General features: G+C 50.5%; 2 protein-coding genes and 1 long non-coding RNA gene across 4 annotated transcripts in view; 1 reads left to right on the top strand and 2 right to left on the bottom strand.

The window, feature by feature from the left end:
* LOC309862692 overlaps positions 1 to 5,130 on the bottom strand; it is a 10,658-nt gene extending 5,528 nt beyond the window's left edge. Inside the window, exons 1-2 of the long non-coding RNA XR_014310656.1 lie at positions 5,043 to 5,130; positions 2,386 to 2,448 (exon numbers count right to left, since the gene is read on the bottom strand). This is a non-coding gene — a long non-coding RNA (uncharacterized lncRNA). The remainder of the gene's footprint in view (positions 1 to 2,385; positions 2,449 to 5,042) is intronic.
* On the top strand, positions 5,030 to 21,675 carry CLU (clusterin). 2 transcript variants are annotated; one of them, XM_082726838.1, is made up of 9 exons: positions 5,030 to 5,246; positions 9,118 to 9,249; positions 10,778 to 10,926; positions 13,581 to 13,751; positions 15,174 to 15,579; positions 16,704 to 16,808; positions 19,892 to 20,121; positions 21,021 to 21,196; positions 21,433 to 21,675. In XM_082726838.1, the coding sequence occupies exons 2-9, from the start codon at positions 9,156 to 9,158 to the stop codon at positions 21,440 to 21,442; spliced, it is 1,341 nt and encodes a 446-aa protein (XP_082582964.1). In that variant the 5' UTR covers positions 5,030 to 5,246; positions 9,118 to 9,155; the 3' UTR covers positions 21,443 to 21,675. The 2 variants fall into 2 exon arrangements, with proteins under 2 accessions (XP_082582964.1, XP_082582965.1); XM_082726839.1 differs by lacking the exon at positions 5,030 to 5,246 and adding an exon at positions 8,554 to 8,982.
* Positions 21,676 to 29,874: 8,199 nt separating this feature from the next.
* LOC309862689 (L-gulonolactone oxidase) lies at positions 29,875 to 61,378 on the bottom strand. The gene is made up of 12 exons (XM_082726835.1): positions 61,218 to 61,378; positions 60,193 to 60,294; positions 57,869 to 57,994; positions 55,810 to 55,904; positions 52,187 to 52,277; positions 49,642 to 49,827; positions 40,115 to 40,222; positions 39,123 to 39,199; positions 34,409 to 34,558; positions 33,358 to 33,522; positions 31,360 to 31,450; positions 29,875 to 30,656 (listed from the first exon to the last, which is right to left on the bottom strand). The coding sequence occupies exons 1-12, from the start codon at positions 61,218 to 61,220 to the stop codon at positions 30,528 to 30,530; spliced, it is 1,323 nt and encodes a 440-aa protein (XP_082582961.1). The 5' UTR covers positions 61,221 to 61,378; the 3' UTR covers positions 29,875 to 30,527.
* Between the last annotated feature and the right edge of the window lie 366 nt (positions 61,379 to 61,744).

The raw sequence follows: 61,744 nt of genomic DNA, 5'->3' as shown, positions 1-61,744 counted from the left end.
CCAACATATTAGGGATACCTGTGGAAGGATGTTTATTGTGGCACAGTTCATAGTGACAGAAAAAAAACTGAACAAAGGAACGGCTGAATAAAACATGTAGCTACAGAAAAGTATGATTCAAATCTATCTATGTACGACCTGGAGGGGTATCCATATACCCGTGATATTGTGGAAAAGAGCAAGCAGTGTATATAATACTATTTTTTTTAAAAAAATTTTAAAAAGAAAAGAAAAAGGCAAAATCCCTTATGGGTTTATATATATAATATATATTATGTACAGATATTATATACACAGGCATACATTCTAAATATAAGTTTATGTATGAATAAACATCCATTACTTTCCAAACATGACATTTAGGGAGAAACTGAATAAAATAGAAAGAAAGGAAGGAAGAAAAGGAATGGAAACTGATGACTTTCTAAATATTAACTTTTCTCCTTAAATCTGAGCAGTTACGAGTGTCCTTGTGTACTCACAGCACCTCGCAGCCTGCCCCACAGGTCGGTGTGGACCAATTTGAGAAGCACAGTGTGTTACGACATAATATAAAAGTAAGCAGAGGGCACCTCGGGGGCACAGGGAGCTTCGTTTTAAATCCCAAGTTGTGCCTTGTTGCCCTCCCGCCTGGCTGCCCAAAGCTGGGTCTTGTGTTTGTTCCTAAAGCCACAACAGAGCAGTGAAGACAAAATGGATCACCCTTGGGGCAGGGAGGAGCAGATTAGGTATCCGGCAACCTTGCTCTCGAGAAGGGAGTGAAGGACCCGTACAAAGAAATATGTCGGGGCACCTGGGTGGCTCAGTCGCTTAAGCGTCCAACTCTTGACTTCCGGCCAGGTCGTGATCTCAGGGTCCTGAGACTGAGCACCTTGTCGGGCTCTGTGCTCAGCGGGGAGTCTGCCCCAGATATTTTTTCTCTCTCTGCCCCTCCCCCAACTCATGCGCTCTCTCTAAATAAATAAATAAAATCTTAAAAGAAAAGAAAAGAAAGAAATGTATCCAAGTTGAGGCAGAATCAGGGTTTTCAAATGTTTGAAGGGCTGTCCTGTATGGGAGGGGTAATTTAACCTATAGCACCTCAGAAATAAGAACGGAGACGGAGAAGTGATAAAGGGGCAGATTTCAGTTCGGTGTAAGCAACATCTGCTAAGATTCTTTGACCCCTAATTTTGTCTTTTATGAAACAGAAGAATACCACATACTCTTAACAGGGACGTAGAGGTAGGGTGAGGATCAAAGAACACAGTGCAAGCCAGTAAAGTATAAGCTGGAAAAACAGTAATCCTCAATTTTGGCCGTGCATCAAAACTACCTGGAGAGGGACGCCCAGGTGGATCAGTCAGTTGAGCATCTGCCTTCAACTCAGGTCATGATTCTAGGGTTCAGGGATTGAGCCCAGCATCAGGCTCCTTGCTTGGTGGGGAGCCTGCCTCTTGCTCTGCCTATCACGACCCCTGCTTGTGCGCTCACACTTGCTCTCTCTCTCTCTCTGATAAATAAATAAAATCTTTAAAAAAAAAAAAAAAAACTGCCTGGAGAATCTGAAAAGCCCTGATGCTTTCTCTGGCTGTATCCAAGCTTGATTCCATCATAACCTCTGGTGGTGGGACTCAGGCACTGGTAAGTTTTAAAGCTCCCCAAGAGATTTCATTGTATAGTTCCATAGAAAATCACTGATCTAAAATAATTACCTAGAATCCAGGTGATTGTGGAAAAATTAGGTTTGCCCTGAGACAGATCTGGGGGCCAATTTAAAAAAAATGCCCACTGAGGCGCCTGGGTGGCTCAGCCTGTTGAGCAGCTGGCTCTTGATTTCAGCTCAGATCATGATCTCGAGGTCCTTCGATTGAGCCCCATGTCAGGCTCTGCACTCAGCAGGGAGTCTGCTCTAGCAATTTCTCTCTCCTTTCTCTTCCTCTGCTCCTCTCTCTCTCTCTAAAATACATAAATAAAGCTTTTAAAAAATGCCCATTAATCAAAGAATTAGAGCTAAATGTTAGAGTTGACTAATTCTGGGGTAACATCTAGACCATGGAGTGAGTCAATAGTAAGTGTAGCAGTGAAGATAATTTAAGTAATATTTGTCTACTCAGAGGTCCATGATAAGCATCTTGGAAGAGGCTAGCTTCATATCTTTCCCCAAAAATGTATTCCCTAGATGCAAGGAGAGAGAAATGCACCTGATGGAGTGACACTTTTGTTTTGTTAGGGAGGTTCTGAAAAAGCATTCAGGACACCTGTGCACCCGCTGTGGGCTGAGTTTACTGTATACAATTTTTATCAAGCATGATTTTTTTCATAGGTCTGTAACTGATGGAATAGACCGGTTCAACAATTTGAGCCTGGAGAGGTATGATTAATAGTAGGTCATGGGCTACTTACTGCTCTTGTCCATTTCTAGCTTGTTCCAGCTACGCCAGCAGTGGTCGGGCTGGTGGCACTGAGCTGGACAGTGTGGCGGTGATGGGGGTGCATGACAAAGATATTACATAGCAGGGGAGAGAAGGTGGAGAAAAGCATACAGAGATAAACCAGATAAATCAATAAACATAGAGCCCTTTACTTTCCCCTCACACCCTCCCCATGGTCCCCTGTTCCAAAAAAATCAAGCTACAAACCCCAAACTGATTGCATAAGTCCAAGATGGGAGCAAAATGATTAAACAGCAGCATCTGCCAAAAAGATGACGAATTCTATATGAATCAGCCAAGTGACTCAGCAGTGAAACAAAACCTTGTCTAGAACATCTGAGCAAGGGGAAAGGTGGTCAGCTCTCCGTGGTATTGGCAGGTTCATGGCTGGGCTCAGAGCAGTGAGAGAGGCAAGGTCCAGAAGGCCAAAGGGCTGGGGAGGAATCTGCAAACAAGGACAGGGCAAGCAGCCACATGCCTGGAGATCACTGGGAGAAGCAACTAGCTGCCTTCAAGTATCAGAAGGACTCCCAGGAGGGAGAGGGATTGGGTTTTCCTGTATGGCTTCGAAGGACAGAACCGGGCTTGGGGCTGCCCTTGCAGGGGCCAGACTCTGAGAACCTAGTGCTATCCAGCTTTTCTAGACAGCTGTTTGCATACAGGTAGCAAGCTCTCAGTCACTGGGGGCATTTAAACAGAGGCAGATGATCACCAGGGGAGAGGGGGAGCATTACTAGTGGTGGTGGGGAATCCACACTGGGGTATGGTGTGATAGCTTTCAAAATGCGCAATTTCCCCCTTTAAAGTTTAATCAGCTGAGCCTTGTTTGCTGAGTAGACAGAGTGATCAAGTTATCATTCACAGGATTATTTTCTTCCAAATCCCCTCTCCCTCTCCTCCCTTCCCCCAAATCAGCTGACTAAGGCAGATCTCCTTGTCTGTCCTCCAAAGTCTGATTTTTACAAATATAATTATCACAGATTTATGCCTCTTGTGCCAGATGCAGGGGGGTGGGGGGTGGGCACAGAACAGAAAAGTTACAAGGAGTGCTCAAAAACAGCTCCTGTGACCTCAGTCATTGATATGGTAAGGAGGAGGCAGTTTCCATAGAAAATGTAGTTGTTACTGATAATTAGACTTTTTTCTTTTTAAAGGGAAATAACAGGAAGCCTCAAGAGAGAAATATTGTTCCACATTTTCACTGGAATTTTTTCCCCCCTCTGGGCTGATTTTCTCAACACTTGGCCTTGTCTCAAGTTATGGTTGAATGGGACCTTAGAGATGACACCTACCTTCCCGATTCTTCATTGTCTACTTGGAAGAAACTGAGGCCCAGAGGGCAAAGTGGTTGTCCAAGGTCACTCAGAACTTTAGGGCAGAACTAAGACTGTAGTCAGAAATCCATACACCCAGCTCAAGTGCCCCTACTTCTTCACAGGCCTAGAAGCTCCATTTGTGCTCCCTCCAGGGAAAGGGTGGGGTCCTAGTTGTCCCCGGACCTTGGGCCACTAGGGACTGGGCCTCAAGCTATAGCTCTGGAAGTTGTGGGCAGAAAAACTCAGCCCCTGACCATTACAGATCTCCCCTAAAGCCTTACCTCTCGAGTGGCTTTCAAAGTTGGCCACCCAAACCAGGCTGACCCCCGCCTACCCTTCTCCCCCCATCTGGTGTGAGAACCACCAGCAGGCAACTTGACTTTTCACCTGGAGTGCAAATGTCCTGGGGTTCCAGAGCAGGTGCCTCTGTTTCTTTCCCAAGAAGTAGCTATACCTGAGGGGCATCTGGGTTGGTGCCCTCCCTGCCAGGCTCCCATCTCTCTGGAACCTCATAGCCCCCTGCCAAAGGGAGTCTAGAAATAAGCTCCTCCTGTCAGCAGAGGGAACTGAGGCAGACCCATCAAGCTAAATGAGCCCCAATCCCCTTCCCTTGCAAACAGGACCTGCACTAATTTGCAAGGCCAGGTGCAAGATGAAAATTCGGGACCCCTTGTTCAACAACTATGAGGAATTTCAACATTGCAGGGAGAGCCCTCAAGCCAAGTGTGGGGCTGCCGAGTCCCACACCGTGAAGCCCACCCGGCTTAAGTGGGCCCCAAGTGGGTGGGAACAATAATTGCTTAAGTTTCAGGAATCAAGGAGCCAGGGGGATGTTGTGGTTCCCTCAATGTATGCTCAGTTCACCCCCCAAAACACATTCCTGTTTCCTCCTGGCCAGCACGTGCACCAGGGTCACTGTGATGGCTGGAGAAGTGGTATTTCTTTCTCCCTCTGTGTTCTCTCGCACAACACCCTCTCCAGCCCACCCTCAGAAATTCTGATGCTTTTCTATGGAAGTGGAACGAGGCTCACGTTCAATCAGAAAGAACTGTGCGATTTTGTTTTGGAGCATAGTGCACCCCTGGAACCCCGTGGAGGGGTCCCCGAGCTGCGCACCTAAACTGGAGCCCTCCCCTCCTGGGGGCACGGTCCCCCAACTCTGAGCCAAGGGAGAGTTGGGGAGCCGCTAGCAGCGAGCGGCGCACCGCAGCACCCCCGCGCGGCCGTTTGCGGTGCAAGAGCCCTGCCGCCCTCTCCCCGACCCGCCCTACGCGCGCCCCCCGCCGGGTGCTGCGTGGGAGCGCCCCCCTACCCCGCCTCTTCGTCCCCTCCAGCGCCGGCTTCCAGAAAGCTCCCGGTGAATTCCACAGCATTCTTTGGGCGTGAGTCATGCAGGTTTGCAGCCAGCCCCAAAAGGGGTGTAGACGAGACAGAGCGCTATAAATACGCGCGCCTCACGGTGCTCACCACGCGGCATCGCCAGGAGGAGCGCACGGTCGCCAGGCACTGCTGACCGGTGAGATGTCCCCATCTCTCTTACCCGGCTCAGAGCCCCACCGGGACCCGAGCGGGGGGTGGCAACCGGGGGTGGCAACCGAGAAAGGACCGGAAGATCGCTGGTACCACCTGGGCTGTCAGAGCTGCGCTTCGGATGGAGTCGGGGACCCAGGGAAGGGAGGTGGCTCGAGCCCCGTAACCGGGCCGGGCCGCGGAGCTGGAGGCAGAACTGCTGCGGGATGGCTCTCGGGCCAGGACTCCTGAACTCCCGTGCTCGCTAGCTGCAGCCACAGTTCTGCGGGTTAACTAGGACAGGTGTAATGACCCTCCCTTTGCAAGGATGGGGAAGTGCGGCTTGGAGAGCTAATGCCTATTGCTGGAGGCCAGACCTTCTGTGGCGTTCGCCTTGTCCAGGTACTGGTCTCCTGTGGTGATTGTCAGCTTGCCTGCTTGAGTCGTCTGGTCTGCTCCTAAATTCCGTACTTCTCTCCAAAGGATGATCATAAGTATGTTTTGATTTAAGTACATGTTGCAGCCACTTAAATCGCACTCTTTCTGCTTCCTAATGCCCAGGATACATCAGAGGAAAGTCATAACTGATATCAGATCGCAGACGTCTGCTCCAAATGTCTCATTTTATAGATGACAATCTGAGGTCTGGAGAGTTTAGGATCCTTTCCCAAGATAAACAGCAGGTAGATTCAGGAGTAGAACTGAAGCCTTGATCTTCCAGAATTTCTGGACCTAATTTAAAAAAAAAAAAAAAGGAAGAAGAAGCTGTTTATTATTCTTATATATATATATATATATTTTAAGATTTTATCTATTTACCTGACAGAGATCACAAGTAGGCAGAGAGGCAGGCAGAGAGAGAGAGAAGCAGGCTCTCCACCGAGCAGAGAGCCCAATGCGGGGCTCAATCCCAGGACCCTGAGATCATGACCTGAGCCGAAGGCAGAGGCTTTAACCCACTGAGCCACCCAGGCGCCCCTAGCCCTTATTATTCTTATTTTTAAAAAGAGGTTAGGAATTTAAAAATAAGGACAGATAGAATGAAAGGGTGCTGACTGGAGTCTTCATTATAATAACACTGGGAAATTACATACAATGTAAATGCCCAACCTTGTGGGAGGGCAAAATAGAGGCCACCAGAAAATGTACCATTCTGCAACCCCAAAGGTGTGCTTTTAAAGAACTATTTGAAGATAATGGGTGTAAGGGATCGGATTGCACAGAAATGCATAGAAAATCGAAGGAGATCTACAACAGTGCTAGTAGTTGTCTCTGGATGGCATGAATTACCAGTGCCTTGTTTTTCTTTTGCGTTTGGTTCCTACATTTGGGGAGGCAATGGGATGGAGCTTGGGTCTTGGGCATTAAAAACCGTGCAGCATGCTAGCCGCATGTGTGACTCTTTGGCTTAGGTCTCTGCGTCCTTCCCATGGCTCAGTCTGCTGCGGGTGAAGCCTCCTGGGGGTGGGGGTGGACTGCATAGTGGTGGTGGGTGGGGAGAGGAGGACCTTGGTAGGGCATCGGTAGCTGGGTGCCCAGGCCGAGAGGAGAGGAGAGTTCTAGTGTTGCCCTTGGATGGGCAGTATCAATATCATGTTAAGAGTCAGAGCCAGCATTGTCACAAGATCCCCCTCCCCCACCGTCCCAGGTGATGCCTAGGTACTCTAAGGGAGCTGAGCCTTGCACCAGAGCAAAGCCACACTGGGAGGGGTCACAGGTTCCTCTGCCCTTCTCCAAACATGCCACCTCCTCCCACTTCCCCGAAGGATAGTGCCAATGCCCACAACGGGTCCTAGGTCAGATTTCGAAACAGCCAGAATTTACTGTGATTATCTAAGACCCCTGTGTTTGCAGAAGGCAGTCACATCTCAGAGGTCCACATGGGGGACATTGTACAGATGAAGACACTGAGGTCACATTTAAGTGACCTGGTGTCCAGGAAAGGACACTGGACTAGAGGATGGGGGTGCTGGGTCCTCATCCTTGTATTCCCAGCCTGCTGCAGGCCTTCGGGAGCCGCATGCTGTCTCTGGGTTTAGCTTTTCCTCAGAGGCCAAGGATTGGGGCAAGAGACTGATTTTTCTCTGCTCGGGACCCAGGGGTGCCCCATGGAGCCCAGGCTCCTGGTGGGAGATTGTACTGGCTGCTGGGTTTCTGGACTTATCCATCAGTGCTCTTGCCCCACCTCCCTTTTCTTTAGGGCCCAACGCCATGTCTCCCGGTCTAGGCCTATTTCAGAGGCTCTTGTATGAATTTCTGAGAAGTATCCAGGGGCCTCTCGGGGAGAGGTGGGTGTTCTTGCTGGCTTTCTCTCTCGGGCGTCACAAAAGCTCTGTGTCTCTCTGAGGCGTTTTCAGGCCTCAGTGAGCAGCTAGGGCAGAGCCCTTGAGCCCTGGGCCTTCTGGCAGGCCTGAAATAGCACCCCGACTCAGCCACCCACCCTGTCTTTGGGGAAGGCAGTGACCCACTCTCTTCTCCCACGCTGTGCCTTTGCTGTGTGGCTGGTTTGGGACCCACAGCTTGGCTGCTTTACTAACTATTTTCCAGGAGAGGCTTCCTTTATTCATGTGCTTACCAAGGGTTTCTATAGGCCTGCTGAGCCGAGGGCAGTTTTTCCGATGTTCACAATTTCAGGAACGGGGGACCCGACCTCTCTGTTCTGTTAGGGGATATGAGGGAGTTCAGATAAGCATTGTGGTGGAGGGGGCTGCTGGGGTGAGGGGTTCTGTTTGGTGTAACAATTCCAGCTTCTGGGAAAGGGTCCATTGTGTAACACTGGGCTGTCCTGGGCTCCCAGCAGTCAGCTGAGTGGTGGGGGGGGGGCACCTTGGCAAGACACCCTACTGTGGGCTTAAAGGGGACAGCCATGGGAAAGGGACCTGGTGACAAAGGGGCCCATCCATCCAGAGGGAACTTCTCCTGGGGAGGCCCGCCCTTTAGCCCTTTGACTCTGCCCCCCACTCTCTGAAGACAATTGTCCCCTGCTCTGCTACATTCACACCCCAAATCTATGCAGGGATCTAGATCTTAGGTCTCCTGCCAGGGGTGGCAAGTGGCATTTATCTCACTGCCTTCGAGTCTTGAAAGGCCATTTGGGGGGCATCTGCGTGGCTCAGTCGGGTTAAATGTCTGCCTTTGACTCAGGTCATGATCCCATGGTCCTGGGATCGAGTCCCACATCAGGATTCCTGCTTGGCTGGAAGCCTCTTTCTCCCTCTGCCTGCTGCTCCCCCTACTTGTGCTCTCTGGCTTTCTGTCAAATAAATAAAGTCATTTTTTTTTTTTTTTTTAAAGGACGTTTTGGGAGGTGTTGAGGTTTGGTGGATAAAAAGGGGATTTTTCTTTTGTGACAGATTGGGGACACCTGCTGTGGGCCTGATTAGTGACTACACACAGCAGGGGCTTCCAAGAAAGTCCCCACATTAGGGCTGGGGAAGGAGAGGGGCAGAGCCTAGAGAGGTGTTTTGAGTGTTTATTTGATAGGAGCAGGTATCAGATAGATGTCCTTTCTGGATGCAGAAAACACATGCTCAGACTTAGTCAGCGATTTCTGGGGGAAGAGGAGGAGGAGGAAGAGGAGGGCTGGACCTGAGCCCAGGCTCTGACTCCAGAGTTCTCGTTTCTTCTGTATTAGGCTGCTTCTCCTGTGGTTCCCCTCTGTACCCCCAGCCTCCGCTTTCTTTTGAAGGGGTCCCGTGGCAAGTCCGATCTTTTCTCCCAATTTCCCTGGGATTAAGAACAAGGTAATGCCAGCTGAGGGGCTGGCTGAGGGCAGGCCTCCGCGGGGCTCCGGGGAAGCTGCTGGAGGCTGCAGGCCAGCCGGAAACCAGCAGGCTGGCTAGCTGTTACCATGACAGTCTCCTGTTCTCTACAAACAGAGGCCTGCTGGGATTCCAGAATTGGAGAGGGAGGCACCATGAAGACTCTCCTGCTGCTGGTGGGGCTGCTGCTGACCTGGGAGAATGGACGGGTTCTGGGAGACCAGATGGTCTCGGACTCTGAGCTCCAAGGTAAGTGGAACAGGTGTGTCCCCTCCCAGGCCACTTCCTCTCTGCCAGGGCCCGAAGCAGTAGAGACCCATCTGCTTTGCTCAGGCGGGTCCCTCTCGGGGCCTCCTTCCCGCAGCTACCTGGTCTAGGTTCTTGGCGGTCGGGTGGGCTTCTAGGCATTTTTCAGGTGTATCCCCAGTGCTTTCTGGCAGCTGCGTCCCTTTTCACCAGTCTGCTTGTCCCAGGGCCCACAGCTCCTTTGGGAAGCTTGGCTCATTTGAGCCTTCGTTGAGTTTCCAGTTTTGCGTCCCCATGGTACCTACTATATGTCTCCTCCACCTTTCCACCTAGAAACCCAGTGGTCCGTATCCAGAAAAGGGGAAACGTCCTTCTGCAGAGCCCAGCTTTGGGGTGCACTCCTCTGCAGGCCTTTCCTGAAACCCCTCCTCCCTGCACTCTCCTCCCCACCCCGGTCCTACAAGCTGACTAGTTCCTAGGGATCTTGTTAAAAACTCGGGCTTGGAGATCAGACTCTGGTATGTGTGTGGCCCTGTAACCACACCCCCCCCCAGGCTGTATTAACCGGGGACAAGGATCCGATCTCACTGTGCTGTTTTGTCCTGGGGCTGCAGTGGGGATGATCTAGGCAGCACAGAGAGCGTTTACAGAAAAGGCATAAGCCCTGGCCGGCTCAGTGCCTGGCGTAGGACAGCCACTAGAGGAGCCTTAGCTGTTTCACCTTCACTACCTCCGTGAAACTGTCTCCTTGCATTTGCCCCAGGGCGTTGTGTCCTGGTCACAGTTTCCTTGTGGAATGGTGCCATTCATTCATCTTTGTGTCCCTTATCACACGGAGCCGTGGGAGAAGGAAGTTCAAATGTTTGGTAAAACGGAGTCCCCGAAACGCTTGTATCCAATCTAAGATTTTACATTTTGATGTTTCAGTGGTTATGCTTCCAGAATATTTAAAAAAAAATATTTTACTTCAACTCAATTTAAGCTGCATCTAGTGTATTATGAGCTTCAGGGGTCGAGATCCGTGGTTCATCTGTTGCATCTAACACCCAGCACTCAGTCCATCCCATGCCCTCTTTAATACCCGTCACCCTGTTACCCCAGCCCCCGCCCACCTCCCCTCCAGCATCCCACAGTTCCTTTTCTGCGATCAAGAATCTCTCATGGTTTGTCTCCCTCTCTGATTTCCTCTTGTTTCAGTTTTCCTTCCCTTCCCCTATGCTCCTGTTTTGTTTCCCAGGACTTTTTTCCCTTGAAAATGTTCTCCTGCAGCTGGGCAGGATCGTTCTCCAGAGCGACTGCTTTAGTCCCTACTTGGGGACTGGGTCCACAATCAGCCCCGTGATCTCCTCCCCTACCCCAGTCAGGGCAAAGCTGGGGTCCAAAGGCCACCCATTTGGGGGAGGGTGCTCCCAGCCTGGAGAGCCCCTGGACTGAATTGGCCTTCCTGACCATTCCAGCTGGTTCTAGGGTGGTATCCCCAGCCCCATCTCTGCCTCTCTCCTCATTCTCCCTGCCTGCCCTTCTCTTGCAGAAATGTCCACCGAGGGGAGTAAGTACATTAATCGGGAAATTAAAAATGCTCTCAAGGGGGTGAAGCAGATAAAGACACTAATAGAACAAACAAACGAGGAGCGCAAATCCCTGCTCACCAACTTGGAAGAAGCCAAGAAGAAGAAAGAGGTAAGGAGGAGCCAGCGGACCAGACCGCACCCTCTCTGGAGGGGAGGGGTCATCGCCCCTGGGCTGCCCTGCTGGGTTGCCCTGGTGACCCTAGGCCCTCTCAAGCTAGTGTCAGCTGTTGCTGGGGCTGTAGTTAAGAAAGAGGGAAGGTTTCTTTGCTTTTGAGAGCTTCAAGGGGTTGGATCTTGGATCTGGTTTCTTACCAGCTTGGCCCCGGGGCCTGATGAGGACTGATTCACTTCAGTAGATTTTTCTAAACCCTGACTATGCAAGCTCCAAGGTAGGCTTTGGATCGGAACTGCCCCAGGTCAGGAGGAGGGTGGCGTCCCACCTTCAGAAGCTTATCTAGTAGGACAATAACTTTGGGGTGAAGGCAGGTACACACTGCAGTGCCCCATGGGTTTCTAGAGTTCTGACTCCCTAATAAAGAGACTTCTAAGTCAGATAGTGAAAATAGCGGGTCTAGCCTGTGCTTAGCGATTCAACAAAACTAAAACACCATATTGGAGTAAACGACTAACTTTAAAAATCAGCAATCTCCTTAAGGGTATCCTAAAAACCTACTCCCATTGCCTCCCTACCCCTAATGATGGAGAGGCTAAGATGGGTCACCTGCCACCTTCCTGACCCATAATGCATACACATAAGTGCTGTTTGTTTGTTTGTTTTTTAATTTAATTTAATTATTTTTCAGTGTTCCAAAATTCATTGTTTATGCACCACACCCAGTAAAGTGTTTTAAAGGCTCTGAGAAGTTCTGTAGTAAAGAAGGTTGTGGAACTTCATTTAACCCTGTGTTTTCCAAACCAAATTGAGCAGGGAATCTTTTTTTCTCCCCATGATAGTTTTTATTTCTTTTTTTAAAGATTTCATTTATTTATTTGAGCTGGAGCGTGCGTGCATGCACACGTGTGAGAAAGAGAGAGAGAGAGAGAAAGAATGCACATGGTGAGGGGGCAGAAGGAGAGGGAGAAGCAGATTCCCTGCTGAGCAGGAAGTTCAATGTGGGGCTGGATCCCAGGAACCTGGCATCATGACCTGAGCCTGAAGGCAGGAGCTTAACCAACTGAGCCACCAGGTGCCCCTCTCCCCATGATAGCTTTCAGCACAATTCCCTGGAGGCCACTTAGGGAAATGCTGGCTTGGATCCCGCTCTTTCTTTTGACACAATGCCCTTCCTTGGCATCCGTGTTTTTCCTCACCATTCTGGGAGAATCCTCAAGGAGCTCCTAGAAAAGTGTCAGGCAAATCCTCTTCTTGAGTTTTTGGGGTTATCATCAGTTTAGTATTCTTCAATCCAGGTTTTGTGAGAAAGCACAGCAAGTTTAGGGTAAGACTCCATGACATCTTGGTTCCTGAATCTGTGAATGCGAAAGAGAGGAAGTGGGCAGCGAGGTTGATGCTTGCTTGTGGGTTGGCTGGTTGGGAGGCATGGCGGCCTTCCCAGCAGGAGCAGGGCACCTGGAACAGGAGAGCGATCTCACAGAGCTCAAGGTCCTCCTGGTCAGCTCTTCCCGTACCTTTGCTTTGGGGTGTGGATGGTCTACTTAATTCTTCTTCGAAAGGTTAACACACTCATTTGTTGTGATTTTAATATACAAAAGTGGAAGAGGATAAGTTTTCCGTAACCCTTTTACCTATGGACAATTCACTGTTAACATTTGATCTGTTTCTTGCTCCTTTGTTTTCTGTTATACTCTTCTGATAGTCACAATATTCAAAATCACACCTTGTTAACATGAAAAATGCTCGTTATACTATTTAAAAGTTAACAATGTACCCCTCAAAAAGCGTTTCTCTGGCCTCTGTGTAAACCAATGATTTGCTTGACTTTCTATTTTTTTTAAAGGATTTTATTTATTTGACAGACAGAGATCACAAGTAGGTAGAGAGGCAGACAGAGAGAGGGTGGGGGGAAGCAGGCTCCCTGCTGAGCAGAGAGCCCGATGCGGGGCTCAATCCCAGGACCCTGAGATCATGACCTAAGCCGAAGGCAGAGGCTTTAACCCACGGAGCCATGGTGCACCTTGACCTTCTATTTTTAAGCATTTGGGTTGATTTGAGTATTTCCCCCCCATCTATCTGCACCATTAAAGAAGAGCGTATCAGAAATCTTCAGATTTCCCCTTTATGGCAGGAATTCTTTGGGGCGGATTCTTACAGAATTACCTGGCCAAATGCCATGGATGTGCTAGAGAGTTTTGGTAACTGTTGTGACTTCGATTTTTGATGGCGTGCCAGGGACTGGGGCTGCAATAGACAAATAAGATTCCAAGCGCCTCTGGAAGCTTCGGAAGACAACAGTTAAACACCAGAAGTTGAGGTTAGAAAGTAGGGTATAAAAGAGAAGTCAATCCTGGGGTCAAGACTAAATGCAGCGTCAGAGGAAAAGGATATCCACGTGGGTTCTAGTGGACGGGGAAGACCAGGAAAAAGAGCCGGGTCTCGAAGTTGAGAAGATGCTTAAAGTGGGGTGGGGAGGGAATTCCAGGCAAACGGGGGAACGCAGGAGCCAGTGGAGGAAATAGGCACGTGGTGTGGCCAGCCCTGGGAAGGCCTGCCTCCGAGGGTGGAGGGCCCGGCATCGTGCCCACCTGGAGAGCGTGAAGCCTGTGGTTTCCACGTGGCTAACCTGGCCTCGTGTCCTCCCGCAGGATGCCCTGAATGACACCAAGGATTCAGAAACGAAGCTGAAGGCGTCGCAGGGGGTGTGCAATGACACCATGATGGCCCTCTGGGAGGAGTGTAAGCCCTGCCTGAAACAGACCTGTATGAAGTTCTACGCCCGCGTCTGCAGAAGCAGCACGGGGCTGGTTGGCCACCAGGTGAATGGGGTCGGGCTGCTGAGCGCCGCCAGGCTCTGAGTGGTGGAGGCAGGAATGGAGGGAAATATGCTTCTTCTCTGGTCCTTCCCCCGACACCCCCAACCCCGTTCCAACCCATAGGGCAGTTCTCCCACACCAGCTTTGTGTGCCTACAAATCAGCTCAGTTCTGACACTCTCTCCCTGAAGATGGAGATTTCTTGGGCTAAGGGCTCAGGCCCACAAGCCTGTCCTCCCCACCCCACCCCCGCCCCAACTTTAAGTACCCATCACAAGTCTGGCTTGTCACCTGTGCTTCTGGCGTTGGCTATAGATTGGAGGTACCTACAACCCCCTTCTCATGGTCATGGTCATTGAATTTGCTGGGGCAGCTCACAACTCAGAGACACATTTGACTTACTGGGTTATTGGTTTATTATATAAGGATATAACTCCGAAAAGCCAAAGGGAGGCAAGGCATAGCTCAAAGTATGGGCGAGGGGTGGGGAACTTTCCATGCCCTCTGAGAGGGTGCTACTCGCCTCCATCTTCACGTGTTCAGCCACCGAGAAGCTCCTCCAGCCCGTCCTTGTGTGATTTTAAGGAGTCTTCCTCCCACGGGCATGATTGATTAAATCATTGGCCGTTGCTGATGGATTCAACTTCCAGCCCCTCTCCCCTCCCCAGAAATCAGGAGATGAGAATAAAAATTCCATCATTCCAATCTTGGTGGGTTCTGCTCGTGACCAGCCTCCATCCTCAGGTGCTTTCCAAAAGCCACTTCATTAACATAGCTTTATTATTTTTTAAATTTATTATTAGCATGTAAGTTTATTACTCTCCTCACAGGAAATTCTAAGGGCTTTAGGAAGCAGACAAAGATCGAATAGACACTTCTTTCTATAAATCACAGTATCACGGCTTCATTTCACCTGCCAGATGCAACCCATTTGTCCCGGCTGCCCTGAGGCCTGGAGTGCCACAATCAGTTGGCAACATTTGCTCTCAGTGTGCAAATGTGAAGTCACCCAAAGCACCTGTGCCGTCTCTTAGAAGATTCTCATCCAGAAATGATTAGCTGGATGACGTAACAAATGACATCGTGGAGTGGCACATCCCTGGGTCCACTTAGGCAAAAGGAATTAGGAATTTGGCCCTTGGCTGAGTCAGGTTGTGGGGAATCCTTGGTGACCAGAAAGGAGACTGTCTTGGGTAACGGGGGTTTGTGCATCTCTCGGCCTCCGACGTCTTCTCAAACTCTTCCCCATTGGGTGGGTAGCATGAAAGGGGATTGGCCTGACAGTTGGGGGGCCAGGGAGCCAGTCCCAGCAGGGGCTTTAGTCACGTGCTAGGTGACGGAGGTGACGGAGGGGCAACAAGGGGACGCAGGAGGAGGCTGGGACTTCACTGAGCTTCTCTTAACTCCCCCATTCTGGCCCGCACAGGTTGAGGAGTTCCTGAACCAGAGTTCTCCCTTCTACTTCTGGATTAATGGCGACCGCATCGACTCCCTGCTGGAGAGCGACCGGCAGCAGACCCACGCCCTGGACGTCATGCAGGACAGTTTCGACCGGGCATCCAGCATCATGGATGAGCTGTTCCAGGACAGATTCTTCACCCGTGAGCCCCAGGACCCTTTCCACTTCTCACCCTTCAGCTCATTCCAGCGGAGGCCTTTTTTCTTCAATATCAAGCCCCGCTTTGCCCGGAACATAATGCCTTTCCCTGGCTACCAGCCCTTGAATTTCCACGACATGTTTCAGCCCTTCTTCGACATGATACACCAGGCTCAGCAGGCCATGGATGTTAACCTGCACAGACTGCCCCACTTTCCAATGGAATTCACAGAAGGTTAGAAAGCCATCATCTTCATTCTTCATGAGAAGGGATGGGAACAGGCAGGTTATTGAGAAACCCATTAGATTCTAAGAACTACGCCTGGGGCTTGGCGTGTGTCATCTGTTTTCCCCAACAACCCCACGAAGGTGGTGTTATATCCATTTATGGAGGAGAAAAGTATGACAGGAGAAGGAGTGTGTCCAAGTATTCATAGCTGATAAAGGGGGACCTGTTCAAATTTAGCCCTGCCGGACTTGGAATCTGCGTTCTTTCAAGTTGACCGTGCCCCTTTCGGCCACTGGGGGGCGTGACGTGGATGACTCCTTTCTAGAAAACCAGACCCTTTGTCTTGGGAAGCCAGGTGCCTTTATGTGGATGCTATGCAAGCAGTGGTGACAAATTATGTAATCTGTCCATGCTATAGTTTAGAAAGCTGTTTCTTGCTATCGCCTTGGGGCCTGGTACAGAATGGGCATGCATGAATATTTTTTGAATGAATGAGGTCTACTGTGGACGCGAAAAGTCCGTACTTTCAGAGGTGATTTCCTTCGTTGAACTAGTAGACATAGTTAGCCAATACCACCTCCTGAATGCTACCGTTTAGTACCCAGTTTGGCTTGAATTGGTTTGGAGATACAGGAGGACACTGAATTGAACAGCTGTGTATCCATAATGGGGGGGAGGGGCGTTGTATTATAAGGTGGCTCTCAGCTGTGTATCCATAATGGGGGGGGAGGGACATTGTATTATAAGGTGGCTCTAAGACGATCCCACTCCCTCCTTCAAGAGGCTTGCTGACCCTAGGGGAGAGCCGAGCCAGATAGAATGCAGAGCAGAGCAGGTTCTGATGCCAAAGAGAACAGAGGCAGGAAGGGCTTATTGGATGCAGATGGTGGGAGGCAAGGCCACACCCAGCTGAGGGAGCCCCAGGAGCTCCCTCCCCTGTTTCTCCACAGGGAGCCCTGATCAGAGAGGATGGAGTCTGCAGGCAGACAACTCATTCCCAACCTGCTCTGTCCACAGAAACATCTCAAAGAGGCAAACAGTAGTGTGGAAGGGGTCAAAAGGGAAGCCCATCACTATATCACTCTGTGGGGTCCCTTAGCATGACGCTCTCTTCCCTCATGTGTCTCCAGAAGACAACCAGGATGGCGCCGTGTGCAAGGAGATCCGTCACAACTCCACAGGGTGCCTGAAGATGAAGGACCAGTGTGAAAAGTGCCAGGAGATCTTGTCTGTGGGTGAGTCGAGGAGCCTTGGATCACTTTATGGGGTCAGACACATAGGGCTTGAAATTCCATCTCTGCTGCCTTCTAGCTGTGGCACTGGGGGAGGTCTGTGGCCTTGCTCCACGTGCGCCCCCATCTGTAGACAAGGGCTAAGAGGTAAGGTTGTCCCTGAAGTTGAGAGATACCTATTTTTTTCCCCCAGTTACTCTCTTCCCCAGGGCCATGCTGGATAGATGTCCCCACTTTTTTCTGCAGATGGACTTTTAGATAATATGTATTCTGTCTAGCAAACTCTTACCACGTTGATACTGTTGTAAACACTTTGCAAACATTAGTCATTTCCTCAGAATGGCCCCAACTTGGGTACAGTGCCTTTCCCTATCTTATCAAGGTAAAAAAGCTCATAGTCACAGGAAGCTTGAGTCACTTCCCAAGATGATAGGACACCCATATGTTGGAGAGCTGGGTGTTTGGGATGTGTTCTTAACCGATGTGTTCTTAGTGTTCTGTCCCCAGCACACGTGGGTCACTGGTTGTGGTACCTTCGCTTCCCAGCAAAATACACTTTGGTTGGTCAGTCCCCAAAGCAAAGGAAATAGAGTTGACCCTTGAACCAGAAGGGGGTGAGGGGAGGCGGTATCAACACGTATTTCATATGTAATGTGTACCATATACTGTATTCTTAGAGTAAGCTAGAGAAAAATGTTATAAGGAAATGATACAGAAGAGGCGGCTATGTTCACAGTACTACACTGTAAAGGACCGCGTATAAACAGACACGGTTCAAACCGTGTTACTCGAGGGTCAACCACACTTCCCTTCAGCAGCTCCCCTCAGCTTTATCAGATCTGTTCCCTGGCTCATTTCTTCTTACTTCCAGTGACAGCTGTAGAAGCATCTGGAATGGTTCTCGGCACACAGCCTTCTCTGCTCAGAAAGAGTTAATTGCTTTCCTTGGGTGTAGCCGATTGCTCCTGTGGCTTTGCTCTTACTTAATATGTTTGGGTTTGCTGGGCCAAGGCTTCGGAGTCCAGTTAAATATGTCCAGCCCCACTCCTGTAAGTTTCAAAGGCACTGGGAAAGCAAGCCAAGTGCAGGGAGAGGCAGATGTCTGAAGCGGACAGGAATCCTCAACCCAGGCTCCCTGGCTTTGCCCGTCAGCTATCACAGAGGTCAGCTATCACAGAGGAGCGTCAAGGGCGCAGTTCCTCACCGCCAGAAAGTTTATGCAGGGCCAGAAGGAGAGAGCACGGGTGCCCGGGCTCACACCGGTGCCCTGAGCACGGATCTTAACGGTCTCCAATCACAGCTCACCCACACTGCCTGCCCTTCTACCCCAACAGAGAGTGACCACCTCTCCTTTGAGGCACCGGCCAGCAAACGAGCACACACTGCCTGACCGCTCTAGACCAGGGTTTCTCAACTTCGGCACTACTGACGTTTTGGACATTTTGGACTGGCTTGTTTGTTTGTTTGTTTGTTTTTTAAGATTTTATTTGTTTATTTGAGAGAGAAAGAGAGAGAGAGTGTGTGTGTGTGTGTGTGTGTGTGCACGCACGCGCGTGCGTACCAGCAGGGGGAGGGACGGAGGGAGAGGGAGAAACGGAGAAATAGGCTCCCCCCACAACCTCCCCACTTCCCCCATCCCTGACAGGGGGCTCCATCCCTAGACCCCAGGCTCATGACCTGAGCTGAAGGCAGATGTTTAACCGAAGGAGCCCCCCAGGCGCCCCCCGGAATGGATAACTTTTGTCGGGAGGGGCTGTCCTCTGCTCTGCGGGATATTTAGCAGCTCCCTTGGTCTCTATCCGATAGGCACTGGTACCCACCCCCAATGGCAGGTGTGACAGCCAAAACTATTTTCAGACCTTGCTAAATATCCCCCTGGGGGCAGCAGAGCCCATGGTTGAGATCTACTGCTCTAGACAGAGTCTCAGTTCTCAGTGACTTTTTTCAATTTCTAATTTTCCCCTGGTGAAAGAGTTAAGATTATTCATTATATTATCTTTCCAACCTGGCTTTTATTTCCTGCCCTACCTACCATTTTTAAGATTTTAGTAGAAATGATTATATCTACTTATAATCACTTATGGGGACCCTTTACAGTAAATGCAGCATGCAAAGGTCTGTCTTCTCTTGACTTGCTCAGGTTTGATGTACCATCCTTGGGATAGTTTTGAAACAAACCAGAGAAAGAAAATCAGTAGTTTTTAAAGACACAGTGGATAGTTGCCCGCTCTTATCAATTATACAAACTGCAGTGAGCATTCCAGGGGACTGTGTCTTCTCTGCTCCCCTGATGAGCGAGGTGACCACCTCTGGTGAGCAGATGGGCCAGGCGGGCCCCCGAGTCAGCAAACTACTCTGCTCTGTACCCCAAGGATCCTGGCCAGTTCTTGTTTGTCATGGACTCTTGGCACTAGATTTCTAGCTCTGCAGATATGCTCGAAAGACAGGCTTGGAGAATTTTACCAGAGCCACAGACTCAGAGGAGGAAGAGCCCAAGTTTAGGAGTTAAAGCCTTGGATTCCATCCTGGCCCCATAAATCCTTCTGTGTCTTTTAGCAAGTAATTTACTTTTGTGGGTCTCGATTTCATCACTCCTAACACTTGAGGTTGAAAGAGCTGTGATTCTTGGAGATAGTGGGTATCCATAACGCTCCTGTAATGTCTGGTACTTAGGAGCTGTAAGTAACACTCCCTCTCTCTGGAAATGATGCAGCAGGGGACTAGCACAGCAAGAGCTGCTCGGGGTCCGAGCCACATAGACTGAGATCAGTGCTTCTCAAGGTGTGGTGAGTGCCCTTTGTCACCGTCTTTAAGGAGGGCACCAAGGACCCTGTTTAGTTCAAGTGACATTATTTTCCAGAGCAAGACTTTGTCGATGAAGGAAGCAGCATGTTGACTGACATTCTGGGGCGAGCTCTGAATTTTGTTACCGAGTGACTGCGCACCTTGTATGGCTGGGCGTTTAGAGCCGCTGTGCTTTAGGTCCTGGCTCCATGAACTGACTTCCAGTTGTATTTTTATCCCTTTTGAGGATTCCCTTCACATTTCCGCCTTTTTAAAATTTCTTTTCCTCCATCTCCGGGCAGACTGTTCGTCCAACAACCCCGCTCAGGTCCAGCTGCGGCAGGAACTGAATAATTCCCTCCAGATTGCCGAGAAGTTCACCAAGCTGTACGACGAGCTGCTGCAGTCCTACCAGGAGAAGATGTTCAACACGTCCTCCCTGCTGAAGCAGCTGGACGAGCAGTTTAGCTGGGTGTCCCAGCTGGCGAATCTCACTCAGACCGAGGACCCGTTCTATCTCCAGGTCACGACGGTGAGTCCCATTCTGGCCACACACTGAAGATCGGGGCGGGGGCGGGGGGGGACGGGTATGTCTGGCGGTGATATGAGCCTCCCCAGGGAGCAAAATAGGATGGAGATGTTAAAGGGGGCACTTGCGCTTTGGATCGAGCATTTGTCATGTGTCAGGAAACATACAACTTTGAAGCACATGAACGCATGGAAGCCTCATGAGGGGCGAGGGGCACAGGGAGAGGGAGAAAGAAAATCTCAAGCAGGCCCCATGCCCAGTGTGGAGCCCAAGGTGGGGCTGGATCTCACAACCCTGAGATCAGACCTGAGCCAAAATCAAGAGTCAGACGCTTAACCGACTGAGCCACCCGGGTGCCCCCCTCCCCCATTGTGACCCCATTGATCGTTGAGGAAAGTGAGAGATGCAACAGCTTGCCCCAGGTTTAATAACTGTTGGGTGACCCACTTGGGCACTTGAACCTATCCGCCTGGCTGAAAAGCCTGTGCTCTACCCACAAAGCTCCCTCGCTGCCCTACACTCTAGCTTGGCCTATGAATTGGTGCGTTATTCTTTACCAGTGATAGAAAGCCTCTCTCTAGTGCTGAGAACCCTTTTTTGTTGTTTTTCTTTCCCTGATTTCTTTTCTGCTGCTGGCCCAGCGAGGAGCTGCCCAAAGAAAACATGGTGGCTTAGAAACCACTTTTCCCATGCGGGGGTGAGGGGTCACCCCATGGGCTGGTCATTTGCAAGTACGACCGAGGCCTACAAACAAATGAATTTGGGCCTTTCTGCTCATTGAATTGAACGGCTGTCAAACTTAGTAAAAAGCGGAGGGGTCACGTGTCCGAATGTCTTTCCTTGCAAAAGGAAATATTTTTGGACCAATATTTCGGTCCTTCTCTTACCATTTTTCCTCCTAGGTGAGTTCCCAGACTTCTGACTCCAGTGCTCCCTCTGGCGTCACTAAGGTGGTTGTGAAGCTCTTCGATTCCGACCCCATCACCGTGATCCTCCCAGAAGACCTCTCCAGGAACAATCCTAAATTTATGGAGACTGTGGCAGAGAAAGCCCTTCAGGAATACCGCCAGAAGAGCCGGTGAGTACGCAGGCTTCACGGTGCTCCTTCCGGGCCCAGCAGGTCCCCGGGAGCCAGAAAAAAGACCTCGGGTCCAGCCTGGGAATGATTGCTCCTGCAGGCAGGGACCAGGCAGGAAGCCAGAAAAATCTCTGGAAATGTTAATTTTCCTGTGGAGGATGTTCTTTCTTTTTTGAGAAGCATTTATCTGTGAGTGTCCAGCCTTCACCTTCCATTCTCCTTTGTTTTGTTTTCAGGGAGGAATGAGGAATGAGACACTCCACATGGCGGGTGTCTGAGTTCCGTCGCCCCCAAGATGAGCGATAGGCCCCTAGAGAGAGCTCTGCATGTCACCGAGTGACCGGGCCTTGCCTTGAGGCCCTCCTGTCCCCTCACCCCGCCTGTCCTCCCTCTGGACTCTGCATTGTAACACCGTGTTCGCTGATCATGGGAAGAACTCCTGTGTGCCACTAACTCAATAAAACCACCAGTAATCTGAATTCTCTGTGGTGTCCTCCTTTTGTGCTGGGTATTTCTGTCTCCCATGGGTCTTCATTTTGGCATGAAAAAAAAAAAATGTAGGAAAGAAAAGCACTAGCTCAGATGGTATACGGACTATCCTGGAGTTGAGAGTAAAAGGAGTGTGACAGAGTTGAACCAAGGAGTTCTTGCTTTTCGGAGTGGAAATGTGTTGTGACGGCCAAGTAAAATATATTTCTGAAAAGTGAATCTTGTCCATTCCATTATAAAATGGTGGCCGTATTGGGGTGAGTGAGATCTCCTGAAGGAACACACGGAACATGAGATTGAAGAAGGGTAGTAATAATGCATCCTGGGTATTTTAATACCCCGTTGATATTTTCTTCCTGGAATCTGTCATCCCCAAAAGACTAAATGAGTCAATTTCCTTTTTACTTGTAAGGGTTTGGAATTCCTCTGGCCCTTTTCTGACCGGGGCCTTGTTTGCTGTCAGTGCATACAACTTTCCTATCCTGCCCTCCCCTCCACCACAATTTCTGGTCTACTTGGGTTTTTCCTGAAGGTGTATTTACTTCCTAGTCCGATATAGATTGGCTGCAGTACCCCAGACTGCCAGCAGATGGCCCTGTCTAACCGCGGTTCTTCCCGCGTCCAGCGCTAAGTTACGAAGCCTTACCATTTCTTGAGTATTTTCTAACTACAGAATTCTTTTCATCAAATATACTTCACATGAGGAAAACACATCTGTCTGCCTTCAAGGTTTGTAGCAAAATCCACGTATTAATTAAACGCTTAGAATATTCTTAGGTCACAGATGGGATCAGGAGGGAGACAAACCATAAGAGACTCTTAATCTCATAAAACAAACTGAGGGTTGCCAGGGTGAGGGCATTAGGGAGAGGGGGGTGAGGTTATGGACATTGAAGAGGGTATGTGCTATGGTGAGTGCTGTGAAGTGTGTATACCTGGTGATTCATAGACCTGTACCCCTGGGGCTAATAATAACATTGTATGTTAATTTAAAAATGTTAAAAAAAAAAAAAAAGAATATTCTTAGGTTACCATTACTTGTCTTCAAGTCCTAAGTACCTCTGGCACATAAATGATACCCCAAGGCTTAGCTCATCAAAGAAGCTGGTAATTTTCGTGTTGCTCTCAAGGAAATTCAGAATAAAGTTAGTGTGGTTCACTTAATTAGGGGCATGGGTTCAGAAGGTGCATGGGTCCAGAAGGCATTTGCTAAAATGACCATCATTGTAAATCATATATCACATTAATGTCACATCCTTATTTTAAAATTTGCTTTTTATTTTCTAATTATATCACTAAATTCTGGCAGCCACTATATCCAAACGTTGCTTTTTTATGCAATCTACTTCACACTGTCCTAGGCTCCCACCTTAAAGACAGACTAAAGCTGACTCCGAGGTTTGCTGGGAGCCCATGTGTCCATCCTCTTTACTCCTTTGCACAGTGGCCTCGTTGAGGGTGTTTAGTTAGATGTCTCTCCATCCCTGACAGGAGTCCTAGCCTGAGGCAGGGCACAAGATCACCAAGGTGCAGGGACAAGATGTGTATGGAGAATTGTGGCAGGGAGACCATGGCTAATGAAAGACTATGGCCTCTAGGAAGCTCATGACAAAGTGGGAGCAGGACTGGATGTTCTGAGAAGAGAGGGCTTGGCACCTGACTAGCAAGGGAGTGGGGTACCACCAACCCTGTTGTTAGCCCTATGGTGACCCTCAATGGCCTTCCGCCAGAAAATTGTAATAAAAAATAATCTCTGCTCACTGCATGGTGAAATGATACTTGGAATTATGCAGTGTACAGCTTGTGCAACTGTACCAGTACTTCTAGGCCAGCTGAAGCCCCCTGCCACTTGGCCAATTGCTTCATGTCATCTCATTATATCCCTAGTTTCTCTCTAGGCAGGGGTTATTTCCCCACATTACAAAGGCTTCTAGGAGTAGCCTTCATTAGAAAAGCATGTGACCCAGAAAGCCTAGATGCAAGAACATCTGACCCTTGTTCATTGTGGCTCCCAGAGGCTATTGAAGGGGACCCTAGGTTGCCCACTCTTCATTGTGAAGTAGCAGAGAATAGGGAAGGGTTGGGAGCCAGGAAGCTGCCCATGTGTGCAGAGCAGAGCTCAACACTAAGTGGTAGTTGGGAGTCAATGAAAGGCCATTTGGCTCCCGCTTCACTTTCCTGAAGGGCCTCCAGATAGGCTTTTGACATCATTTCCAGTGGGGTTACACTTTGGTCACGAAGTTCCAGTGACAAGATTGAAGGAAAATGCTCACCATGTAACAGTACCCTTGTCTCACCCACCTCTGGCAATGGGCTGGAAGCCTTGATTGCTGGTGGAAGCTTAAGGAGGACACAGGGGCTGCTCTCTAAGGGCACCCAAGTGAAATTCAAAGCCAGCCCCAGGAAACCATCATTCTGTCTATAAGAAAAGGAGGCCATCTGGCAGTAGCAATCTTGGTGACCAGACCAAGCAAGACAGCACCCCACCTCAGATAACCTCAGACAGCTTAAGCAGGGAGAGTGGCAGGGCAGAGGGTCCCAGAGCCACACCTTGCCCCTTCCTACCGTGCTCTGAACTTTCAGAATCCGGGGCGGGGGGTGCTGGAGTTCAGACATGAAGAGTGCTGGGGAGAGGGCACCAGCAGGGAGTTGGAGAGAGAATAGGGACCATGTATTCACAGTTGTGCGGCTGGAAAGTGGCAGAGTTGGGATTGAACTCGGGTCTAATTCCGGGGTTCCCAGGGAACCTCCTTTGAGCAGCTCGGGCTTCCCACCTCAATCTCCTATCCAGACCCACCATTGCCGGCATTTGCTCGCTCTAAGAGAGCAGCTTGGCAAACCCAGGAACTATTAAATAGCTCTAAAGACAACTTGGGAAGTTCTCAGGTCTGCAGAGCTTTACCTTAGAACCGATGGTAACCATTGACAGGCAAATCGGTTAAAGCACCATTAGTTAAAAGCCGGACTGCATGGGACAAATGGACCAGGTGAGTAATGGATTCTCCGTATGCCTCTGGGATATTCTCAACCCCTTGGTTATAATCCTCCAGGTCTAGAATGTGGCTCAGAGCAGTGTGGGCAACAGCCACTGGGCCGGTTCCACCCGTCCATCCATGCCTACCGCCCAGAGGTCTCATTCCCTCACAGTCAACTTTTGCCTTCAACCCATCCAGTCCCTCCAGGGTTGGGAAGACGCTAACTCAGGCTAGGAAGGGGACAGAGAGGATAACCCTATCACCTGCCTGGCCTCTTCTGTTCATCACCCCGGGGAGCAAAGACACTGACCTTGAACTAGCACCAAACATTTGCCCACAACCTCTTCTTGATCTCAGTCTCTCTCTGGTGCCCAATCCAGTGAAAACGAACACCTGACTCAGTCTGACCTCAGAGAAGGTGCATCGCAAGGGTGGGGTGATGGGTGGACCACGGACTTCATTCAGCCTTACACCCACAAGAAGACTGGAATTCTTCGCATATGACTTCAGGTATATAAAATCACAGAGATGCAGGGACAGTGTCAAAGGACAGCATTCATTCTCCAAGCTCAAGCCTGCATCCAATCGCCAGCCCACCTGCCTGGAGTGTGCAAGAGTTTGGCCTTAAAATAATAGCCTGCAAAGATCTTGAACTTGGGACAGCATTAGCTTGCTTTGCATATGTGAAGACATTCATCTGTGGATGTCAAAAGCAAAAAAAAGCCACCACATTTGGATAATTTTCTGGAACTGTCTAGGTGTCACTTGATCTTCCAAAAGGCCCTGCCATGTGGAGAGAGAACTAGGGTCAAAACCAAGATAAGACCGGCTTTAGATCAGCTTTGCTTAGACCCTGCCTTATTGCATTGCTTCCCTTTTAGTCTAGGGGATTCCTCAAGGACTCCCGGAATTAGGGTGCTCGTAGCTCTTTTTCTAGCTTCCACTCTCCCTTCCTTGGATAGCTCCTGCCTTTGGCCTCATTTTAGTATCTAGAGACCTACAGGTGAGCTCTTCCTTGTAGGGTGCCCAGGCACCTCTTCTAAATTTGAAACCTGGGGTTGCATAGAGAACCTTTCCCTCTGGCAACCCCCCAGTGGCTCCCTTCCCTCAGGGTCTGCTCCTTTCTCTGTGGCATTCCTGGCCATTTTTTAGTTGGGGACTAGCTGGCCACAGGATGTAGGTCAGGGATGGGCTCCTTTGTTGCTGCCTGGGTGCCTTGGCTGGTTAGGGACAGCTGCCATCAGGGGACACCATGAGTCCCTGTTCCAGGCTGACCTTGAGAGAAGGACCGAAGTTGTGTTGCTGCTGGTGGGCTTTGCTGCCCCCTCCCTGGAGTCTGTCCTCCTTACCCACCCCCTTGTCTAGCCTCTTGGTCCTGTCCGTGCAGGGAGCCAAGGTGACTCAGCTGATTTGGGGTCATTCCTTCCCAGAGACCAATGAGAGTGAAGCCAGTGGGTATCTGTCTTGGGCCTTTAAAGGGCTCAAATCCTCAAATTTTGGGACACTTTCTGGGTAGAGTTGCATCCAAGCCCCTCAGAGCTCGCGAGGAGCCCTCCCATTTTCAGTTCTGCCCCTGTGGAGTGAGGGGCCAGGTGACCGCCCCAAGGGGAGAAGCCGCCCACTGTTCAGTTACGCCACCTGGTGAAATGTGCCCCTTTTCTTTTGGCTGGTGAGCTTGCACCCCAGATTTAACTCAACAGCCCTGATAGCTTCCCATGGGCCCTGGGGAGACACCATTACTCAACCTTCCATCTGTCTCTGCAGATGGTGCTGGTGGTCACCCTCCAGGGTCAGAGCACAGGTTCTGGGCCTCAGCACCCATGATTTACCAAATCTCCTGAGATGAGAGTGTCTGCCACACAAGGCAGAGCCGGCTCCTGCTACCTAAGGCTGACACTGAGAGATAAGACAAGCCAGCCGGTGGGGACCTTGGACAGAAGTAGCAAGGAGGAACCCAGGAAGGAGAGAAAAAGTGCATATGTACCAGCAATACTTCCAGGAGCCCAGTTTATGACCTCTGGGACACAACATTCAATATCAAAAGGATTCTGCAATGTTAATTTTTTAAAAAAGATTTTATTCATTTATTTAACACACAGAGAGAGCGAGCGAGCACAAAGAGGGGGAGTGGCAGAGGGAGAGGGAGAAGAAGACTCGCCACTGAGCAGGGAGCTCAATGTGGGGCTCGATCTCAGGATCCTGGGATCATGACCTGAGCTGAAAGCAGTTGCTTAACCAAATGAGCCACCCAGGCATCCCTACAATGATAATTTTTTGGGAAGGATGACCTTCGGGCCTCAAAAGATTCCAAATCAAAGGAAGAATAAATTATACTCATGAAAAACCTGAGCCAGAAAAGACATCTGTGTTCTCCAATAATTGGAAAGTCTATTTCCAGAACATTCTTTTGCCCTAGCATTCCGGAACTTGAAGTTTTACTGAATCTCAAGGTTTCAGACTTAAGACATTTCACTGTGTGTCCCTCAAGATCTGTACTTCTCCTGCTGGGGTCAATGTGAGCTTCTGGAAGACCCCAGAAAAAAAAGGTGCCACTCTTTCCTAGAGGAGAAATGTCATTTAAAAATTTGGAAAGTGAGGGGCGCCTGGCTGGCTCAGTGGGTTAAGCCTCTGCCTTTGGCTCAGGTCATGATCTCAGGGTCCTGGGATCGAGCCCCGCATCGGCCTGCTTCCTCCTCTCTCTCTCTCTCTGCCTGCCTCTCTGCCTGCTTGTGATCTCTGTCTGTCAAATAAATAAATAAATAAATAAAATCTTAAAAAAAAATTTTGGAAAGTGAAATTTTACTCAAAAGTTTAAAACACAGTTACATAATGAAATAGAACGCAACATCCATAGATTTTAGAAATGAAATTCAAACTCCTTTTTTCTTTTTAAAAGATTTTATTTATTTATTTGGCAGAGATCAGAAGTAGGCAGAGAGGCAGGCACAGAGAGAGAGAGGAGGAGGAAGCAGGCTCCCTGCTGAGCAGAGAGCCCGATGTGGGGCTCGATCCCAGGACCCTGGGATCATGACCTGAGCTGAAGGCAGAGGCTTTAACCCACTGAGCCACCCAGGTGCCCTGAAATTTAAACTCTTGAAAGCTTAGGGCTGCAAGACAGACCTTGGAAGGTTTGAAGACATTGCTTTTCCTAACTTGCTGTGATGTTGGACAAGCTTCTTCACTTCTGTGTGCCTTGGTTTCCTCATCTGTAGAACCTGAGAGGGACTGGATTTCCAAAGCCTCAGGGTTTTGCCTGCTATGCTTTCCTTTTTATTAACTTTACCTGTCCCTTATGTATCGGTCAGCATCCTCTGCAGAAATGGCACCAGTGCACAGCTCCTATCCATTCAAGAAATTGGCTATTGTGATTTTCCCAAACCTGATATCCGTGGGGGCAGCCCCACAGTCTGGAAACTCAAGACAGAAACTCTCAAGGCAGAACTCATTCTTCTTCCAGAAACCTCAATTTTTGCTTTTAAGTCTTTCTAATGATTGCACAAGGCCCACCCGTTTTCGAGAATAATTACCTTTACGTTAGGTCACTTGATTGTAGATATTAACCACACCTTCAGACCAGTGCCTAGATTAAATGACTCAGTACTAGAGTCCAGTGAGTTGATGACATAAAACTAGCCATCACGCCTGTGATGCGCTCTTCTGAGGAGGGTTGTGGCAGGACCCGAGCTGCTCAGGAGGACCTTAAGCTTCATTTAATGCTCTGCTGTCACTCTCTTGACACACTTGTTTTGCTCTGGACCCTGTGAATTACATAATCTGTCACTCTCTTGACACACTTGTTTTGCTCTGGACCCTGTGAATTACATAATCAGCCATGCTGAAGGGCTGGGTCTGGCTCTCCTGGCCACGGACTTGGATCTTCTGGCTGAGGGAGGCTCCGTGAGGAACCTTTGTCCCCGCCAGGCCTGCCGGGTCTTCACAACTATGCCATTTCCCTGACACTTCATCTGACTCCTCCCTGATATTGCTACTGAATGTCCTCTGCACATTAATTTTGCTTCCCTGAACTTGAATATAAATTCCTTCATGTTTATTGGAGTAAGAAATCTCTAACACAAAATTTATCATTTTAACCATTGTCAAGGATACCATTCAGTGACATTTTTGTTTATCCACAGTCATGAAACCACCACCACTAGCCTCCTCCAGAGCTTTTTTCATTGTCCAAGACCGAGTCCCCAGTGACTACCAGCTCCCCATTCCCCCACCCACAACCCCCTGCAGCCCTCATTCCTCTGTCTCTATGAATCTGACTACACTAGTTGCCTCATCTAAGCGGGATCATACAGTGTCTGTCGTTTTCTGATCGTCTTATTTACCATGAAGTCCACAAAATTCATCCGTCTTGCAGCCTGGGTCAACATGTCCTTCCTTTTCAAGGCTGAGTCTACTATACATTGTGCTCCTCCATTCCTCTCCACCAAGCTGGGCGGCTTCCACCTTTTGATGATGGTGAATAAATTCTGCTCTGAACATGCTGCACAAATCTCTCTTTAAGTCCCTCCTTTCAAGATTTCTGGGAGTATACCCAAAAGTGGAATGGTTGGATCACGTGGTAATTCTAAGTTTAATTTTCTGAGGTCTGAGGACCCACCATATTGTTTTCCAGAATGGCTGCGTCAGGTTACGTTCCCAGTGATGCCTAACATTTCCTCTCCACATCCTTCACAACACTTGTGTTTTTTAAAATTTTTTAAGTGATAATGAGCCTAATGGGTATGAAGTGATCATCTCATTGTGGTTTTATTTGCACTTTGTAAATGATTAAGGACGTGGAGCATCTTTTCTTGGGCTCATTGGCCATATGGGTATCTTCTTTGGAGACATGTTTGCTCAAGTCCTTTGCCCATTTAAACAGTTTTGTTTGTTGTTGAATTCTAAGAGTTCTTTATATATCGTGGATATTAACCTCTTATGAGAGATGAGATTAGAAATTTTTTGAGGCCAGGAGCCTGTCTTAGTGTTCTTTTGATTTCCCAAAGCACGTGACAACCTAGTAGATGCTCAGTGAATACTCACAAAAGAATGGCCTCAAAAGGTGATAGGCCAGAAACCAGTTGAAACTAAATTTGCAAAACAAATATGAAGAACATTTTCTAGGCCTGCCCAAGAGCCGTTACCTCCCGGGAGAAGCCAGGAAATGAGTGAGCCTCCTGTTCCCCAAGGATTACCTGGAGATGAAGAAGTGGGAGGGCAGAGAGTGAACAATTCTTGGTCTTTATTTGAAAGGAGCAGTAGGCCCAGTTCCCACACATCCCCTGCAACAGACACGCTTGAAGGTCAGCCTATGGGAGGTCAGGTGGACAGACAGAAAGTGGGAGAGGGCAGCCTTGGGGCAGGTCGGTGCTGACCTGGGCATTTGAGAACCCCTCAGGATGTAAGAAGGCAGAGCACAGACCTGTGACAACTGTGCCCAAACACGTGTTCCTGGGGACCTGGGAGTTACGGACCCCTAGCTGGCAGAGGGAACCTGTGAATGACCGAATCCCTGACCTCTTAAACAGAATATTTTGGGGTTTCTCTATTTCCTGGGAAAACAACGTGGTGATTTTAGGTTCAGGAAAACAGACTGCTGCATGTAAATGATGTCCACGGAGACTCGGGAGCTCTTCTTTGTGGGGGGTGGGGTGGGGGTGGGGGGGTGGGAATGGGTATTGTGAGGACACAGGAAGTAGAACATGGAGCCCCGCAAAGACCCAGGCTCATCGCTGGGGACTGGAGCAGCTGTGGGGGCAGCAGCCAAGGCCCTGCAGAGAGAGGCCCACTCTCCTCCAGGCCTGTGGGATGTTGAGCCTTCATCCTCGCTGGAGGGATGAGATGGGGTGGGCTCAATTCATTTTCTTTCTGCTTCAGTAGAACACCTTCTCCAGATATGCATTCAGGAACATCCCGGTGGGGTCCAGCTTTTCTCGGATAGCACAGAACTTCGAAAAGGCTGGGTACATCTTCTCAAAGTCCTTCCGGGTGCAGTTGTGGGCCTGCGGAAGCAACCAGACATGACAGGCCTTGCTCCCTGGAGCTGGCATCTCAGTGGGGCTGCAACCCAGCAACCCTGAGTCTGTAGGTTTGCATATGTAACACTCCTACTGCCGGGCACATGCCTGTGTGCACTCCCTACACGCGTGCTTAAAAAATGCACCCCTAACCACATGGACACGCATGTGTACACACACACAATGTAAAGACCCAAGGAGATAGGATGTTCTGGGAAGGTAGAGGAAGGTGTTACAGTGTTAATGGGAAATGCCCCCTTCCCTTTGGTACCCCACAGTTAGAGAGCCTAGAGGGCTCAACTGTACTGCTAATTAGTAAGTCTCATCACCTCTGAGAGCCTCTCAGTTCCCCATCTGTTAAAGGGGCTCACGGCCTCCTGCCTTACCCTGCGCATGGGGTTTCTATGGGAATCAAATACAGTGAAAGAGAACAAATTTCTCAGAACACGTCAAGGGAGTGGTCACCCAGTACAGTCACTGAGCTGCTGGAACGTGGATGCGGGGGGAAGCCGGGTCTGGGTAAGACGGCGGAACCCTTCCTTCCCATGACTTGCTCGGCACCCCAGACCCCAACTTCTGAGCCTTGGGCAGACTGAGGAGCAGGGAAGAGAGTCGCCCTCTGGGGAACCCCCAGCTCATCACAGTTGCTCTGCCAAGGGCCCCGGAGCCTCTCGCTGGCAAATCCTACCTTGGCCCAGTGAGGCCTGCCCCCGACCTTCTTCATGATGGTCTCATAGGTCAGCCAGTAATCCAGCCGGGGCACGTCCTTGCCGTAGGGCCTGGTGGGGAACAGGAGGAGGTGAGGCCCTGTCCCTGCCCTAAGCATCCCGCCGCGTCAACAAGGCATTGTCTTTGTGCCATGCCCAGCATGCGGCATGTGGTACGGAGATCAAGCCGGTGGCTCTGCTCGAAGGACTTGGACGGCAGTAATCAAGCAACCTGAGGAGTCTTCCTCACTGCTCATCACCTGACGGATTTCAGAAAGTGTTGCTTCCTTCCACAGGTTTTATAGTTGGCATCTGAAAATTATCCTAAATTCAAATATACATACACACGCACACATCTTTATGGGGTAGCATATACATATGCCATTTTTTTTAATGCCGTGCAGTTTTTCATTCCTTTTTTTTTTTTTTAAAGATTTTATTTATTTATTTGACAGAGATCACAGGTAGGCAGAGAGGCAGGCAGAGAGAGAGAGAGAGAGAGAGAGAGAGAGAGAGAGGAGGAAGCAGGCTCCCTGCTGAGCACAGCATCTGATGCTGGACTCGATCCCAGGACCCTGAAATCATGACCTGAGCTGAAGGCAGAGGCTTTAACCCACTGAGGCACCCAGGTGCCCCATCTTTCTTTTCTTTTTTAAAGCTTTCTTTCTTTCTTTAAGAGCAAGAGAGAAGAATGTGGGAAAGGCAGAGGGAGAAAGAGAGGAGAGACATCTCAAGCACACTCGCTAAGCACAGAAGCAGCCCTGTGCAGGGCTCGATCTCACAACCCTGAGATCACAACTAGACTGAGACACTTAGCTGACCAAACCATCCAGGTGCCCCTAAATATGCTGTCTTTTTGACAAAGCCTAGGAATCTCCGAATCCCTTCATTTGATGTGTGGAAAGCATGGCCGTATCACTGGTCGGTCAGTCCTCATGGCCCATCAGCCAAGTCAGACTTACTGGCAGACAAAGTCCCAGTCAAAACTTTTAAAAATTCAAATAAACACGATGGCAACTTTCTCACTTCTCATCTGCATTCACAAGTAGGGAGAGGAGAGATAGAGGGACAGATAGATGAGCTCTGAGCCTTGCCAGAAGTCTGTCGGTTCGTGAGAGCAGCTGCCTCCTCCGTTCAATGCATCTTTCATAAACTCTCTTTTCCGGCTTTTCGGGACACCTTTCTGGAACCGTGCACTTTTTAATTGTCCCTTGGGCATCCTCTAGGTTTGATTTTTACAGGCTGGAGAAATACACCATAGTAAGATTCAAGCTGGGCAAGAGGGATGTTTTTCCTTTGCAAAGTCAGAGGAGGGGAATTATCAGTGAGAGGCGGGAACAAGAGGCAGAAGGAAGACACATTTTTCACAGGACATTTTCGAAGAGATTAACTTCTTAAACCGTGCATGTCCGTAAGCCTTATCCTGGAGACTGCCACGTATAACTAACTAGGAAAGAGGAAATGCTACCATGAGCCTACGTTGTCTGCACAGAGCCTGGAGGGGCTGGTTGGGATGGGCCAATGCAACCTGGCAGGCAGCTTGAATCAAGCATGACCCCGTCTTCCACTTAACCTAAACCTAGCTTCAGAATCCTTCTCAACACAGTGCTCCAGGCTCTCAGAACCACCGACCAGAGTAGGCACACGCGTCCCATGCCTTCACCACTGAGTAATGTCTATCTCATAAGAGGTAGCTATTCATAGTCACATGACCTACTAATAAATATTAATAATTCCATTAACATAATACCATAATTCACATGATTCACTTGCTATAGGTGTAGGAAGCCCAAAGAGAAAGAGAGACTTCTTCCTGCTGCCAGGATCAGAGAAGCCTCCCCAGAGACAGGAGCATCTGAACAGGCCTTGAACGATGGGTGAGGAGACGGGTCCTTGCAAAGTGGGGGTGGGGGGTGGGGGTAGGGGGGTGGGAGGCCGCCTCGCACAGCCCACACCCAGCCCACCGCTGCGCCGGTCACCTGTACATGATGATGTTCATGTAGCAGCTGTCCCTCTGGAAGCAGGGACTCAGCAGGATGTCATCCCCGCGGGTGAAGCGGACCTCCACAGGATAGTGGGCCACCATCTTGGGGTGTGCCTCCAGCATGGCCTTGAGTTCCAGCAGAGCCTCCTTGGTCTTCTCTCTGCACTCGGCCGGGGGAGTGGGCACAGACCTCAGGGAGGGGTCTCCTGGAGCCCTCACACAGGGCTCCGCACAGCCCCCCAGCCCGCACCCAGGGACGGGAGGGTTCTCAGCGCCGAAGGAGCTCCACGCTGCTGGCTGCTCTCCAAGTCCTTCTCATAGAACGGGGGCCTGAGAATGTGCCTCCTGGGGAGCTTCTCTGGCTCCTGGTTCAGTCCCGGACCCCCGCCCAGTCGCGGTTTCCCCTCAGGTTTCTGGAAATAGCTGTCCCACACGCCCGGCCTCTTCCTTTTCTGACAGAGTAAAGCCAGTATGCTTCTAATACTTCCACTTGTTCTAATATCCCCCCCCAGGACAGCAGTGCCCCAGCTCCTGAACAGAGATAGGGGCATCTCCTAAGCTGTGGGCACCATCATTCCCTTTTCCCGGAGAGAGACAAAGAGAGGGGACCATTCTGAGAGAAAGCTATAATGAGTTCCGGGGCTATGGACCTAACGTAGGTCCTCACTGGACGTTCCTCCCAAGGCAGAGTGCCTGCCCCTGGCATGCTAGGTGGGCTCTGTCCCCCGATGGACAGAATGCAGGGGACAGTCTTTCAGAAAAACAAGCAGCTGGGCAGGAACCCCCACACTCCAAGCCCATATGCTGTGACCCACCTCTGGGCTGGAGAGGGACCGACAGGAGAACAGAGGGGATTCCGTGGCTGATGTCCCCTCAGAGGTAGAACGGCTGGGTACAAGGGTGCCAGAAGGGGACTTGGCCTCTGGCGTTCCCCCTCCTAATGATGGGTAGGACTGGGAACGTGGTTTCTGTGCTAGGGCTGCAGCGAGGACCCAAGGGGGTCTCTTCGACCCTGACCCCCACAGCCCAGACGGCATAGCCCCTACCTGGGGATGGCCCAGTCCTGGACGTGCTGCTTGAAGCGACACTCGTAGGTGAAGATCTTGTGGCTGACGTTGCTGCACTCCTTCTTCCTGGTAAACAGGAGCCAGAAGAAGCAGCGATTGATCCAGCCCACGAGGCCTGGCAGGAAGGTGCTAGAGGGACAGTGCAGAGGGGCAATGAACGATCGTATTACAGGGGTGCCTGGGTGGCTCAGTGGGTTAAGCCTCTGCCTTCGGCTCAGGTCATGATCTCAGGGTCCTAGGATCGAGGACCGCATCGGGCTCTCTGCTCAGCAGGGAACCTGCTTCCTCCTCTCTCTCTCTGCCTGCCTCTCTGCCTACTTGTGATCTCTCTGTCAAATAAATAAATAAAATCTTTAAAAAAAAAAAATCATTCTCCAGCATTTAGTGAGTCCTGGCGGTGTGCTTACAAACCAGGGGCTAAGCTCCTTACAAACCTCATTCCCGACAGACTGCCCCTTCGTGGTCTCTGCAACTCGGACACCTTCTGGGGATACAGATGTCATTTCCACATCACCCTCCCAACCCTGCCAGAAGCCCCATGGGAACAGCTCACATGCGTGCCCCCACTCTGCTACTGAGGACTAGCTTTGTTTTCAGTGTTTGAAGTTTCTTCATTCTTAATTGTGGTAAAAAATACGTAACACGAAATCCACCATCTTAGCCATTTTTAAGTATAACGTTTAGCCATGTTAAGTATATTCACGTTGACCTGGAGTGACTCTCTGGAATCCTGCAGAGCTGAAACTCTGGCCCCAGTAAACATCTCCCCACTGCCCCTCCCCCAGCCTCTTTCTGTCTCCATGAACTTGACCCCTCTTGGGGTCTCCCAGAAGTACAATCGTACAGTATTTGCCTTCTGGGATTGGCTTCTTTCCCTCAGCATCTTGTCCTCAAGGTTAATCCATGTTGCCGCCTGCATCAGTGCGTCAGAACTGCCTTCCTTTTTAATAATATACAGCATATTAATAATACGCCATTTTAAGTGAGACTACATTTTGCTTATCCATTCCTCCATCGCACACGTGGGCTGCTTCCACCTTTTGGCTGATGTGAATAACGCTGCTGTGAACATGGGTGTGCAAAGATCTCTTTGAGTCCCTGCTTTTAATTCTTTTAGATACATACCCAAAGAGGACACAGGGGCCTGTCCCATCATCCCGTTCACGAGCCCGTTTCCTCCCCGCTTGGGCTCCTGTGTGCTGACTGGCTCTCCTCACGTTAGTGGCATAGCTTGTGCCTTTCCTGGAGTCACTTGAGCCTCCTGGTAACAAGGCTTGCCTAGCTTCTCCCTGCCTGTGGGTACCCTCTGCTTAGAAGCACCCTTACCACACTCCTGTCCTTTGTGGAATCCTTGCCATCTCATTTCCTGTCAAAAATCCATCTCAGCTGCTCAGAGCACCTCATGGCTGTTACAGATAAACAGTGGATTCACTTAGGTGGGGCACCAGAAACCACTGTGAGAAGGGAGTAAGCTCTACTGAACACCTTTCATGAAGACCCCATGTTGAATCCTCCAAACAACCCAACTATTGCTAGCGGCTCTACTTTATATACGGGTAAACCACAGCTCAGAGAGGCTGAGCGATTTACCCAGAGTCACACGGCAGGAAAATGAAGGAATGAGGACCAGAGTCCAAGTCCACTTGAATCCACAGGTCATGCTCCCCTCAAGGGCCCAAGCTGCCGAGTTTCTTGGTATTCAGAAAGGGTCCCCAGGTACCTGTTGCAGGGGTAGGGTTGGGGAAGGGTGTCGGCAGCTTCAAGGCAGATGCTCTCTGTTGTCTCCAAGGCCAGGGGCTATGGTGGGGCTCCCACTGGCTCCTGGGCGTGGGCCTATTCTAACCAGAGTTGCTGAGCTTGGCCTTGGCCCTGGCTCACCCTCCAGGGACCTGTTCCCAAGAGCCTGCCTTTCTGTCCTGGTCACCTCTGGCCACCAGCCTCACTCCTACAGTGGAACCCCACTGAACTCTTCAAAGACAGGCACCAGGCTTTTCAGTTGGCAATTTTTTTTAAGCCTTTATTTATCCATTTGACAGAGAGAGAGAGAAAGAGACAGAGCACAAGCAGGGGAAGCAGCAGGCAGGGGGAGCCCGACGCAGGGCTCAATCCCAGGACTCTGAGATCATGACCTGAGCTGAAGGCAGTCGCCCAACCAACTGAGCCACCCAGGTGCCCCTTTATTTGGCATTTCTTACACAGATATCTAGGAGCCTTCCCCCAGGTGCCAGGCACTGTTTGGGGGCACTGGGGTCTGAGTGCAATGGGAAAGACAAGAGTCCCTGCCCTTGCCAGGACACGGTGAGTTTGGCTGTGAGGCAGCCATTAAACCACCAAGAACCAGCTGTTATTCCTTTATTGTTCCCACACCTTCAGGCCACAGCTTAGTGAGCACCAGAGAGCGGCCGGGGTGAGCGGGATGGACGCAGTTTCCCAAAGCAGCCAAACCAGAGCCATGTGGACTAAACTCAGAGTCTGCCGAGCTCTCACAGAGCATCCACTCGGGCCAGGAAGTGGTAGCAGTGATTCAGAGCCCAATTTATTTGAGTGCTCCCTGGGTTTGGGCTCCCCAGACACACACACATAAAGCTGCCGAGAGGCTGTGATGGAAGGTGGAGAGAAAGCCTGAGTCGGCGTTTCCACTCATTCCCATCCATATTGTGCTGGAGCGGCGGCTCCCATGCGGGCTTCCTCACAGCTCCCTTACCTTCCCTGTGCAGACGCAGTGTATCCTGCTTCCATTTCACTCTCCTAACACTTTCCAGGCAGTTAGTCACCCCAGCGTGTGTCCCCTCAGGTGCCACCTGCAGCTCCATACCCCGGGGAAGACCAACCCTTCCCCAGATCCCCGGATGCAGACCTACAGAGCCAAAGGTCTCAGCCACATCCAGGATGCGGCAAGAACTCCAGCTAGTTCTGCATGTCCTGTCATGGGTGCCACCATGGGGGGTTTCTCTGCCCTTTTGGTAGGGAAAGATTTCTTAACAAGACACAGAAGTCCCCAAGGTGAAAGAAGAGATGGCCAAATTTTACTCAATTAACATTAAGTACATCTACATGTTAAAAAAAAAAAAAAGCCATAAAAGTGAAAGATGACACAAACAGGGAGATGTTGCAACACAAAAGCTGAGTGTTCAAGATAGACCAATAAAATCCTATGGAACAGTAAGAAAAAAAATGGAAAACTGGGCACTCTTCCTAGTAAGCATGGAAATAAGGACTAAGAACCACAGTAAGCTACTATTTAATACACATCACCTGAAAGTGTAAAAGCCTGACAATTCCAACTCTGAGCGGCTTGCGGAGCAAAGAATGGGACAGGGCTCAGCGGGGAAACTTGAGGAGGACAATTGGATGCACCAGGCTGAAGCTACTCGGGCTCAATGGCCCAGGAATTTCACTCATGACAAAGTCTACTCAAGACAAAAATAAAAAAGCACCAGGAGCAACGGTTGAGAATGCTCATAGCAATGTTGTTGGTAACGGGGAAAAAAAAAAAATTCTAGAAACAACCCAAATACTCAAGTATGGATAAACACAACATGGTAAATGCCTCCAGTGAAAAATGAGTAATTCCAGCTATCTCTATCAACATGGGTCATTCTCACTACGGAAGCTGAATTACAAATTTATTATTTCGGGATTCATAAAACTAAAGCTTAAACAAAAGCAAGGGAATGATAAGCATAAAGTTCTGGGTGGTAGTTACTTTTTAGGAACCCCTTGGAGGCTGTGATCTGGGACTTCACGAAGACCATGCCAATTGTACGTGTCTTGTTTCATTTCTTAAGCTGCTGGTAAACCCGTGGGTGCTTATTACATGATTCTTTATACTTTTGTTTTCTGTATTATTTTGCATGTATAAAATATTTTTAAAAAATTATATGATGCTGGGCGCCTGGGTGGCTCAGTGGGTTAAGCCGCTGCCTTCGGCTCAGGTCATGATCTCAGGGTCCTGGGATCGAGTCCCGCATCGGGCTCTCTGCTCGGCGGGGAGCCTGCTTCCTTCTCTCTCTCTCTCTCTCTCTGCCTGCCTCTCAGTGTACTTGTAATTTCTCTCTGTCAAATAAATAAATAAAATCTTTAAAAAAAATTATATGATGCCATCCCATGTCTTAGCTGAATACAGTTACCATTGAAGTCCCCTTAAAACCTTCCCCATCACTCAGCGTTCCGTGTCTGCCATGAACAGGCATAGCATGGGCCCTGAACATGAGCACAGCTTTTATTTTATTTTATTTTATTTTAGTTTATTATTTTTTTAAAGATTTATTTATTTGACAAAGACAGACACAGTGAGAGAGGGAACACAAGCAGGGGGAACGGGAGAGGGAGAAGAAGGCTTCCTACCAAGCAGGGAGCCCAATGTGCGGCTCAAACCCAGGACCCTGGGATCATGACCCAAGCCGAAGGCAGATGTCTAATGACGTAGCCACCCAGGCACCCCATTAGCACAGATTTTAGGCTGGGAAGGAGTTAGAAAACAGGACGAGAGAAGATTTACATCATCCAGACATTGGTATTTTTTGAAAAGCTCCCCAGGTAATTTGAATGTACAGGCATGGTTGAAAATCACTGCTCTAGACCCAGGGAACACACCCAATCTACATGCATAAAGGCCAGTGTGTTGTTCTGATGGACCACATCCTCAACAGCATACAGCATACGCCGGGAAAAGGTACCCTTGCATTCCTACCTGAGCCAGAGCAGGAACTCCAGTAAATAGAATCCAATGGCGTAGTCCCAAAACCAGTTGGCGCAGGAGGAGGGGGGCTGGGAAGAAGATTCTGTGATCAGTACAGGGGCAGATCTCAGCTGCTTTCCTACATATACGTATACGTATACATATCCTTAAACTTTAGTTACTTAACATACGGTGTAATACTGGTTTCTGTAGAATTCAGTGGCTGCTTTCTGACCTATGCATCACAGTGTCCCCTTAGAGAGATATGTGTCCCAGGAGTAGCTGCCTGTGTATGTTTGGGGGTGACCGACCTACCTACCTATACCAGTACAACTGAAAGCCTCACTTCTTGGTGACGCAGCCAAATCTCAAGCCCCTTTCATGTCATGTGTATTCATGTATTTCTGTATGTATTTATTCTGCACAAGACAAAGATGTGCATTGGTCCCTCCTCTTCCGAGCCCATGAGGCAGGTATCCAGTGATCATCCTTTATGAGCCCCATGCCAGCCCCTAACACACAATGAGTGTCACTGCTTTTGTTTGACTTGTCCCCTGAACATTCATCCTAAGGGATGGCTTCATGTTCTGCTGAGCAGCAGCCCATTTGCTAAGGACATGGGGGAGAGACAAAACCACTGATTCCTTCACCTGTCCAGTTGGGGGTGGCAAAGATGGGGGTGTTGGAGGGAAGGAGGGGGTGTATTAGATGGTTTGTCCAGGTATACCCTATGTTATCCTAGCCTGTCCTGCCAATACTTCTGCTCCCCTCTCCCACATCTAGGCTGTGCCTTGACCTCACTCCCACACATCCCTACCTGTGGTCACCTTGGATCCTTACTGGCCAACTCTCCTTCCTCCTTCCACCCTGCTTCTGTCCTCACATTCAGCGATGCTCACTCTTGCTTTCCCTCTCACACCTCACTGATCATCGAGACAAAGACAAATGTCAGCCACCCTGGGGACTGCAGGCTCTGTGTAAGGATGGGATGATGCTGTTGCTACCTTGTTGGTGTGGTCCTGGTAGATGACGCTGACATTCTCGCTGTGCGGGAACCAGAGGAAGCGAAAGTATTCGGATTTCTTGAGGTGGCTGTCCAAGTTGTTAAGAACCTGACCCCCACAGAAGGAGAAAGGGAAGACTGTGTTGGTTACAGGATGATGGTGGGGGAAGTACCGGGAGTCAGGGCCTGGGGGTGCATCAGATTCTCCCCACCAAGGAAAATACTTACAATTCTCCTAACAATGCCAAATGACATGGAATGTGCCTTGGGATATGCTGGACATAAAGATCGTCCTTTTTGCATGTTGACTTCCCCAAGTAGCTCAGAGGAAAGAAATGATTTGTCTTGGCTGGAACAGTTCTTAGCTATGTGACTTTGGGCAAGGCATGTAACATCCCTGTGCCTCAGGCTCTTCATCTATAAAATGGGACTAATCACAGTACCCATGGCAGGACTGGTATGAACACCTAGAGAGTGCTTACCGTGGTGTCACAGACATGGTAAGCGCTGGACAGGTATAAGCTGCTGCTGTCGCTACCCTCACACTGTCACCACTGCCATCATCATCATCCTTGTCATCCTCATCCTTTATCCCCATAATGCCTGACGAACAGAAGAATCTTGCTCTAATATGACTCATCATTGCACTCCTGGAGATGATATCACAGAGCAAATAATGTCTCCCTAAAACCCAACAAGTAGATATAGGACAATTTCTGAGACTGGGGTAGCCAGACTGGAGGTTGACAGGGAGCTGGGAGGTTGAGGAAAGGCACCAATGGTCTTGGAAGAAGTTCTGATTTGAGCCCTGGTCTTCAGCTTACCGGCTGTAAACCTTGGAGGAGCCGTGTACCCTGAGCTTTGGCTTTCCTATCCATAACACGTGAGCATTTGTGCAATGAAATGACATAATCTACATCAAAGCTCCTAAGTTCAGTGACTGCCCTGTGGGAGGTGCCCAAGGAACAGTCTGGTTCTGGATCTGGTCAATGCTAGCACACACACACATCAATATACCAGTGCGAATCCCCCAAAAGTCCCTAGCTGGGACTTCCAGAAAGCCCTCTTGAGTGCCCTGGGTAGCATCTCTCCATCTATAGAATGACGATAGTAATATCTTTCCTTCCTTCTTTCTAGGGCTGTTGTGAGGATCAGGGGCGATCATGAATTTAAAAGTATTTTATAGGGACGCCTGGGTGGGTGGCTCAGTTGTTAAATGTCTTCCTTCGGCTCAGGTCATAATTCCAGGGTCCTGAGATCGAGTTCCACATCAGGCTCCCTGCTCAGCACGGAGCCTGCTTCTTCCTCTTCCTGCTGTTCTCCCTGTTTGTGCTTGCTCTCTTGTTCCCTCTCTTTCTCTCTGACAAATAAATACATAAAATCTTTAAAAAAAAATAAAAATACCTTATAAGCTGTAAACTCAACATGTAAGGGAGGGAGGACAGAGTGTCAGGAAAAACAGGAAAAAAAAAAAAGCTTACTGCCCAAACACATTGTGGAGAATTTGGTACTCAACATAGACAAATGACTGGATCCAATCATGGGTCAATCCAGTGCCTAAAGAGGTTAGTGAGCTTGAGGAAGGATGGCCACATCCAATCAGGAAGGAAGGTGAAGTCAAGACGAAGCACTGAGATGAACCCATCTCGAACTTGAGTTTGGATGGAGTGTCTGAGAGCAGTGGAGCTTAAGAATTCTGACTCTTTGTTACGACTGTCAGGGAGGCCCCCTGATTTGCTAGCCAGTGCGTGGTACAGCCAGGAATACAAGGATGGGTTGGACGATTGCTACATTCAAGTGATGTGGCTGTCATCCTAACCCTCCCCCACCCCACCCTGGCTCCAGTCTGTTGGTCCCTTGTTGTATTTCTGCAAATGTCTCCCTAGCCTTCTCTTGTGACCCACTGCTGCTGCTGTGATGTAGTCCACGCCCTTTTTAGCTGTCACCCATATTCTTTTTTTTTTTTTTAAGATTTTATTTTTTTTGACAGAGTGAGAGATCACAAGTAGGCAGAGAGGCAGGCAGAGAGAGAGGGGGAAGCAGGCTCCCTGCTGAGCAGAGCGCCTGATGCAGGGCTCCATCCCAGGACCCTGAGATCATGACCTGAGCCGAAGGCAGAGGCTTAACCCACTGAGCCACCCAGGCACCCCCGTCACCCATACTCTTGCACGGCCTCATACTAGCCCCCCTTTCTCATCTCCCCAGACAACATTTACAGAGAACAAACAAAGCACAGCTCAGAAATCCCCAGCAGCTCTCTATCCTATAGAATAAAGCCCACACAACTTAGTTCAGCAGCCATGACCTCCATCCACAAACACTGTCTGATACAATAGCCACTGGCCCCACATGGCCATTGAGCCCTGAAAAGTGACATTATCTGAATGGAGATGTGTGTAATTCAAATGCTCCTCATAAAGCCATCTCCTCCTATTCTAAGTGGCTTCTACATACACTGCATTCATCTCAGAACTAGATTGTCGTTACTGAAGCATCCCTCTCTCTCTGAAATTGGGCAGCATTCTCTTCCAGGTCAGGGACTGTTTTACCCAGCTTTGACTCCCCCTGCTAGAGCACAGATAAGTACAATTTTTGTAAAGAAACCAGACAGGACATATTTCAGGCTTTGGGGGCCAAATGGTCTCTGTTGCAATACTGAACTCTGCTGTGGTAGTGTGAAAGCCATTACAGACAATACATTGACAATGGGTGTGGTTGTGTGCCAATAAAAGTTTATTTACAAAAGCAGGCAGTGAGACAGATTTTGCCTGCAGGCTGTGCCTTCTCAACCCCTTGCCTTAGAGCTGCTGGCACAATGCCTTGCACAGAAAATGCTGGAGTACCCTATCACTCCTTATTAGAAGAGGAAGGACTTTCCTGCTGTGCTGAAGGCCCAGGAAAAGTTCGGGATGAAATTCCAAAGTCCCTGTCTCTATCACTTCCATCCTGATAGGGTGAGGAACCCATGGCCCACAGGATTCACATGTGGGGAGCCTCTGCGCAGAGCTAATTTTTCCCCTGGGAGAGCCAGGAACACAGCCTGTTGGCTTGGCCTGGAGGATGGGGCTGGGACACTGGGAAGAAGAAAACCACCCCGTCTCCTCCTCGTTGGCATCCCAGGCCACCCCCCTCTATTGCCCAGAACCCCAACTGTAAATGTAATAATGATGCCCTTCTCAGCTCTGGTGCCGGAATTCAGCTTCCTACACAGATGGGAGTGATGAGACTCAGGCCCTCATTCCATTTTGTGCCTCTCTCCTGACACCAGCCATTTGATTTCCTCCTTGCATAAAAGAAACAAGGCATATATTCCCACAACACACAACTGTAAGCCTCTAGAGGCATGAACCATGCATAATGAAGCTCTAGACTCTCTGTGGCCCCCAACTGAGCACCAAGACGCTGCTGAACGGTGGTGAAACAGTGACACCTCTGCCCTGCCAAACACACACACACTATAAATTAAAGTCTCTCCTTCAGGACCCACAAACCATCCTATCTGGAGGAAGATGGTCCCTAGGATCATGGACCTCCTTGATCTGACTTGGGTCTCCTGGGAGCACTACCACAACAATTTGGGTCCCAGAGGAATCTCTCCCTTGGCACATTACAGGCATGAAGGGTTCTAGCAGATTCTTTCCCCCCAGATTTTGATGTTGTAGCACTGCTGAGCTGGCTTTTGAGAACTGGCTATCAGGCTTGAGAGCAGAGGGCTCCAAGTTGACGGGTGTGTGTTGGGGTTGGGGGTTACTCAGCCTCAGCAAAGTGGTTGGCATCTGGACAGGTTGGTGACACACTAAAACCAATCCTGCTTCCTGGGGCCCTACAGGAGCGGTGACAAGGCAGCCAGCTGTCATCATCACATCTCACTATGCTTTGGGTGGCATAAAGGGCAAAAAGGTTGACAACAATTTCTAAGATCTTCATGCCTTCTGAAGATGGGAGCAGATGAGGAAAATCCCAGGAAGGATGGATTTTTAATAAACTGCTGATCAACTGACCTTGAATTACCTTGCATTGAGCACTGCCTTGTGTTTTGTGGGTGCTGGGGAGTAAGAAACCTCAGATAAATCCCTGCCCTCCAGAAACAAGTCACCAAGCAGCCAAAGGGAAGGGGGAACATTTCAAGAAGTGGTGACAATGTCCAGGAGCAAAACGGATGACCAGCACCCCTAGCCTGGAAAGTAGAGCTTTGACTTGGATTTGGAGGATCCACACACAGCAGATGTTTCTAGGTAATATTTTGTGAGTAAAGTCAGAGCGAGGAGGCACTGGGGGTTCCTCTCTCTGAGGCTCTAAAGAAAAGGGCAGAGGGTTCACCTGTTGTGTTTCCTTGAGTCCTGACAACATCTCACAGGGACAGTGGAGCTCTTATTAGAGACTCCTCCAGACTCACACAGTGTCAGCAAAGACACGGGGCTTCAAACCTGGTAGTCTGACTTGGAGAGATATTTCCAAGCTCTTCACCGCACCCCTCATGATGGGTCTACTTGGGCTCTTCCAAAGTTCAAGACTAGAAGACCCACGGTAGGTATTTTATAGACACGTGCTGGATGGAAGGCAGGAAAGAGGAGAAAAGGGAAGGAAAGACATAATAAGGGAAGGAAAAGTGGCGGAGCAGCTAGTGTTCGAACTTAACTGTATGTGCAAGAAGCGACTGTCATTCTCCTTCGTCCTGGTTTCTGGTTCTCCTACTGCTCAAATGCTCCTCCTGTAGCCCAGGACCAGTCAACCTGGCTTGGCCATCAGGGACAAGCCCATGGTCAGACAGGACATGCGCTGCGGAGCTGCGCACATTGTGGACCTGCCAACACAGAGCAGCAGCTTGCCACCCCCATGGAGGTGGGAGTTTCCTGGCAACCTAAATGGCCAAAAACAAGGAGTAGCTACCAATGCCAGAACAGGAGGCTGCCCTGTCTTCCTCTTGGTTCTCAAAAACTCAGGCCTCGTGAAGGTTAAGTTCACGAGGTTAGTTTTCCTTTTAGATGAAAGGGAAAACATCCCAGGCTGAGCAAGGGGAAGAAGCTGTTCTAATGACCATTTTCTGATCCTTTCCTCTGCTTCCATGGGTTTGTTTCCTTTGAGGGGAGCAAGGTCTGTGTTGTGTGGCTTTCCATATCCACTTAGCTCCTTTTCCTAAGCATTCAAAGCCTCTCGGAGGGGCCCTTTAAAGGCTGATTTGAGTGGAGAGAGCAAAAGCAAATTAAATATGGGGCCATCTATTGCACAGCCGCCTTGGAATAAATCACAGGGCTGCAGATGCTGCTGACCTTCTGCGGCAGTCCTTGTTTCTGCCTGTGCAAGCGTGGGGAGGGCTGTGGGCGGGTTCCACGGAAGCTGATGATGGGTTTCTCAGGGAGGAAGGCCGCCTCTGCATCAGTGGTGGGGGAGAGCAGCAGTCACCCACTCACAGAAAGGGGGTGATCCACAGAGTGCTTGCTGTCTCACAGACTCCTACTCCATGAGCCCCCTTGGGGTGAACTGGGGTCTATGTGGGAGCCATGGGGGGATGTTCCTTAATGGGCTCATGCCTCTCCTCAGGGGCAGGGCCCAGGCACTTCACCAGATGCTCCAAAGGAGAGAAACATTAATGCCAGAGGTGACTCTTGGGTGACTCCAGGGTGTGGCGAGCAGGTGGGGGGACAGCTTCGAATCCAAGTGCTGCTCCAACAGAATGTTGGAGCTGAGAAAGCTCTTAGGGGCCATCTGCTCTGACCCTGCTTTTAAAAGGTAAAGAAACTGGGGAGCCCAAATGTGAGGGATTTGCTCAATCAGGGCCAGACTTGGGGGGCTCTGCCTCCCTCCCCAGAGACCTTTCATTACATCCTGTTGAGTGTTTATTGGTATGTGATTGTGTGTGTGTGTGGGGGGGCTACTTTGTCTTTTAGGAGAGCAGCTCTCTACTGCTATTTCTCATGTGTCATCACAACCTTTCAAAATCAAAGAAGTCAGGGGGCGCCTGGGTGGCTCGGTCAGTTCTAAGCGTCTGCCTTCGGCTTGGGTCATGGGTTCGAGCTCCACATCAGGCTCTCTGCTCAGCAGGGAGCCTACTTCTCCCTCTTCCTCTGCCTGCCACTCCCCCTGTTTGTGCTCTCTCTCTCTGTCAAATAAATAAATAAAATATTTTTAAAGAAAACTAAAGAAGTTGGAAGCTATGAGAACATAGCCCATTGCCTAGAGTCACTTAGAATTTTCGAGGATGTCATGTCTAAGTTAGAATTCTCCATGTTGAGGTAAATTGGAGGCAAAAAAAATCCTTGAGCTCTGGATAGACACAGAGGCCAGCCCATGTGTGTGTGTGTGTGTGTGTGTGCATGCACACACATGTGTGAGTGTGCTGGGGTAGAGTAGAGGCCTGAGCTCAGGCTCCCCTAGAATCAAGACTTGGCTATAATTACTATTAGTCGATCTCAGCTGGGCCAGGGGAAGAGCAGAAAGAGAACAGACCAGGTACCAGGAGACCGTCCATCCACTCAGCTGTAACATCTTAGCAGGAACCTGGGGGCTGGTCCTACTGACAAAAAGCAGCCATTTTTTAAAAATCTCCAGGTCAAAACCTTCAGCTTAAAGTAACAAGTGGTGACCTATGTGAGAGGCAGGAAAATAGATTCAACTATCAAGCACATGACAGCCCCTTCCCGCCTGGAAGTGGTCTGTGCTGTACTTCCATCCCTTAACCTGCCCTGTGCTCCACTGGAACCATCTCGCCAAGGTCAGCTACAACCTCCTCATGACCACACCGGTTAACACTCCAATTCCTCATGGAACTGGACCCCGTTGCCAGCTCCGTCCCGGACTCCTGGCATCCCTTGCCCTTGTGGCCAAGCTCTCCTCATTGGCTTCATTCCTCTATCACCCATTCTCCTCGGCCTCCTTCTTGACACCCTCCCCATCTTCTAATCCACTCGCTTCACACCCAAACCCACCCTCTCTGGGTGATCTTGCCTATCCTGTGACCACCTGGAGGGTGGACGACCCCTACTTTGGCCTGAACTGTATCCATTCCACATTCATATATCAAAATCCCAACCCCCAGGACCTCGTAATAGGACTGTATTTGGAGACAGGGACTTTAAAGAAGCAATTAAGGTTAAATGAGGTCTTTGGGTGGGTTCCAGTCCAACATAACTAACACCCTTGTAAGAAGAGAGTAGGACACAGATACACACAGACAGGAGACCACGTGAGGACATGCAAGAAGACAGCCGTCTATAAGCCAAGGGAAGAGTGCTCCAAGGAACCAACCCTGTAGACATCTTGGTCCAGTCCATGCTATTTGTTACCACAGCCCCAGCAGACTAACACAACCCCTCAATCTCTACCTCCAGCCTGTGCCTCCTGCCCGAGTTCCAGTACCAGCTGCCTTTCAATACCTCCACGTGAGGAACCTCAAACCCGAGTTCCCAGGCTAAACTCATCATCTTGCTCCGCATACCTGCTGTGCCTCCTGGATTCTTCACCTCCATGGGAGTGCTCTTTCTGCCTCCCGCTTCTGACTCCCTCAACTCCACACTCAGCTGCCAAGTCCTACTGGGTCCTCATCTTAAGTATCTCTTGAACTTGTGCCCTAAAAAAGTGGGCTTGGCTCTGTATTTCAGCCCCTTGAGTACCTCTCCAGTCTATGCCCACTCTATCTCCTTCTCTCCCACATCCCCCTCCCAGCTCTGACTCTGGTCAGAGCTCTCTCTGCCAGGCTCCCTTGGGACTTGGCGGTTGTTATGAACTACTTCCTTGGCTCCTGGCTGGGCCATCTGCACTGGCTACTGTCTCCAGTGTCAAGTCCCAGAGCAGGCTGCTTAGTCTGTTGGTTTGTTGAGGAGAAGAAGGGGATACCCAGGTTTCCCAGCTGAAGCCTGAGAGGAAGGCATGGGTTGTATCTCAGTCCCTGCCACATCTTGTCCCATGACCAGCATGGAGGGGTCACCCCCCCTAAGAAGTAGAGAAGGGAAAGCCTGAGAATTCTAGAGGCACGAGGGCTAAAGGGAAAATCAATCCTTGCAGCAGGTGGTTGGAATGTTATTCTGTGGTCTCAGGAATTACCCTGGAGTTTCGAATGCTGACCCCACAGGAGGCCTCAGTCAACACGCCTGGCACTGAACAGAATGTAAGATGCTTTCTGAACCCCACTTGGGGTGAACAGGGGTCTAGACTTGCCCTCTAGCACTGGTGGGGAAGATTGTAGCTGGCTGAGCCAGGCATAGGTGGCATCAAAGGACTCCGAGTCTGGGACATTTCCATGAAATGTCCTTGTCCCAAAATAGTCCTACTTTCTTGGGCCAAGGCTCAGACAGTTGTTTGCCAATTATTTGCCAATCAAACTCAGTACTGGTACTGCAGGGATCAACGCCGACTCCCATCATAGCTGTGCAATTCCTTTCTTACCACCAACTGGGAGATCTGGGAATCTATTTCCACCAAACACCATACCTCTGAGTAAGGGGGCCTTCAAAATGTAGGGCTTTGCCCACTGGCTTCATGCATTAAAAATTCTGAGGTAAGGATTTTAGACCTGGTTCTAAGTAACTGTATTCTTCTTTTATCACTGACTAGGTGCCACTGGGGACATATTTTAATACTGAATTAGATAATTTATGTGTGTTACCTGATATAATCCTCAGATTCAACTTCAAGGTCAGTATCTCTAACTTTCTTTTTAGATGAGGAAACTAGGGCTTAATAAGTTTAAATGACAGGCTCAAGGTCACAGCTTAGAAGTGGCAGAGCCAGCATTCAAGGCCAGTCAACTGGATAGCCAATCCCACTCTACCATGTTGGGTCAGTAATGCTTACATCATTCACTATTTCAACTGTGCAGAGGGGTCTACTCATATTGAATGATAAGGTGACCATGGAGGCACTCGAAGACCAAGGACCTTGAACCATAGATTTGACTCCCATAGACTTAGTGATTACCAGGCATTTCAGGGCTGCTGCATGCTACCCATCCATCCACGTGCCCATCCGTGCATCTGTGTATTCATGAAACCAATTATCCATCCATCCATCCATCCATCCATCCATCCATCCATCCATGCATCAATCCATCTCTCCAGTCAGCCAGCCAGCCAACACGCTTTTCGTTCATTCCCAAAACATCACTATCAGTCAGAAGTCATCCTTTCTACCCTCCATCATCTGGATCCACATTCCTTGTGTGTTACCTTGGGTGGCCAGCCCAATGCAAAGTTAGCCCACCCGCTTGGTTGTGAAGAAGCCATTGTAAAGGGAATCCTGGGCACCTGCTACAGCTCAGTGCAGTCGAGAGTTAATGCCTTCCCAGAGCACCCAACCTCCCTTCTCACCCAGATGTCTGCCAACCCCAGGCAGTTCCTCTGAGCTTCACTGACCTGCTCAGGAAGGGATGAGACCACAGTATCCTTGGGGCAAGGAAGAGCTAGAAAGGTCAGCCCACTCCCCTATTCAGGGGGCCTGCAGAGCCCCCCAGGGCTGTCAGTGGAGCATGACCTACCAGTCAGCATCCTCCCTTTATTTTCTGAGGTTGAGCAGGGGCGAGGAAGATGCCAGTACCTCTTCCAGGGTGGAGGGGAAGGAGACCTCCTGCAAGTGGAACTGGGGCACACACTGCAGGGTGACAGTGAGGATCACTCCCAGGCAGCCCAGGTGCACCCGCGCCGCCTGGAACACCTCTGCGTTGCTGGACTCGGAGCACTCCAGAATGGTCCCATCGGCCGTCAGCAGGGTCAGCGCCACCACCTAGCCGTGGAGAGCAGTGCTTCAGAACCCCGGTGGCATTTCCCTTAGACCCCAGCTGAGGCCTTCCCTGCCCTGTATGTCCTGGGAAGCCAGGAGGGGAGGTGTCTATCCCCGGAAGATCAATGCCACCTGGCCACAGGGCAATGGGGAACCAGAGGCTCTGTCCAGCAGCATCAGCCCCCGCGCTCTTACCCCTGGTGCCCATTTCCAGAGGAATCCTCTTTTCTCACCGGTTTAAGTACTTCTCCACACCCTGCTACCTGCTAATTCAGATGGAAATTGCTTTTGACATGTGTAGTTGGTGGCTGGGGGCTCTGGGTGAGAGAACGGACAAAGCCGAACTAATTCCCATTAACAGCGACCAATTCCAGAGGGGAGAAATTGGCAGAAATGGGGCACAATGGCCATCTGTAGGAGTGAGGGCATCAGAATCATTTTTGTAGAAACCAGATTTTGTTCATGATCCAGAGCTGTGAGTAAGAACTGGCCAGTGAAACCCCTCGGCAGGGTCCAGCCACAGATAAAGGTAGGCACTTCTCTACTAGCTGTGTGACCTTGGGCATGTTACCCAACCTCTCTGTTTCCTCATCTGCAAAATGAGGACAATAACTGTCTCAGAGACAGTGTGTGCCATATCCAGCTGAGTATCTGCTGTACAGGGGACGTTGAAATGTCAATCCCCCTCCCCTTGATCCCGGCCCTTGGCATAATATAAAACAGCAGGCCTCTCCCGCTCCTTTCCAGCTGAGCTCCCTAAGAAAAGGGGATAGGAAATCTGTGCATTTCGATTTGTGGTCACCCAGAATTATTTCATACTCTGCTGAACATCCCCCCCGAGCTTGGAGAGAGTCGTGGAATGTCCACAGAGGGCTCCAAGTGCCAGAGGATCAGGTCCCACAAAGACCAGCATGCTTTGCTGTGGCAGCTCTTGCCTGTGGGAGGGGCCGAGCGCAATGAACACAGGTGCCCTTGGTTGGTTTCCCCTTTCCTGGCTCAGGCCAGGACACCCTTTACCTGCCTGGGGATTCTGCGGGGCTTTGTGGTAGAAAGAGGGAAGGGAGAAGGACAAGAGCAGCCAGAGTCTGTGCACAGTGGTGATGAGAAAGCAAAGTTTTAAGGCCAAGTGTGAACTAGGTTTCCCATATGGTATACAAGAAAATAAATATTTTTTTTTTCCCATGTGGTATACAAGAAAACAAATATGTATTTTTTTTTTTTTTTAAAGAATCTCTTGGAAATTGCTTTTGGGCTGTTTTCCTTTGATCTCAGAGCCACTCTGAGACCAGAGCACATGGGATCCAGTCCCCAGAAGTCACATGCAGGCAATGCTTGCTGGGGCATCTGCTTACCTCAGGAGAGAGCCACACACCTGGGTAGTTGACTAGGGATCACTTAAGTGACCCCTGTGGTCCAATCCCCAGCCATCCTGAAATTATTTTACAGCACAGAGTGGGAGCTTCAGAAAGGCCCCTGTCTTACAAGCAAAACCCATCACAAACGTTTATTGAGCACTAACTGTGTGTGCTCTTTTAAGTACCCCGGATGCATTGCAGTTGTGACCACCCCCATTTTCCAGGTGAGCAAACCAAGGAGACCAGAGGTAGAGACAGGGATGTCTCCTGGCCCCAACAGTGAGCGGCCGGCCTCCCGGGGGCACACAGCTGGGCCTGTCAGGAAGTCCCTCTAACAGCAGCTCCCAACACAGAAATCACACATTGTCCTCGGCTTAGCCACGTAGGTAACATTGGTCCTCCTGGCTTCTCTCTGAATTACAGAAGAAAACACGGAGGTCTGGAGAATTTAAAGAAGTTGCCTACAGGCACATGCCTACTGTATATGGGAGGCAGCTTTTGAACCCAGATCTGAGTCCCGAGTCTGGTGGGTAACCAGTTCCCCAGACCGGTCTCTCCTGAAATTTAAGAAATGCTTTTCAATGGTGATCAGGGGCAGATCTGGGCCCACACCTGCTGGACTCCACTCCAGATGGCCCCAGCTCCAGTCCTGGCCCCTCCCCTCCCTTGCTAACCTCGGGAGACCTCTTGCTCTGTCTGGCTCAGAGGGGATGGAAGCTCTCGCCCTACTTGCCCTTTTCCACAGGGTGGCCTGGACATTCCTGAGAGGTAGGGGTGTCTCATCACTGGTGTCTGTTGCAGACAAATGAAGCTTAAAGGAGAGAGAGTGGGTGGAAGGCACCTGCTAGAGGGAGGAAGCTGGGTTGGCTGAGACCCACGTGGAGCTGAGCTGACACTGCCCACAGAGCTCCTGATTTCCTGGGGCTGCCTGGAAGAGGTGTTCATCCCACCCCCCACCCCATGGCCATCAGTGGCAGTCAGTGGAGCAGCCAAGTGGGGGGACTCACCTGGGTGGCCAGGATGCCGTGTTTGATCCCAGTGTTGTGCGTTCCAGACCCAATGACGCCCCCTGCGGTCACATCTGACACAGCTCCCAGGCTGAGCTCAGCAGGAGGGAGTGAAAGGAACACAAGGGACTGGCGGTTAGGCTTCCCTGGGACCATACCCTCTCTCTCCCCTGGGCTGCAGGATGAGGCCCCTCAGAGCAGAATAATAAATTCATCTCTTGTCTAGGCTCTGGCCCCAAAATGTACCGTGACCTAGTTTGTCTGACGTGGCGGCCCTTCCCTTCTCTGAGCCTCTGCCTCCTCGTCTCAGGGGCCTGTCAGTTAAGCTGGTGGGGGCATGGTCCAGCTCTGAGGTGGCCTGGCTGCCCAGCTCTGGGGTTTCTGCAGGGTGGACCTTCCCTTTCCACGGGCCGCATCTGCCAACAGTATCTTCCCCACCAAGCGAAGGCCCAAACGCTCCTGCGAACACCTCTAGCCCCAGCCTGTCAAGGCCCGCAGAGTCCCTGAGGGAGTGACCTGGTTCGAACGGCTCACACAGGTGACCCAGGAAGGTATGAGGAGGCAGGAGCTTCCCTGAACCCACAGGAGAGGAGGAGGAAGAGGAGCTGGTCACCTCTCGGGGTCCCCAGGATGAGCCCAGGTCTCTCAGCCCAGAGTCCTGGGCCCTGGAAGGAACACTAACAGCACTGCGTGTGAACCCGGGGACCAGAGTCCCGAGGGGGAGCAGGAGCCCTCTAGAGGCAGGCTCTGGGGGCAGGAATTAGAAAGATGTGCCCAGAACTCAGGGTCAAGGGAAAAGCGTGCTCAAAAATGCTACTTCTTAGAAGCGTCCTCTGACACATCCCAGCCACAGCTTAAAGGAGAAGGAAACCGATATTTATTTTACTAAAGGCTCTGGGGTGTCACAGGGGTGGGAGCAGTGTGTGCTACCCAGCATCATCACGACAGAGCAGCCCACGGGAGAAACAGGTTCAATGGCTGAAGCCGTGTGCCCACCACCTCACGCACCCAGGCTCCCCGCACACACTGAGGGTTTCTGAGGCAGGTGGGCCCTGACTCCCAGAGGCACTGCAGGACACCTGCGGTGAAGGCAGGGATTAGGAAGATCAGCCTCAGACCTTCCTCTAGAGGCGATGAGACCTGGGGGGCTGTCCTGGCAGAACAGGGAGAGGACGAAGAAACCCATGCCTCTCCAACCTCCCCTCACTCACCCCCATTATCACGTTTGTCTCTAGCCTTGTCTCTCTGTCCACATGAGTTGGTTTACTTCTGAAAATACCAGAATGGATTTTCTTTTTTAAAAGAAAGATTCTATTTACTTATCTGAGAGAGAGAGAGAGAGACAGAGTAGGAACAGGGGGGAGTGGGGGAGGGTCAGAGGCCGAGAGAGAAGCAGACTCCACGCTGAGCAGAGAGCTTGATGTGGGAGTAAATCCCAGGACCCTGAGATCGTGACCTGAGCCAAAGGTAGACTCTTAACGGACTGAGCCACCTAGGCATCCGGAAAATACCAGAATGTTAAAAGAGGATCATGGAATCCTGCTCTCAGGAAATCCTCCAACGTGAGGAAAGGCATAGCACAAAGACGTGCATCACAGCCTTATGTCGAATTGTGACCACCTGAGAAGGACCTCAGTGCCCACAAAGAGGTGGTTCATGGAATTCAATGTGTCTCCTCTTCTCCACGTAGCCTACCAGACTAAAAAACAATATGGAAATGGGCCTGTGACCACTGTGTTCAAAGAAGTAAACTGGATTACAGTGAGGCCCTGAGGAAGAGGGGTCAAGGGAGGAAGGGTTAGACTAGCCTCCGAGAAACTGGAGAGAACACGGCCAGAGGAAAGACCACCTCAGAACCTGAGGAGCGAGGTACCAGCAGAGCCAGAAGGTCAGTGAGCACAGATTTTACTGAGCCGTTACATGGGCCATCGTTAACTCATCCAGATCTCTGAGCGCCCTGTTTTCAGACCCATTTTCTACACCTGAGGCCCAGACGGGTCAAGGAGCTTGACTAACAGGGAACAGCAACATTTGTACCCAGGCCCTCTGCTTCTGAAGCTGGGGTCTACACCAAGCTGCTGCCCTGCCTCCTCCAGTCCACCACATGGGGGAGTATTCCAGAATTTTCCAGATATGTGACTTTGGGAAGCCACTTAGCCTCAGACCCCGGCTTCTTCCTCTGGAACGAGGCTTCTATTCCTCACCGGTCAGGCACCCAGCGCAGGGCACCCACCCTCTCTGACTCAGCTCTGTTCTTCTCTTCAGCCCCCCAGCCAGATACTCCTGGAGTCCCCACAAGCATCCTTAGAGCTGTCTACCCAGGCTCCTATGCGATATACAGGGTAAGACTCCTGACTCCCTCTGAGTTACAGAAGGGCCCCAGGCAAGCATCCACTTGAGGAGGATTGGGTCCCCGGAGAGGAAGAGAGACAAACCATGAACAAGCCTCAGAGTCCAGAAGTTAATGCCCATCATGACTAAAACATGTCTCCTCCTGTCATCACTGGTCACAGATTCTGTCCCACTATCTGCTCAGGGCACCTGTGTGCCCCCCTCCTCATCCAGGACTTTTGCTTGTGCTGTTTTCTCTGCCTGAATCCCCTCTTTCCTCTTTTTTCCTGATTTATACCTGGTTACCCTTTAGGACTCAGTCCAGGGGGCCGTTCTACAGGCCCCCTGATTCCTATCCCCTCATATGTTCCCCTGTCTGCCAAGGCTGAGAGCCCCACAGTGCCCCCAGATACTTCTCTGACTTGAATCCACTGTCTTGCATTAAGTTTATCATTTGGGGTGTTGGTCTGTCCCTTGACAGGAGTTCCTAGGGTGTTACTCATCTTTGCCTCTTAAGGGCCTGAACAAGACCTACACATAGTAGACACCTCATAAATGTTTGAGTTGCCATGATGTTTGGAGAAGCAGGAACAGAATAGATGATTTCCAGAGTAAAAAGATGTAGCAGTGCCTCCAGGCCTGTGGTAAGAGAGCTCAGGCAAATGGACCACCCATGCTTAAAAACAAACAACAGGCTTCCGTGAGTGCAGTTTCCAGCTGCAAAGGGACTGCTACCCCACTATCCAAAACACCTGTCATCTTTATCCAATGGTTGAAATTCTACAGTTAGACATTCAATACTTTGGCTACATCTGACACCTGTTTCAGTGGAAATCCCCCAATATTAAATCCAGGTGATGACTGACACATTTGCTAGGGAGATGAGTACACCCATAGGTAAAGATGCCCCAAAGTCCTGTGGCTCCGGTAGCAGGTCCTTCGGTTCCTCTGCATTTAGTTGGCATACCCTTCTGTCTGGGTCCCTACAATTGTCTATTGTAAGTTTTAAGAAAAATTTAATCCACAGTTTTCCAGCCCCTTTACAAGACTCTTCCTTAATGCCCGGCTCATCTCTGACCTGTTTCTTTGTATTCTCACAAGACAGTCCCTGAACTCATGGGGGATGGGAGACAGGTACGCCACAAAGAAAAGAACAGGGGTCCAGAGAAAGGGGGTGTGCCCTGGGAAGTGTTTCTCTCTCTCCTGCCAGATCCTTGAGCGTCCAGCTGAGACCCCAAGCAAGGGGTGGAGGGCAGCATTGGCCCATCAGGAATGGGAGAAGTGGCTCTTACTTGGACAAGGCCAGGCCATGCTTGCCCAGCTGTGGGTGCAGGTCAGCCAGGAGGATGCCAGCCTCCACAGTCACCTGCTTCTTCTCTATGTCCACCTGCAAGAGACCAACATAGGCTGGGGTCAGCTAGGCTCTCACCCAGCCCCCACCTGGAAGCCACTGCCCCTCGAATAAGAACGTATCTGTCCCAGCCTGCAGTCAGCTCAAGCCTCCGCTTGCTGCAGGCAACCAAAGCGAGGATAGGCAGAGCTCTGGATTTGCTGGAGTTCTGGGAATACCGTCATCCCCCCTATCTACAGGGTATGCTTTCCAAGACCCCCAGTGGATGCCTAAAAATGCAGATAACACTGACCTTTACATAGACCATGTTTTTCCCTACATACACACACTTATGATAAAGTTTAATTTGTAAATTATGCACGGTCAGAGAATAACAACCATAACTAAAAGTTAAATAGGACAATTATAACAATATACTGTAATGAAGGTTACGGGACTGCAGTCTCTCTTAAGGTATCTTATACTGTGCACAGCCTTTCTCGTCCTGTAAGGATGTGAGATGGTAAAATGCCCATGTGATGGGAAGAAATGAGGTGAAGGACATAGGAACTCCCACATAGGATTAGGCTACTGTTGACCTTCTGATGATACGTCCTTCTGTCCTTCTATGCCCTTCCAATCATCTGCTTTCCAATGGCAGTTTACAGTGGGTTACTGAAACCACAGAGAGCAAAACTGTAGGTAAGTGGGAGCTGCTGTGTTCTGTGGAACCTCTTCTTCTTGCAGGGGAAGGAAAGGAGGAGCAAGGAAGAGAACGGGTTCACTCAAGGTCACTGGCAGAACTGGGTTAGAGTTCAGGTCTCCTAATGGCCACTACTGTGCTTTCTCCCGATCTCACCACACCCCCCAGACCAGGACGGTGGGATTCCCATAGAGCCGTGCAGAGTCGCCAACTAGGGAGGGTCTAACCCTGCAAGGGGCTTGAGTTGCTAGATGGAGTCCAAATTCTCCACTTACTCTCAGCTGGGGAAGGTCTGAGGCAAAGACTGGGAACTGGCAGGGGACGGGAGGTTCCTGCCATGGGCGAGGAGGGCACTAGAAGATTCCTGGCAGCCTTGGGAGGTTAGAGCAGAGTCTCTTCTTTCACAGGGAGGCGCACCAAGTTCAGGGACTTGAAGTCACTCCCCCAAGGTCACGTGAGCCTGGGAGGGGGGTGGAACTGAGAGGAGTGCTCTGTGTGACTCCAGAGCACAAGCTCATTGCACCAACCCTGAGCACAGAGCCGGGCAAAATCAATTGTTGGGGGCCAGTCCTCACTAATTAGCAATCAGAGTTAATTACTGCCATGACTGACATCTTGACCAGCGTGGAGACTGTCAGCCTGAACAAAGAAGGAAATAATAGGAATTCAGAACCTCTGCTGGCAGGGCTGGGTGGAGAGGAGGTTACTTGGCAAAAACTACAACCCGGGGCAGCGGGCCCTGGCAGGGGAGAATAGGAGCTCTCCTATCCTCAGGCACCTGTCTGGCCTCTTCGCCCTGGCAGGTGTCCAGGAGGCCTGGGTGGGGCACTCCCCAAGTGCTGGCTGAACTGCACAGATGGTATCTCAGCACAGTGCTGGTGTCCGACTCCTGAGTTTGTACCCAGCTCTGTTACTGATTGGCTGTGCAACCCTAGGCAAGTCGCTCACCCTCTCAGATCTTGTTTCCCCATATGTAAAACGAGCTAAGCATCCATCCTTCCGGATTTGTCACTGCGAGTTCATCTTGGTAGGGTCTGACTTGCAGTTACAGAAAAGCAGAGGGGGGCCTGACGGAACGGGGTGAACATCCTCCCTGTGGCCACAAGGAGGCGCGCGCACACCTGACAAGAGGCCTGAGGCGGCCCACGGAGGGCTAGGAGGAGGGGTGATCACGGGCAGTTAGGAAGTGGGGTGTCACTTTGGATTCGGGGCAGGGACGGGATCAGGCCTGATGGCAGAAGCTGAGGCGTTTCCTGGGGCTGGGGTGCAGACTGAGGCTGCGGGCCAGCAGAGGTGGGGAGCCGAGGTCTCTGAGTACCTGGAGAACCCGGTTCATCTTGCCCATGTGGATCATGAAGCCATCAGTGCAGGCGATGTCTGACGGCGAGTGGCCACCGCCCACCACCTTCACCCGCTTGTTCTGCTGCCTGGCGAGGGCCAGCACCTGCCAAGAGGATTCCCGAGTCAGCCCCAGCTCCTGCCCTTCTCCCTCAGGCAGCTGAGACCTGGCGGGGCCGCAGCGGGGCCGGCCGTCCAGGCTTTGCACCCCTGGCCTCCAAGGCCCCTGCCTGGCTGAAGGCCGCTGTGCACTCCACTCAGGAAAGGGAGCCAGAGTGCAGGACCAGGAAGTAGGCGGGACGGAAAACCGAGGAATCAGCCTAGGGTGGGGTCCCCGTGCGTTCTCCTCGCAGAGGCTGGGGGCTCTTCCGGGTACACCTGATGGCATTCTTCCCCAGCACAAAACCTTTCAAGGGCACCTGAACGCCACAGGTGCCTCATCTTGGCCTACTTGGGCTCGGCGGCCTCCCGAGCTGGAATGAAGACCCCTGGGGCGGACAGTGGCTTGATTTGACTTGGTACCTGCCTGAGTCCATACCATGTCCAGGCCCACTAGTCTCTGGTGATCACTGAATAAAGAAATATATCAATGCATGGTATTGCTCAAATGAATGCATTCCCTTTCACCCTCGGGTCCCAGCTCAAAACCCTCACATCTGGTCCATGGAACACTGGTTTGACAACGGGTACCACAGGGGTTCCATGAGCAAGTGAGACTGGGAAGTGCTGTCTTCACTGGCTCCTTCCTCCACCTGGGATGCCTGCGACACGTTTAAGACTACAGGCTCTCCAACAAAGAAATCTGTTTAACATCATCTTCTGTAAGCCTCCTGACCATACAACCTAGTTTTAGGATCCTATTAGCCCTCCGGGGAGACATCAGTCCACAGTGGCCTCAGCCTGCTAGGAATTCACAATTGTGTAGGCTAGTACAGCTGAAGGAGGCCTTGGCCTATAGCCATCTCAGCATACGTCCAGCTTTTCCCTCAGCTCAGAAGGATGACAGTTGCCTCGGCATTCAAGGCCCTCTGCTCCCACTTTCCCAGCTTTCCTCTTCTGCCCTCTGCCCACTCCTCCCCTCCAGGCACATCTGTCCCCACCCCTGACCTGTCCAGTGCCTCCCCAGGCCATGCTCCTCACTTTCCTTTGCTCACAGTGCCCTTCCCCAGCCCCCTCTGGAGCTTTTATCCATTCTCCTGGGCCCAGCTCAATCACTTTTCCTGTGTGTAGCTTTTTCTGCAGGAGAAAGTAGGGGCTTTGAATCAGACAATCCCTGTGTGAATCCTGGCTCTGATACCTTTTGATATAGGAAAATAACAAAGCCTCTATTCGCCTCAGTTTACCCATCTGTAAGACAGAATAATTGCAAGCAATTATAAATATGCTGTGAAGGAAACAAGCAAGGGGCAGAGACAGAGAACACTGGGGCCGTGCTGCAGAGAAGGTGGTATTGGAACCCACTGAGGAGCTGAAGGTTATCCTGAGACCTAAAGGATGAAAAGGAGTTAGTCATGTGAAGAGTGAAGGGACAAGCATTCTTGGCTGTGGGAACAGCAAATACCATGGCCCTGAGGTAGGAAAAGGTTTGGTTTGTTTTAGGAACAAAGGGTGGACCAAGGCCAGGTGATACATGGCCTTGGGAGTCAAGTTACAGTTTTACTCCACAAACAATAGGGAGCCTCTCAAGGGCTTGAAGCAGGGGAGTAGCCCCGTCAATTTACATGAACAAAAAACGTTTCTACTGATGTGGAAATTACATTCCAAGGAAGAAAGAATCTAAGCAGGGAGTCCAGGAACAAGGCCACCCAGGTCATGTCCTGGTGGGTGAGGAAGGGACTGGGTGGACTGGGCATGGAGAGCAGCAGCGGTGCTGAAGAGAAGGGAATGGATTCCAGAAACTTCTGGAGCAAGACTTGCTGTTGCCAAATAAGGGAAAGAAAAGACGTGCCCCACTTCTCGGCTTCCAGTTTGAGCAAGGGGGTGCCTCACGCAGAGAAAGGCATAAAAGAGGTTGAAATAAAAAACAAAGGAGTGTCAGAACACTGGAAGTGTAGTCTGGGTCATGAAGTCTGGGATGACCTCGAGACACATAAGGAGAACACCCAGAGGCGAGGTCTGAGCTGGAAGTGCATGCAGTGCTGGTAGCCAGTGGTGGCCCGGTCAGTTGTAACAGGGAGCCTGGACTGCCTGGCCAGTGGTTCCGGGTGGGAGGTTCGTGGGGCGGTGGCCCTAGCCAGGCACATCCCCAGTCCCTTCCTCCTCTCCGGGCCAGGGCCTGGTCTCCAGCCCTGAATGCGTGCTTACCTCTCTGACCTCCTCCACGGACGTGGGCTGATAGTACATCTCTGGGCAACAGCCATAGGTCCTAGCCCAGTTCTGGAACTTGACTCCTTTGTACCCATGGACCTGTGAGAGGAAAAGAGCTGGGTGGCCACAGACTCATGGCTGCAAGCTGCCCAGAAGCCCTGCCACGCTCCCGCCATCGTAGGGTGGGAGGCTGGGGTCCGGGTGCCAAGCCAGGCTCCTCTGCCTGGGTCACCCCTCAGGGCCGCTGGGAAGATGCCACATGCGTGGCATGTCTGAACCCAAGCAGCTCCGCGTGGGACTCCCTGTGATCTCCCTTGACTCCTGGCGGCCACAGGGCAGATCACGCAGGAAACGTCCATTCTCAGTGGAAGTGACGGGGTCAGGCGTGGAGCCAGGGAAAGCAGGTTTTGGCTCTCCTGTCCCCTCTCTGGCTGGGGCACCTCTCAGAGGGACCCAGCAGAAAGTGGACACCACTGAGCATGGAGACTGGGGAAGGGGCAGCCCGAGCTCGCCTGGTGGCCCAAGAAGGACTTTGAGCTGCCGGTCACCTCTCCCACCAGACTTCTCCTTTCGGAAAGAGCCAAGTCTGGGAGACTCCACAGCAGCCTTCCTGGCATCTGCACCAAAGCAGGGAGCACTGAGGATAAGCTTCCTATTTGCTGCAAGCGACCTGTGTACCCAGCACTGTATTGAGATCCTCTATACATCGTATCTTACTTAGACCTTCTAATAATGCACAAAATAGGTAACAGTACTCCCATTTTCAGGAGCCAAAATGGAAGTTCAGAGACGTTTAGTAACTTCCCCAAGCACACACAGCAGTCAAGTGAAGACACCAGAGTTCAACCCAGGTCTTCCCCTCGCACGCTTTCCCCAACACCCCAGTGCCACCCCTAGAGCCTCAAGTCCAATTCAAGAGGGTCCCTGTGGCCTCCCCTCAGACCCAGACGTGACCTAATTTTGTCCTCTCCTTCCTGGTTCCCTGGCCCAGCCTGAGCGCCGCCCTCCTGGGCTGACCATACCATGGCTCCAGGAGTGGGTCAGTGGCCTCAGGCTTCCTCAGGGAGCAGAACGCCCAGTAGTAGGGTGCAGAGGCGAGGTGGAACGAGGGTCTGGAGTAGACAGCACCAGCAACCTCAGTGCTCACCGCGGGCTCTGTATCTTCTACTGCATACCAAGGGGCTTGGGGCTTCTGGCAAAGGTGGGTAAACAGTGTTGCGACAGGCTCCACCCAGACAAACAGCAGCTCAGGCCTGCCCCCTGCCTGGGGGGGCCTTCCCAGCCGGGGAGGCGAAGAGCTGTGTTGAGAGGCCACTGTTCTGTTGCTGGAGGCTGCTTGAGCTCTGAACTCAGCTCTAGGCATTCTGGAACCAGAGGACCCTGCCGTTTCAAAACTGGGTCCCTAATTCCATAGGTCAGGGGAGGCTGTGATGTGGGGATCCGTGGGGGTCTTAAATAGGGGCTCCCTTGGTCTGTACTTTGAGGAAGGTCCATGTGGCGTCCTGGGATGGATGGGCTCTGTGTCTGTGTTACTTAGCTCATTTGTCAG

Source organism: Mustela nivalis (assembly GCF_964662115.1).
Source record: "Mustela nivalis genome assembly, chromosome: 4".
In the NCBI taxonomy this organism is placed as follows: Eukaryota; Metazoa; Chordata; class Mammalia; order Carnivora; family Mustelidae; genus Mustela; species Mustela nivalis.
This window is presented reverse-complemented; position numbering and strand designations above follow the sequence as displayed.

Coding starts and splice junctions, on each gene's coding strand:
- LOC309862689 (XM_082726835.1), bottom strand. Junction 55,905..57,868: donor AGATGAACCGGGTTCTCCAG/GTACTCAGAGAC, acceptor GGTCTCTTGCAG/GTGGACATAGAGAAGAAGCA. Junction 33,523..34,408: donor CAGGACTGGGCCATCCCCAG/GTAGGGGCTATG, acceptor GGCCGAGTGCAG/AGAGAAGACCAAGGAGGCTC.
- CLU (XM_082726838.1), top strand. CDS start 9,156: ATGAAGACTCTCCTGCTGCTGGTGGGGCTGCTGCTGACCTGGGAGAAT. Junction 10,927..13,580: donor AAGCCAAGAAGAAGAAAGAG/GTAAGGAGGAGC, acceptor GTCCTCCCGCAG/GATGCCCTGAATGACACCAA. Junction 15,580..16,703: donor TCCAATGGAATTCACAGAAG/GTTAGAAAGCCA, acceptor ATGTGTCTCCAG/AAGACAACCAGGATGGCGCC.